This window comes from Mobula birostris, chromosome 2 (genome assembly GCF_030028105.1).
Source record: "Mobula birostris isolate sMobBir1 chromosome 2, sMobBir1.hap1, whole genome shotgun sequence".
In the NCBI taxonomy this organism is placed as follows: Eukaryota; Metazoa; Chordata; class Chondrichthyes; order Myliobatiformes; family Myliobatidae; genus Mobula; species Mobula birostris.
The window spans coordinates 14,987,877-15,059,965 of record NC_092371.1 but is presented as its reverse complement, the minus strand read 5'-3'; the positions used below and the strand labels follow the sequence as shown (position 1 = coordinate 15,059,965).

The 72,089-nt window shown below is 43.4% G+C and overlaps 2 protein-coding genes across 2 annotated transcripts; both read right to left on the bottom strand.

The window, feature by feature from the left end:
- Positions 1–665: 665 nt before the first annotated feature.
- Positions 666–3,206, bottom strand: LOC140212724 (immunoglobulin lambda-1 light chain-like). Its single transcript, XM_072283839.1, has 3 exons — positions 3,075–3,206; positions 2,587–2,940; positions 666–1,305 (listed from the first exon to the last, which is right to left on the bottom strand). Exons 1-3 carry the CDS (start codon positions 3,121–3,123, stop codon positions 977–979), a joined length of 732 nt encoding a protein of 243 aa, XP_072139940.1. The 5' UTR covers positions 3,124–3,206; the 3' UTR covers positions 666–976.
- Positions 3,207–34,768: 31,562 nt separating this feature from the next.
- LOC140212686 (immunoglobulin lambda-1 light chain-like) lies at positions 34,769–46,731 on the bottom strand. Its single transcript, XM_072283800.1, has 6 exons — positions 46,643–46,731; positions 45,501–45,839; positions 45,109–45,411; positions 39,897–40,013; positions 39,727–39,785; positions 34,769–36,174 (listed from the first exon to the last, which is right to left on the bottom strand). Exons 1-6 carry the CDS (start codon positions 46,683–46,685, stop codon positions 36,082–36,084), a joined length of 954 nt encoding a protein of 317 aa, XP_072139901.1. The 5' UTR covers positions 46,686–46,731; the 3' UTR covers positions 34,769–36,081.
- Between the last annotated feature and the right edge of the window lie 25,358 nt (positions 46,732–72,089).

The following is a 72,089-nucleotide window of genomic DNA, read 5'->3' as shown; positions in this document are numbered from 1 at the left end:
CCTTGGAAGGTATCCAGGGCGCAGGCCTGGGCAAGGTTGTATGGAAGCTCGGTAGTTATCATTGCTACTAGTCTCCCCTCTCCACGCCACCGAGCTTGTCCAAGGGAAGGGCATTAGGACCCATACAGCTTGGCACCGGTGTCGTCGCAGATCAATGTGTGGTTAAATGCCTTGCTCAAGGACACACACGCTGCCTCAGCCAAAACTCAAACTAGCCACCTTCAAATCACTAGACGAACACCTTAACCGTTTTCTCTTTGTCGAGGAACTCAGAGAATCTAAACCTTCATATGGACATAATGCCAAGTCACGGTGAAACAAAGCCGACAGTATAACACTCCCTTGTGGTAGTCAGAGTACCGCAAAAAGGCAGTGCGAATATTGATTTCTTTCCCACAGAGAAGTTTGGAAATGAAGAGCAGAGGTGCAGGACAAAGAGGAATTGAGGAATGCGGTGATGGCGGATAGGCGAGCAAAGACGAAGAGGCCAGCATAGGACACAGAGATCAGTATTCTGCAGGAAAGGAGGGATAGGATATTTCAGTGGATTTGAGTGTAATTCTATGTGAGGCGACTTTGAGATGGCACGGTACACGCTAGCAAACTCCCGACGTACTGTGGACAGCCGAGTAAAGACAGAGGACGATAAACCCAACAGCAGTTGCTTTTCTATTACCAGCTGTGTTTATCACAATATCCAAACACAACAAGGTCAACTTCTACACGGAGATCTACGCATTTTATACACAGTGGAATTTCAGATACAGCACAGTAGTTACAATTCTGCAGAGAAGTACTCGTCGCGAAAGACAGACAATCATCGCGTGACGTTCCAAACTTATTATACGGTTGTTTGTTCCCATTAAAAACATTACTGCACAATTACATTGCACAAGGTCGCTGCACAGTCCAAGTGAGGGTTTCATTGCATTAAGCAGGAGCTAACAATCCGCCTGTGCTGCCAGACGCCGCGGCCTTACTGCGCACAAGCTGACGAAGAGATGGTGTTCCGCAAAGGCGAGCTCAGCGAGCTGTGGCTCACGCTGCAGGCATATCTTGACCCTTTTTTCCAGGCATCGGCGGGTACTCGCAAGTAACTGCTCAGCCTATAGGTCTGGTCAGTGTCTGCAGACACGGCGCCTGTGGTCACCCCGCTCTCAGTCTCGACTCCATCCACGCTCCAGCGCAGCGCTACCAAGCCCGGCTTAAAACCACTCACCAAACAGGAGAGAGTGGCCGAACCCGTGCCGGTCTCCTCCGGGGAGGGAGGGAGCAGGAGAATGGAAGGTCTCCGGGACTCGCTGCCTGTGTGAGAGAGATTAGACGGATGGGAATAGAACAATATTAATGTTAGGAATGTCTGAAACTCGGGATTAAAGAAACAACTCTGTTACAGAAAAAAAAACACAGGACTCCGAGTATTAAGGCAAACAGTGAAATCTCTGGCGGATGATACAGTAATTCTTTCGGTGAATAAGTTGTCTGTAAGTAATTTCCCAGATTAGTCACAGGTTCGAAGTGCGCTTTTAACATTCATTTTATTTACAGGCCGGGAGTCCTGTGCACCAAACATGAGGAGGAAATAGCCTCACTCATTCCACCTATCTATTCCTTGCACACGGTACTTCCTAGTTATTAGTCTGTCTGTAAATTCGTGTTTACTGCCGGTCTGCAATATTGCCAAAGATCTTTAATTGGGCTATGAAATGACGGAGATTACTCTTGCAGCAATGTAAAGCAGCTCGGCAAATTGGGATTTCGAATCCACTCTTCTCTCTCACAGAGATTTCCGTTTCGGGTTAAGAATTACTCAAATACGACCCCCTTCAACACCCCACCCATCCACCACCACGAAAAAAATCTGGAACTACGCTGTCACTGGCCCCTTGGCTGAATGGAATTCCGCATTGAATTGCAGTAACACCCCAGATATTGAATTCGCCCATCCCTGATTTTGTGAACATTCCACTTCAGGCTGTCCAATCCATCCGCCCAGTGATGGCAGAGAAAATGGCGGAATATACGAGCAGTTCTGTGAGCGGAAGAGGGGCGAGGAAATAAGGAACAGTCCAGTTCGGACCCGGAATACCTCCCGGACGTGAACGAACCCACCTATTCCCGCTCCATTCTCTGCGAGCTCAACCACTGTCCTGCAATGTAACTTTAAAAAATCACATTTTCCCTTCCTTGTTTGCGACCTCGTTGAAAGTTGGAATAGCAGTTCGAAATATTGGAGAAATTTTCATTTTTCTTAGGGATAGTATAAGAGTGCACTGTTCTGCTTCCGATTTCTTCAGTTCTGGGCAAGGGGTCAATAGATTAAATTCGAAAAATTTCTGATCTATCTAGGCTTTCACCATATCAGACTGAGGCTATTGAATGCCGGGATGTACATGGAGTAAATAAAACACATGAAATTCAAAGATGGTTCATTAGAGCAACTCATGTTCTGATAAGAGACAGATCGAACTCCACCACAGCATGGAGACGGCGCCACGATTCGCTGGATAAAAAACATCTATAGCGGTGGGGAATGAGACCGGCTGTGATGGGAATTGCTTGTAACGGAATGAGGGAGTCACTTACTCTTTATGTCCAGGATAGTGCCTGGACCGAAGATATATCCACTATCCCACGCTGCACAGTAATAGACAGCGGAGTCCCGGGGCTCCAAACTGCTGATGGTCAGGATGTGACTGTTGCTGGAGGTGTCTCTGGACGGTTGGAAACGGTCTGTGATCCCTGTCCCTCGAAATATATCATTGTCCGTCTCATGTCTAATCACCCCCTCCGGTCTCTCTCCGGGACCCTGTCGGAACCAGTTCATGTTGTAACTACCAACGTTACCGTTCTGGATCCGACATTCTAAGCGGGCGGTCTGTCCCGCGGAGACGGGACCGGACATTGGCGTCTGATTAAGGACCGGGGCTGTCAGGATACCTGCAACAAAAGCAATGAAACCATTGGGTGAATTGGATCTAACAGAACGCTCATCGATTGATAAACTCGCGTTATAATGAGCAGTAATTGCCATTTTCACGGATAATCCGTGAATAAAGTAATATGTCTCTTACCTGATAAATGGACAAGCAGAGCACACAGGAGATGGAGTACTCGGGACATTGTTGCGGACAGGTGGAGACAGCGAGCGCTCAATTTTCCGTTCGAGCCGTGCTGTTCTGCAAACACCGGGAGGGTCTCCGGTTCCAGAGTCTGCAAATCGCAGCCCCGTGATCTGTTTATTAAGCAGGATGTTAATACATGGGAGGCGCCAGGGAAAGGAAGGGGCGGAGACTGATCACCCAGCCATTCGAATCTATGAATTACGATCTTTAAAAGTTAACCGATAAATTCAAAATGTTTCATCTTCGGTTGTGTCATATGTAGAGGTGCTTGACCAATACTCAAAATAAACTGATTTTACGCGTCCATATCAGCAGCTGTTCTTTGAAAAAAAATCAGTGCGCCATTCGGCGCATTCTTTCTGCCCAAATTGTTAATGAGATCAAAATTATTCGAAGTCATACATATCAAAACGCAAGAATTATCCGACGCACTTACCGTACCTTGTTGATGCTTTTACCATCAGCATCCAGTGATGACTATTGTCCTGAAACGACTGTTAAATTATGGTACAAATTACAACGTCGCCCATGATTGGGGATCATACAATTCAACGTACAAAGAAAAAAAAATTTTAAAAAAACTTTCCTCAGATTTATTTTACGAGATACAACGGGATCAATAAAAGACCACACATAAAGATGGACAAGCAACTAATGCAGAAAATAAGAGAAACTGTGCAAAAATGAAGATAATTAAACAGATAATTAAATAGATAGCTAGCTAGATAGATAGATAGGTAGATAGAAAGATAGATAGACAGATAGACAAATCAATAAATAACATGGGTTATTCCTTGAACGTGAGTCTATATTTTGTGGAATCAGTTTGTTCTTGAGTTGAGTGAAGTTATCAAGTCTGGTTCAAGAGACTGGACACGTATCTGATCCTATAAATCCTTCGATGCCTTTCAAAAACGGCTGTCCAATTATCTGGACAGAACTCCCACTGCTCTGGGAAATCTCGAAAACATCCCACAGCCACCCTAAAAAGTATTCACTTTTCCACTGGTTTAACTGGATTGCAGTGTGGACCATTGAAAAAATAAGGCCAGGGGAAACTATGCGGTTATTATCCTCTCGCACTTTCTCCTTTTTCTAATGAAATGGGGCTTATCACCCAACTTCCTGCACTGAATTCTTAATTGTCAATTCCATTCATATCGAAAATTCTATCCCCGAAGTGAATTCATGGGTATGTAATGTGGTGAAGAATCTTTCGGCAAAACGGCCTGCATCAGCCAGAGCACTTACTTTCGAAGTTGCAATACAATGCTGCATATGTATTAGACGTTGATCAGGCCTCTGTTGATATTGTCTTCAGTATTAGTCACGCTGCATTCAGAAAAATACCATTAAGTAGGGAATTGTGCAGCAAATATTTATGAAGATGTGGGTAGGTTTCGAAGAACTGAGTGTTAAGGATAGGTCAAGTAGGTTAGGACTTTTTTTCTTTGGAGCGTCGGAGATTTAACGGTCATTTTATAGAAGAGTATAAAAATCGCAAAGAGCAAACGGAGGTGACTACTTAGTCTTCTTTTACCCAGGGTTGGGGAATGAATAACGATCGTGCATAGGTTTACGGTAAGTAAAAAAAAGATTCAATAAGAATCATGTGGCAATTTTAAAAATAATTTTTAAATTCAATTTTCAAATTTGATTACATAGAATAATATCTACCCTCCCCCCTCCCCTTAACCCTTCCACCCGATACATACCCCTACGTAAAAAAGAGGGGAAAAAAACAGAAAGAAAAAAAAAAGACAGAAAGAAAGAAAAAAATGGTCCTGTTTCAAAATTCAACATTTTTGTATAAATTTAAGAGTCTTATTGGAACTAATTATTGGAAATCAACTTCCACATAACCCAATATTATTTTTATTAGGTGACATTGAATGGAGAAAACCGAAACTTAAATTGAATAAATATCAGAAAGAATTTATAAAAATTGCATTGGCATTAACCAAAAAGGTATTGCAGTTATTTGGAAATCGGATTCATATTTCAGTATGGATCGTTGGAATACGGAAATCTTTAGCTGTATTCCACTTGAAAAAAATACTTATAATTTAAGGAATAAATATGATACATTTTTGAATATTTGGCGCCCTTATTTACAAAAGATAGGATTGTATATATAGGTGCTCCGATGATAAAGATGTTGGTCCTTTGGGAAAAGAAACAAATAGGAAATATTAAATTTATTTCGAAACCTATGGAGCATGTGGAGACCTTCCAATATCGTGGCATTTTTTTTAAACAGAGGACAGTTACATGCATAACGTGCACCTAGACGAGTTGTTACTTGCACGCACATTTACAACATTTAATAAGCTTGTATATAGTTATTTGCACATGCATTGCAAAGGTTTGTTGTGATATGGGAGAAAGGATTGCAAATTGGACTGGTTTGTATGGCCTTCTAGATCGATATGAATTGTTTGAGTCAAAGGACCTGCTTCAGTGGCGTACAACGTTATGGCTCTATATTCTGACAAATCCTCCATCAGTTGCATGTTCTTCCAGAACACAAGAGATCGGCGCTCAGCACAATACTTCAACAGTGCTGTCATTAGGGCCATAGAGAACTAGATTCATAAACTACTACAGCACAGAAATTGGCCCTTCGGCCTAACTATTTCAAGCCAACTATTATGCTGCCTGGTTTTATCCACCTGCACCCGGACCTTAGCACTGCTTACTGCTCTCATCAATGCCTCTACCCAAATTCCCAATTAATCTTGAAATAGAAACTGCATTTTCCAGCTCCCATGGGAACTCGTTCCACACTCTTACCACCTATCCTTGTTTGATGGGTGCTCTGAGGGATTATTAATGGATTTTGCCATCCCTTCAAAAGGAAGATCAGAAAAATATTTTTTGAAGACCCACCTTCTCTCTCTCTCTCTCTCTCTGTCCGTTCCTTGCAGCAGACTTACATGGTCTACTGACATTGATTTCCTTTGAAGTTTTAAAGATTGGAATAATGCCTTGTGGTGGTTATCATTGGAGATCGATCAGATTAGGATATACTCAAGACGGCCCCCATCCCGTTTTGCTCAATTACAATATACCCTCCCAATCGTCAGTCAGAACTAGGGAATTGAAGTGATAATCACTCTGCAACCAATTCAGCTTGAATCTGAAGAAATAAAAGGAAAATAATTGGGCAATACACTGGCATTTCTCGTGGAAAACAGGTAATAACCACACCACTGTGACAGACAACTATCTCTAGCAATCAAGCTTGCTCTCTCCCTCCATCTCTCTCTCTCCCTCCCTCTCTCTCTCACTCTCAGTCTCTCTCTCTCTCCCCCCTCTCTCTCTCCCCCCACTCTCACTCTCTCTCTCTCTCTCTCTCTCTCTTTCTCTCTCTCTCTCCCACTCTCCCCCCCTCCCCTCTCTCTCTCACTCACTTATTTCACGCAGTATTTAAAATTGGTACCGTTCGGTTTCTGCACTTTAAAAGTAGAAACGTCGGTTATATTTAGCAATCTGTAAATTTATTGAGATCTCCCTCCATTTGCACGAAACGGTCCACTCAACAACTGACTGTCTACATTCATGGAAATACAATCATTGATACCATAGTCCCGAAGGCTGTGTTGGTGACTGGTGCCGGGGTTCGGGACATTTTATCTGACCTACTGAGGAATTTGATGCGGGAAATATGTGGGCAGCAACGAAGTAGGTGGAACAAGGAAAGAATTTCTGCTGAGGAAATTTGAGCTGTTAGGGATTGAATTAAAGAGCAGAAACAAAAAGTTGCATTACTACTTCAGCCACGTGCAAGTTGGCAAATGGTCAAGAAGATTAGAGAGTTAAATGCGTGGCTCAAAGATTGGGATAGGAGAAGTGGATTAAAATACACGGGCAACTGGCAGCAACATTGGGGAAGACGGGAACTCACCACCTGGGACGGGCTCCACCAGAATCGTGATGGGACCTGGATCATGGCGGAACACATAACTGGGGTTGTGGTAGGGCTTTAAACTAAATAGCAGGGGGTGGGCTCAACAGATTGGAGAAGTATGGATAAAGTAAAAGAGAAATGTGTACATACAAGTAAAGTAAAAGGAAATGATAAAAAAGAGAAAAGTACAGTTGGAGTACAGAAAAGTTCAGAGCGTAAGAGACAGAAAATATTCGATTTTAAAGGCACAACGAGTGTAAGGGCACATAATTTTGTTTCCCGCAGTATTTGTAACAAGGCCAGTGAACTTGTGGAACAAATCAGAGTGAAGGCGCATTACTTACTGGCCACTACTGAAACGTAGTTGCAGGGAGGAGAGGATTATTAACTAAATATCCAAGGATATCAGGTAGCCCTCTTAATCAAGGATGAGATCAAGGCGATAGTGAGAGACGATATAAGATCTAGGGAGCAGAATGTTGAATCCACCTGGGTATAGATTAGAAATAGTAAAGGGGAAACTTACTGGAAGGAGTTATCTCTAGGCCACCGAATAATAACATTACATCGCCACAGGCAATGAACCGAGAAGTATCTGAGGGTTGTAAGAGTGTAACAGCAGTTACAGTGCGGGATATCAACATGGACATAGACGAGGCGAATCAAGTAGGTCGAGGCGGTCTTGAGGAGGACTTCTTAGTATGCATAGGCGATAACATTCTTGAACAGCATGTTGTTCATCCGACAAGGGAACATATTTTCTTAAATCTGGTCTTGTGCACTGAGAGAGGTAAAATTAGCATTCTTATACTTAGGCATCCTCTTGCAAAGAATGTTGACAGTACAAACAGTACAGTATCATTTCTCATACAAATGATGGCTCCAATAGTTCGAACTAAAACCAATGCCAAAACATGGGAGAGTACAACAGGATGAGGGACGATTTGGATATGGTAGATTCGGAAGAGAAGCTAGATGGCTGGGCGGTTGAGCAACAGTGATAGACTGTCAAAGAGATTTTTCACGGTGCTCAAAAAAGTTGAAAGCAAGGACAGTAGGAGCGGGTAAAACCAGCCATGGATAACTAAGGAAATAAAGGAAGACATCAAACTAAATGCTCGTGCCGACAATGTCACCAAAAGTCGTGTGAAACTGGAAGGCTGGGAAAACTTTTAAAAAACAACAAAGAACCACTAAGCAAGCAATACAGACAGAACAGGCATATTATGTAAATAAACTCACACTCAACATAAAAATGTATAGTATTTTCTATAATTATATAAATTGTAAAAAGGTGACCTAGGTGAATGCAGGTCCCTTGGAGGACGAGACGGGGGAATTGATATTGGGTACTGAAGAAATGGCCGAGGCTTTGAATGTCTATTTTGTGTCAGTGGAGGATACGTCTAACATGCCGAAGAGAGATAGAAACATAGAAACATAGAAAATAGGTGCAGGAGTAGGCCATTCGGCCCTTCGAGCCTGCACCGCCATTTATTATGATCATGGCTGATCATCCAACTCAGAACCCCGCCCCAGCCTTCCTTCCATACCCCCTGACCCCCGTAGCCACAAGGGCCATATCTAACTCCCTCTTAAATATAGCCAATGAACTGGCCTCAACTGTTTCCTGTGGCAGAGAATTCTACAGATTCACCACTCTCTGTGTGAAGAAGTTTTTCCTAATCTCGGTCCTAAAAGGCTTCCCCTCTATCCTCAAACTGTGACCCCTCGTTCTGGACTTCCCCAACATCGGGAACAATCTTCCTGCATCTAGCCTGTCCAATCCCTTTAGGATCTTATACGTTTCAATCAGATCCCCCCTCAATCTTCTAAATTCCAACGAGTACAAGCCCAGTTCATCCAGTCTTTCTTCATATGAAAGTCCTGCCATCCCAGGAATCAATCTGGTGAACCTTCTTTGTACTCCCTCTATGGCAAGGATGTCTTTCCTCAGATTAGGGGACCAAAACTGCACACAATACTCCAGGTGTGGTCTCACTAAGGCCTTGTACAACTGCAGTAGTACCTCCCTGCTCCTGTACTCGAATCCTCTCGCTATAAATGCCAGCATACCATTTGCCTTTTTCACCGCCTGCTGTACCTGCATGCCCACTTTCAATGACTGGTGTATAATGACACCCAGGTCTCGTTGCACCTCCCCTTTTCCTAATCGGTCACCATTCAGATAATAATCTGTTTTCCTATTTTTGCCACCAAAGTGGATAACTTCACATTTATCCACATTAAATTGCATCTGCCATGAATTTGCCCACTCACCCAACCTATCCAAGTCACCCTGCATCCTCTTAGCATCCTCCTCACAGCTAACACTGCCACCCAGTTTCGTGTCATCCGCAAACTTGGAGATGCTGCATTTAATTCCCTCATCCAAGTCATTAATATATATTGTAAACAACTGGGGTCCCAGCACTGAGCTTTGCGGTACCCCACTAGTCACCGCCTGCCATTCTGAAAAGGTCCCGTTTATTCCCACTCTTTGCTTCCTGTCTGCTAACCAACTCTCCACCCACACCAATACCTTACCCCCAATACTGTGTGCTTTAAGTTTGCTCACTAATCTCCTGTGTGGGACCTTGTCAAAAGCCTTCTGAAAATCCAAATATACCACATCTACTGGTTCTCCCCTATCCATTCTACTAGTTACATCCTCAAAAAATTCTATGAGATTCGTCAGACATGACTTTCCTTTCACAAATCCATGCTGACTTTGTCCGATCATTTCACCGCATTCCAAATGTACTGTTATCACATCCTTGATAACTGACTCCAGCAGTTTCCCCACCACCGACGTTAGGCTAACCGGTCTATAATTCCCCGGTTTCTCTCTCCCTCCTTTTTTAAAAAGTGGAGTTACATTAGCCACCCTCCAATCCTCAGGAACTAGTCCAGAATCTAACGAGTTTTGAAAAATTATCACTAATGCATCCACTATTTCTTGGGCTACTTCCTTAAGCACGCTGGGATGCAGACCATCTGGCCCTGGGGATTTATCTGCCTTCAATCCCTTCAATTTATCTAACACCACTTCCCTACTAACATGTATTTCGCTCAGTTCCTCCATCTCACTGGACCCTCTGTCCCCTACTATTTCTGGAAGATTATTTATGTCCTCCTTAGTGAAGACAGAACCAAAGTAATTATTCAATTGGTCTGCCATGTCCTTGCTCCCCATAATCAATTCACACGTTTCTGTCTGCAGGGGACCTACATTTGTCTTTACCAGTCTTTTCCTTTTTACATATCTATAAAAGCTTTTACAGTCCGTTTTTATGTTGCCTGCCAGTTTTCTCTCATAATCTTTTTTCCCCTTCCTAATTAAGCCCTTTGTCCTCCTCTGCTGAACTCTGAATTTCTCCCAGTCCTCAGGTGAGCCACTTTCTCTGGCTAATTTGTATGCTTCTTCTTTGGAATTGATACTATCCCTAATTTCTCTTGTCAGCCACGGGTGCACTACCTTCCTTGATTTATTCTTTTGCCAAACCGGGATGAACGATTGTTGTAGTTCATCCATGCAACCTTTAAATGCTTGCCATTGCATATCCACCGTCAATCCTTTAAGTGTCATTTGCCAGTCTATCTTAGCTAATTCACGTCTCATACCTTCAAAGTTACCCCTCTTTAAGTTCAGAACCTTTGTTTCTGAATTAACTATGTCACTCTCCATCTTAATGAAGAATTCCACCATATTATGGTCACTCTTACCCAAGGGGCCTCTCACGACAAGATTGCTAATTAACCCTTCCTCATTGCTCAAAACCCAGTCCAGAATAGCCTGCTCTCTAGTTGGTTCCTCGACATGTTGGTTCAAAAAACCATCCCGCATACATTCCAAGAAATCCTCTTCCTCAGCACCTTTACCAATTTGGTTCACCCAATCTACATGTAGATTGAAGTCACCCATTATAACTGCTGTTCCTTTATTGCACACATTTCTAATTTCCTGTTTAATACCATCTCCGACCTCACTACTACTGTTAGGTGGCCTGTACACAACTCCCACCAGCGTCTTCTGCCCCTTAGTGTTACGCAGCTCTACCCATATCGATTCCACATCTTCCCGGCTTATGTCCTTCCTTTCTATTGCGTTAATCTCTTCTTTAACCAGCAACGCCACCCCACCTCCCCTTCCTTCATGTCTATCCCTCCTGAATATTGAATATCCCTGAACGTTGAGCTCCCATCCCTGGTCACCCAGGAGGCATGTCTCTGTGATCCCAACTATATCATAATCATTAATAACAATCTGCACTTTCAATTCATTCACCTTATTACGAATGCTCCTTGCATTGACACACAAAGCCTTCAGGCGCTCTTTTACAACTCTCTTAGCCCTTATACAATTATGCTGAAAAGTGGCCCTTTTTAATGCTTGCCCTGGATTTGTCGGCCTGCCACTTTTACTTTTCTCCATAGTACTTTTAGTTTCTACCCTCACTTTACACCCGTCTGTCTCTCTGCACTGGTTCCCATCACCCTGTAGTGAACTAACCTCCTCACTCTTAGCCTCTTTAATTTGATTCCCACCCCCCAACCATTCTAGTTTAAAGTCACCTCAATAGCCTCCGCTAATCTCCCTGCCAGGATATTGGTCCCCCTAGGATTCAAGTGCAACCCGTCCTTTTTGTACAGGTCACGTCTGCGCCAAAAGAGGTCCCAATGATCCAAAAACTTGAATCCCTGCCCCCTGCTCCAATCCCTCAGCCACGCATTTATCCTCCACCTCATCTCATTCCTACTCTCACTGTCGCGTGGCACAGGCAGTAATGAAATGGATGCGATGGGAAGTGAGAACCTCGATACATTAACTATATGCTAAAGAGGTAGAGATAAGTAAACATGTGGGCCTAAAAATAGACAAGTCGCCTGGACTTGATGGAATGCAGCCCAGGATAATGAAAGAAATGGAAGAGATTATAGTTGGGGCTTTGATGATAATTCACCAAGATTCCCTGTAGTCTGGGCAGATCCCCGTGGACTGAAAGAAGGCGAATGTCACGCCATTGATCAAATAAGAGATGTAGGCAAAAGGCAGTTCCTATAACATTTGTAGTTGGGAGAGTGCTTGAAGCTATCATTAAAGAAGAAATAGCTAGGCATTATGGAAAGAAATGGATCGATCCACGAAGTCTCAGCATGGATTCAGCAAAGGCAGGTCCTGTTCCACAAACTTACTGGAGTTCGTTGAGGATATAACAACCATAGTGGATAGACGGGAATAGATGCACGTCATTTACGTAAATTACCTTTCACTACGGAAAAGGATCTTGGCGATTGTACGGATGACTTACAGCGGACTAAAAAGCTTGAGTTTATAGACATTAAGAACTAGATGTAACCTAGGCTACTATGGGAGGCGAAGGAGAACATTGTTGAGTCACTGGCAATGATCTTTGCATCATCAGTGAGGATGGTAAAGTTTCTGGAGGCTTGGAGGCTTGCATATCTTGTTCCCTTGTTCAAAACATGGAGTAGAGTTAGCCCAGGAAATTATTGATCAGTGAGTCTTAACTCAGTGGTTGGTAATTTGATGGAAAAGATCCTGAGAGGCATAATTTATGAACGTTTGGAGAGGCATAAGATGATTAGGGGCAGTCAGCATCGCTTTGTCAAAGGCATGTCGTACCTGACGAGACTGATGGAATATTTTGAGGATGTTACTAAACAGATTGATGAAGGTAGAACAGTAGATGTGGTGTATATGGATTTCAGCAAGGCATTTGATAAAGTACCCTATACATGTCTTATTGAGAAAGTAAGGAGGTAAGCGATCCAAGGGGACCTTGCTTTGTGGATCCAGAATTGGCTTGCCCACAGAAGGCAAAGAGTAGTTGTAAATGGGTCATATTCTGTAGAGTGTCGATGACCAATGTGGTTACAGCGGGACATTGATAGGATGCAAAACTGGGTGAGAAGTGACAGATGGAGTTCAATCCATATAAGTGTGAGGGGGTTCATTTTGGTAGGTCAAATATGACTGCAGAATATTGTAATAATTGGCAGTGTAGAGAATCAGAGGAATCTTGGGGTACGAGTCCATAGGACACTCAAAGCTGCTGCGCAGGTTGACTCTGTGGTTAAGAAAGCATACTGTGAATTGACCTTCATCAACTGTGGGATTGAGTTTAAGAGCTGAGGGTAATGTTGCAGCTATATAGGATGCTGGTCCGACACCACTTAGAGTACTGTGTTCAGTTCTGGTCACATTAAGGATGTGGAAACTTGGAAATGGTGCAGAGGAGATCCACAAAGATGTTACAAGGAGCATGCCTTAAGAGATCAGGTTGATGGAACTCAGCCTTTTCTCCTTGGGGCCGCGGAGGAGGAAAGGTGACCGAATAGAGGTGTATAAGATGATAAGAGACATTGTTCCTGTGTATAGTTAGAGCCTTTATCCCAGGGCTGAAATGGCTAGCACGAGAGGGCACAGTTTTAAGTTGCTTCGGAATAGGTATAGAGAAGATGTCAGGGTAGGATTTTATTTACGCAGTGAGTGGTCAGTGCGTGGAATGGGCTGCCGGTGACGGTGGTAGAGACAGATACGATAGGGTAGTTTAAGAGACTCCTGGAGAGGTGCATGAAACCTAGAAAAATAGAGGGCTATGGGTAACCCTCTATTTCTGAAGTAAGTACATGTTTGGCACAGCATTAGGTAATTTCTGAAGTAAGTACATGTTTGGCACAGCATTGTGGAACGAAGGGCCCGTATTTTGCTGTTGGTTTTCGTTGTTTCTATGTTTGTAGGACGTTCGATAATGGGCCACATATAAAGGTAACCATGCATAGTATTGAGAGTGATGTATTAACATGAATTACTGATTGGTCAACCAATAGAAAGAACCGAGTTGGGATACATGTATGTTTGTCTGGTTGGCAATCAGTGGTGAATGGTGTGGCGCAGTGGTCGGTACTGGGCCCCCAACTGTTCATGGTACATGTTGAAGATCTGGAAGAGGGGACCGAGTGTTGTGTATGTAGGTTTGCAGATTAAACTAAATTGAGTGAAAAAGCAAATTGTGCAGAGTATAAAAAGAGTCTGAAGAAAGGTATTAATAGGTTAAGTGATTTGGCAAGGTTCTGGCAGATAGAGTATGGAGTACAATGTTGGTAAATGCGAGGTTATCCACTTTGGAAGGAAAAAAACTAAAGACAAAAAAAAATCAGCGTTTAAATAACAGCTTGTTCTAATTCGTCATGGGATTTCTAAACTGAAATGTATATTTATTAAATTATATATAATGTATATAGATAAACAAATTACACGTACAATGTACTTACAGCTTAATTAAATGCATAACTACAAAATAACAAAAATAGCGACATACGTTAGTGATATTAGACATCAATCGGATTCAGATTCTGAACCTCGTTCCAAAAGTAGCTGTTACTGACACTGGGCTCTGTGTGAGACCTCACCGCTCGCTTCTGTTGTCCGTGGTTTAGTTCATCACCAACCCGCGCCGCCCCACCACCCCGTTCAGCTCCCATCTCTATACTGATGGGCGGATATTGGATACGGGATGACAAGGTTTCTTCCAAATAAATATTCTGTTTATGTGATTCGGTTTCAACGTTTTGTCTAATAACGCCTCTTCTTTTTATTTCTGAAACGTTACTTCATAACGTCCAGTAGTCTTGGGCTGTGTAAGGCTTTTTTAAAAATGTAAATGTTCTTATTGGGCATGCGGAACGTGGAATGGGACCTTCAAAACCAGTGGGGCAATGAACTGGGTCTTTTTCTTCATGCCCACTTGACCATCAGACTGTTCTGTCCAGTTAATCCATCACTTATGATGATTCACAGGTTTAAGCAGCCCGTGCCTATGAGCGTCACTGATGCAGCTGCGATCCACTTGATCTCCCCATGGGGACCGAGCGGTGTTGGCACAGCCTTTATTTAGCAAATGTACGCAAATTGCTGCTGTTTCTGTCTTGTTTATGAAGCTGTGCAGGTGGCGCGGTCGTTGAGTCTCGCGGGAATGGAGGGCACTTGGGGGTGGGGGGAGTTGTGGTGGTGGGGGTGGGGGGGAGAGAGAGAGAGTGGGGGGGCGTCGGAGGAAGAGGGAGAGTCCGAGGAGAAGATCATGGGCTTTACGTCTCTCTGCTTCTCTGCACCAGCCGCAGCACATTGGACGTGAATATCGTGGCAAATGAGGAATCCCGAACGATGCTACCATTTCTGGACACACAAGGGGATAAATGTCATAGATGGACTTTGCGCACCTGCTTCCCGTTGCCCAGGTTCATAGTTAATCATCCCACTCTCACCGCCCTCCCAGTACTGCCCTGCTTGATCCACGGAGTGCTGAATCTGTTTATTCACTAATATATCTCCATCCCAGCCTGGAATCTGGCCAGCATCTCAGCAGTCTTGGGGCTTTGTGGAGAAAGTTCTCCACAGCCTCTGAATGAGTGGGTCAGGTCACAGTTGTTCATCCTACGCTGGGTTGAAGACAGACTAATAGCCCGTCCCTGTTTATTATCAAACCCGGCATTTAGATTTACGTAGTTACACAGCGTGGAATTGTACGCAATTCGTCTATGCCGATCAGGATGCTTACCGGTGTGAAGCCACTTGCCTCCATTTTGCTAACGGCACCCATGTTTTTCATACCCTTGAGCCTGCTTAAATGTCTTCTAAACTGTGCAGTTTTACTTGCGTCTACCGCTAAGTCTAGCAGCTCATTAACCCTACCCACCATTGGCCTTCGAATTTAATTCCTAATGCTGATCGTGTATCTTTTGCTTCTCTCGAGTATAGGCCTGACCCGTACGGTCAGGAACATTATCCGGCTCAATGGTGCCACTGGATGTCAGCTAGAACAAGAAGGTGAATATTGACTGCAGAAGGACGAAACCGGATGCCTATGAGTCAGACCTTATCGGGGTACCAGAGTGCAGACCGTTAGCAACATTAAATTCCTACGTGCTACCATTTCGGAGAATCTGTCCTGTGTCCAGCTCATCACTGCCATTACAAAGAAGGCACGGCAACGTCCCTGCTTTGTTAGAAGTTTGCAAACGTTTGCCATGTAATCTAAAACTTTCACAAACTTCATTAGATGCCTGAAAAATAGAGTATACTGACTGATTGTATCACCGCCTGATATGCCCTGGAATGCCCTGCAGACACAAATGCCCCATTTAGACCATAAGACAAAGGAGCAGAAGTCGGACATTCGGCCCACCGAGTCTGCTCCGCCATTTTATCATCAGCTGATCCATTCTCCCATTTAGTCCCACTCCCTCACCTTCTCGCCATAACCTTTGATGCCCTGGCTACTCAGATACCTATCAATCTCTGCCTTAAATACACTCAATGACTTGGCCTACACTGCCGCCCGTGGCAACAAATTCCACAGATTCACCTAAAAAAAATTATTTGCATCTCTTTTCTGAATGGGGGCCCTTCAATCCTTAAGTCATGCCCTCTCGTACTAGACTCCCCCATCACGGGAAACAACTTTGCCACATCCACTCTATCCATGCCTTTCAATATGCTAAATGTTTCCATGAGATCTCCCCTCATTCTTCTAAACTCGAAGGAATACAGTCCAAGAGCGGACAAACGTTCCTCATATGTTAACCCTCTCAGTTCTGGAATCATTCTAGTGAATCTTCTTTGTACCCTCTTCAACGTCAGTATATCCTATCTTAAATATGGAGCTCAAAACTGCCCACAGTACTCCAAGTGAGGTCTTACCAGCGCCTTATAGAGCCTCAACATCACATCACTGCTCCTATACTCTATTCCTCTAGAATTTACCAAGTAGAAGGACAGGGAGATCAGTTCTAAGCATATTGATATTACAGGGCATTTCAAGGTAAAGGAGGAGGCGGTGTTCTGTCTCTTTAAGAGCATTAAGGCACATAAGTACCCAGGATCTGTTGGGATGTACCCCGGCTTATCGAGAAAGGTAACAGAAGAGATTGCTGGGGCATTGGCCAGTATCTTGGTGTCCGCCCTAGCTACAGGCAAGATCACGGAATAGTGGCGAGTAGCTAATGTTTTTCCATTCTTTTAGAGAGGAACAAGCGATAATCCTGGAAACTACAGAGCTGCGAGTCTCACGTCAGTAGGAGGAAAGATCCTGGAGTGAAACGTTAGAGATAGGATTTGTGATCATTTGGAACATCATGGATTTGTACGGGCAAGTCGTGTCTGACTAACTTGACTGTTTCATAAAGAGGTGCAAGCGTGATTCACGTAAGTGGAACTGTGGATGCTGTCTACTTGGATTTTAGTGAGGCATTTAACCAGGTGCTCATCTGGTGGCTATTCCAGAAGATGAAGGATTAACGGATCCATAGTTAATTGGCCATTTGGAATCACAACAGGCTTGCACTTAGAGACAGAGGGCAGTGGTCGATAGATTTATTGTAGGCGGAGGCCTGTGATTATTGGTGCTCTGCAGAGATCTGTACTGGGACCTTTACTGTTTGTGATCCATATAAATAACCAGGATAAAGACATATATGGGTGGTTGAATAAGGTTCTAGATTATATGAAGTCTTCTGGTGTTGTCAGTTGTGTAGCTGTGTACATACATCTATTGATGCTTCTGGACACATCTTCAGTGATGTTCCTGGAATCATCGGGTGTTTCGGGTCTTTCAACATCCTCCAGGTGACCCAGCCGTGGCTGATCAGACCCCAGCTTGTGTCCAGATCTGTCCAGATAAAGACATATATGGGTGGTTGAGTAAGGTTCTAGATTATATGAAGTCTACTGGTGTTGCCTGTACTGTAGAAGATTGTCAAAGATATAGGACATAGATCATTTGCGGTGATGGGTGAAGAAATGGTAGACGGAGTGTAACGCGGGCAAATGTAAACTTGCATATTGCTAGATCAAAAACAAAGAGACGGTACACCGTTACGGACGCGATCCTTAACAACTTTGATGAACAGAGGGAACTTCGGGTCCAGTTCTGAACTCCCTGGAAGTGGTTTCATGGATTTACTGCGTTGTTAAAACGGCATATGGAATGCTTGTCTTTATTAGCCGAGACATGGAGTTCAAAAGTCAGAAAGTTATGTTGTAGCTTATAAAGATCTCGTTAGGCTGCTTTGGGAGTATTGTATACAGTTCCGGGGCCCTCGTTATAGGAAAGGTGGTAAGGCTCTCAAGAGGGTGCAGAAGAGGTTTATCTGGATATTGCCTGGATGAAGACGAGGACGTGGTTTACGCAGAAGAGGTAGGTTCAGTTTGCCATTTCATTAAATATTAAATTCATTTGGCACAAAATCGTGGACCGAATGGCCTGTTAATGTGCATTACTATGTTGTAACGGAAAAGTCGAAAGAAGTTATTGGATGCAGCCCGGTCAATTACGCGTGGAACGCTTCTCACCAGTGACCACATCTAAAAGAGTTGCTCTTTCAGGAAAGCAGCATCCATCGTCAATCGGCTCCCTTCTTGCTGCTGCCATCACGAAGGTGGTACTCTAGCATTGGTCCCACGTCACTAGGTTCTGGAAATGTTATCGCTGAACCATTAGAGTGTTGAACCAAAGCAGATACATTCACTCAACTTCACTCTCCCCAAAACTGAACGAATTCCTGAACCCCTGGATTCATTTTCGCTCTCTGTCCAGCTCTTATTCTTGATATTTATTGCTTATTTATTTATTACGAATATTATGTGCTTTTTTTCTTTGATGTATTTTCACACTGTGTTGTCTTTTGCCAGTATTTGTTGAGTGGGGCTTTTCATTGATTCTCTTATTCTTTGTCCTTACAGTGAATGCTCTCAAAAATGAGGCTCAAGATAGTATATGCTGCAAATATGTACTTTGGTAATCAATTTGCTTTAACTTGGACTTTGGGGATGAGAGCGAGAAAGACACCAAACTCTCTGGAGTTTAGGGAAATGAGAGCGATGCTGTTGAAAGGGAAGATACTAAGTTAAAAAACAAATGCGATGCGAGGTATGGCTCCTCTTTTGAATGGTGGTTGGGTGAGTGTTGGTTGATATAATGAGCAAGAGTGACATGAGTCAGTTTACGAAGTTCTCTCCCACAGAGCCCTATCAATCTTTAGGCCCGGTCCTGTTTCCAGTGTGGAAATGACAGTTGTTTCGGCACAATGTGATTCAGCATCATCCCTTGCACGAAAGTTGCCCCTTGGTCTGTCTATGTTACAGCTCTCCTCAGGGTCCTACCACTTGTCATGCAAAGGCCTGCATTATTTCCTCCAAGTGTAACTTGCCAACAATGCAAAAAACTTTCTTATCACAATATGCCAATGGTGGAACCAGTACCGGTCTCCACTGAACACCGGTGGTAAAGTTCTCCAAACTGAAAAAGGACACTTCAGAAACACTCTCTGTGTAACGCTTCACTCACCTGGCACCTTTATCCAACCCTGCCAACCAGCCTAGCATGCTGAATCTTGTCAAAGATTCACATTGTCCATATAAACAACAGGAAGTTAAGCGCACGATTAGAGTTTACCAAGAATGTCCATACTCCAAACTGGTGCCCTCCGCCTCGATATATTCCTTCACTATTCATTGACTGTCTATTTCCTTCCTACCTGCTGGTTTATCACATTTGTTCGTCTTGTACCAATTCTGGCATACTTGACGATATGGAAAAAATGTGATCGAGATACATATCATTTTAAGGAGTAATTAAGTTTGTGAGTGGGAATAGGCTCTGAGACTTGTAAAATGTACTGATTAGTCTTGGACCATAAGACGTAGCTGCAGCGTTAGGCCATTTGGCCCAGCAAGTCTGATCGGCATTCCATCATAGGTAATTTATTATTCCGCTCATCCCCATTCACCTGCCTTCACCCCATAACATAACATTCGGCTCCATTCCGAATCAAGAACTTATCGAACTCCATTTTGAATATACCTAAGGACGTGGCCTCCACAGTGGTGCATTGCAATGAACTTCACGGTGCTAATCTTTGTGTCAGTGATAGGAAGATCTCCGCTTTTATCCCAGCAATGAGCTGCTGACGGAAATGGCTCTAAACTTCTAGTACGGCATTCTTGATGAACGGAATATCCCATCCTGTTCCTCCATTGCAGGCCGCATTGGTCAAATCTCTTCGTTACTCCCCAGGTAGCATGTCCTCTATGTAAACAAAGCCATATTTGTATTTGGTTCGAGGGGTTCCATTCCCAGTTTTGCTAACTGGTTTCTTTCAGCTCCTCGGGTTCCGAATGGCTTTCAACTGTTCCCGTGTTGCATCTCCGCACCCGTGTATCTGCTCTGAGTAAGCTCTTTCTCTTGTTTCACGTGAATTGTTAAGACACGAATATGCTCCCAACAGCAATTTAAATCAGCGAGTTAACTGGAAGGGAGCAGTAAATAGCCGACTAAGCGATAGGCAGTGGCAGAGTGGTAATATTAATATGTTTCTGTGAAGTGTAACTATTTAGTTGCTAAATCAGACTATTGTACTCAACCATTTACTTTTCTGAGGGAAGTGAACTATTCTTCCCAGTTACCAGAACTAGCAAAGCAGATCATATGGTTTGCCACCAAATGCCCTGTTTAATATATTACAGGAATGACCACATCTCATCAATTCGTTGATGATGTAAACCGCTTGCTGGGTTGTCTAGAATGGCGCCGGGCGCTAGCAAAACGCCCCGTCGCGAAACTGCTCTGCAACGCCTGGAATGACATCGGTGTCTCTGTACCGCCACCTCATGGTTACAAACAAAACTTCGCGCACTCAGAGTTATCTTTTCTTAGCATCCGCTCATTTTTTAGAGCATAGAAGATAGAAATTTACATCACATTGCAGACCCTTCGGCCCACAATGTAGTGCCGGCCATGTAACCTACTCTAGAACTGTCTAGAATTCCCCCAGCGCATAGCCTTCTCTTTTACTGAGCTCTATGCATCTATCTAAGAGATTATTAAAAGACCATATTGTTTGATTACTGATTAAGATTTCATCATATGAACACATATTGGGAAGAATTAACAGTGAGGGAAAAGTGCAAGAAGTGTGGGATCAATTTTGGTGTTTGTTAATTTAAACTTAAATTAGAACTTCTTCTGTATCTAAGTTTTATTTGTTTTCCTGTCATGGGATGGCGGTGTAAATGTGCTGTTCTGTATCTTCTCTGTGATATGCTGTGCTGCTTTGTAAAATGAGAAGAGAAAATTGAATTAATAAAAAAAGAACACTCATCCTATTCTCATAAGGTACGCCCTCCATTCCAGGCAATATCCTTGTAAATCTCCCCTGCACTCTCTCCATAGTATCCACATCTTTTCTGTCGTGTGGTGACCAGAACTGAACACAGTATTTCAGGTGGGGTCTGACCAAGGTCTTATATAGATGTAACATTGCCTCACGGATATTGAACTCAATCCCTCAGAAAGTCCTCTCAGATCCTGGACACTGCTAAGAATCTTTCCATTTATATTATATTCTGTCTTGGAATATAAACCACTTCACACTTCTCTGTGTTGAGGTCTGTCTACCACTTCTCAGCCTAGTTCTGCATCCTATCGATGTCCCGCTGTAACCTTTGACCACCCTCCAGACTACCCACAACATCCCCAACCTTTGTGTTGTCAGCAAACATACTAGCCCATTATTCTACTTCTTCATTTAGGTCATTTATAAAAATCACAAAGAGGAGGGTTCCCAGAACAGGTGCCTGCGAAACACCACTGGTCACCGACCTCCATGCAGAATACAAAACAACTACCAACACCCTTTGCCTTCTTTGGGGAAGACAATTCTGGATGCTCAAAGCAACGTCTCCTTGGATCCCGTGCCTCCTTACTCTCTGAAGGAGCCTTGCATGGAGAACCGTATCAAATGCCTTTCTCAAATCCATATACACTTCATCCTCTGCTCTACCTTCATCAATGTGTTTTGTTATATCCTCGTAGAATTCAATCAGGCTCGTAAGACACGATCTGCTCTTGACAAAGCCATGCTGATTATCCGTAATCAGATTATGTCTCTCCAAATGCTCATAAATCCTTTCTCTCAGGACCTTCTTCAACAACTTTCCCAACACTGAAGTCAAACTCATTGGTCTGCACTTTCCTGGTTTATCTCTACTCCCTTTCTTAAACAAGGGAACAACATCTACAACCCTCTAATCCTCCGGTATTTCTCCCATCGCTCTTGATGATGCAAAGACCATTGTATGCGGCTCAGCAATCTTCTCCAACGCTTCCCACAAGAGCCTGAGGTGTATCTCATCCAGTCCCGGTGACGTATCTAGCTTATGCTTTTCGAAAGTTCCTGCACATCCTCTTTCTCAATGTCTCCATGCTCAAGTGTTTCAGTCCGCTGTAAGGCATTCCCACAATTGCTAAGGTCTTTTTCTCTGATGAATAATGAAGCACGGTATCCATTAAGTACTTCCACTGCCTCTCTGACTCCATGCATACGTTTCTACTATCGCACCTCATTGGTCCCTTTCTCATACAGCTCATCCTCTTGTTCTTCACATGAATGCCTTTGGATTTTCCTTCATCCTGTCCAAGGCCTTCTGATGGCCCCTTCTGGCTCTCCTAATTCCACTCTTAGGCTTTTTCCTAGAAACCTTGTTAGTTTCTAGAGCTCTAATAGTACCTAGTTTCTTGAGCCATTCGTAAGCTTTCCTTTTCTGCTTAACTAAGTTTTCTACATCCTTTGTACACCATGATTCTTTACCATCCTTTCCCTGCCTCAATGGAAATAACTATGCAGAGTTCCATGCAAATATTCACCGAACATTTGCCACCTTTCCGCCGTGCATATCCCTCAGAACACCTGCTCCCAAATTATGCTCAGAAGTTTCTGCCTAACAGCATTATATTTTCCCCGTTACACTTTGACAGAGAGCTATGCAAAACGTTGTCATTTTTAAATTCGCCTTCATCATTCCACAAATGAATTGTTTATTGGAAGTACTGGATCATATTCATGGAATAATTCAATGCTCGGAAAGTCAACAGTCTTTTCTGCAGCTCATAAAGACTTTGAACATCATAAACCTTTCCGTAAGAGAATTTCATAAGTGTACACATGCGTTAATTTTCTGTCGTTACCCTTTTAATCGTTTTAGAAATTACGTTCAATAAATATTTAACCCCAACAAACTTATAGCTATCCACTTGATGCCACATTTTTTCTCTGATTATCCATTGATATAATTCTTTAGGAATACTTTTCATTTCCTGATCAATGCTTTTGCCTCGCTTTCTACCGTCAGCCATCCTTGCACGATCTCACTAACTCAAGTGTAGATGCCGGCCACGAATTTATGGCTGTTATACTTGGCGTAAGGACGCTTGGAGTATCCCTAATCGGATGGACCCTGTAGCCGTCCAAGATTGGGTACACACTGATGGAACAAGAAATGGTGGCAAAAATAGAATGCAACTATGCACTGTTAACAGCCAGAATCCACCGGTTTACATCCCAATTCCAACTCCAAACCCTACTAACCGAATTTATCCTGAGGCACCGCATTTTCATCGCTTTTCTGCGATAATAATGATCCTTTTCTTTGCCATCAATGGCGACTTATGTTATCTTAAAAAGAACTTCGGGTACTCTGATCCAATGTTTAAAACACATACGGAAATACTGGGAATATTTTCCATTGTTTTATTCATGATGTCGTGTTCTTGGCGTGTGTATAGCGGGTTTGGGGGCAGTTGGGTGGTTGGTAGAAAGTGTCGGGTTTAGATGTCGGTGAGTTTGGATGTCGGATTACCAGCAGTGGCAGAGTTTCAGTGAAACTAGACCGAGGCTCATTGAGTTAAACCGCTGGCGGGATGTGGGGATCGTAGCTCTAATGCCCCTAATTACCCCCAGTGCTTCGACTAAGGACGATGAAATGTGATCTCATCACGTTGTGGGTCACGGCTATAAAGCTCATGCAATGGAAAACGGAGCTGACCCGAGAGGATGATTCGTCTCCCGTGTTCAGCTCGAGCCTTCGCACGGTGCCGAGACAGCATCAACTTTCCAGGGATCGAGAACTTTTCCAGCATTGGGGAATGACGGGGACTTTTATGGGAAAAGTTGGAAAGCAAGATCCACAGTCACTCCCCCCCTTGTCTTTCTCCCCGGACCTCCTGTCCCATGATCCTCTCATACCCCCTTTGCCAATCACCTGCCCAACTCTTGGCTCCATCCCTCCCCCTCCCCCTCCTGTTTTCTTCTATCATTTTGGATCTCCCCTCTTTCAAATCTCTTACTAACTCTTCCGTCAGTTAGTCCTGACGAAGGGTCTCGGCCTGAAACGTCGACTGTACCCCTTCCTACAGATGCTGCCTGGCCTGCTGCGTTCACCAGCAACTTTGATGCGTCTTGCTTGAATTTCCAGCATCTGCAGAATTCCTGTTGTTTCCAGAGTCACTTAATTGTTTTATCCAGGATCGTCCTAGGACCGAAGAAATATCCCACATAACTTTCCCAAACCGCGCAGTAATAGCCCGCGGAGTCGTGGGGCTCCAGGATACTAATGGTCATGATGTAACAGTTGGAGAGGTGCCTCTCGACGGTTGCAAACGGTCAGTGATTCTAGTTCCATTCAGTATGGAATCATCTAGACTGTGCCTTCGTACCCACTGCGGCTTTTCCCCGAGACGCTGTCGGTACCACTACGTGTAGTGTTTATCAAAAGTTGGGTTGCGTATCTGACAATCTAAGCAGACGATTAGTCCCGCGGATGCGGGTCCAGATATCGATGTCTGATTGAGGACGGGGTCTTCCAGTATTCATACAATAAAATATAGTAAAACCACTGGTTGACCTGGGTGTGGCAACAGAAGTTAAACACGAGCAGAATACAAACAAAAATAGAGAACTTAACGAATTTCCGTGCAGATGATATGCCTTAGGGCCAACCGGACTCTCAGCTGGTATATGGACCAGCAGAGATCACAGAAGATGCAGCGCTGGGGACATTGCTCCAGACAGGTGGAAAAAGTGAGCGCCGAAATTTCTGACCGAACCGCACGCTGTTCTGCAAGCACTATGAGCTGCATCGGTTCCAGTGATTGTAAACCGGAGCCTCCGGTCCTGTTTATTAACCGGGATTTTAATGAGTGTGAAGCGCCAGAGAAAGGATGGGGGCGCAGATTAACTGCTCTCCTTTAAAATATACCAAAGGAAAATTAAATGACGGTTTAAATCTTATCCTTCCATTTGTAAAAGATTCAGTTTCAGTTGTGTCGCAGATCCAGGATTCTGGATGTTTGATAAGCATCCACAGCAAAGTGATTTGAGACAGAGGATTGATAGTTGCTTTCAGGAAAAACATCAGGCTTTTAAGATCCTTGTCCATAGTTTCAGTTGCCCCTGCGTCCAGCAAATAAATTTATCCAATTTCCACATTCTCTCTCAACTGTCACCAAACTTAACTCATTCAGGTCGGGGGGTGGGGAGCGGGGTGTGGGGGAAGCGAGGGGCAGGCTGGGGTTAGAAAACCATGCCGAGATCATGCCGATTTTTTACTTGTTTAACATAAGTTTTAAAATAAAGTGTATCGTGAAACTCTCCCGAAAATCGATAGATTCTAAAGCAGATGGAACGGAGGCCTGGGTCGAACCCAACAAATTGAGTTCATTTTTTGAGCAAAGGTCGACATATTTTGAGGTTAATCGTTGCAACCCCAGTACAGCAACTGCGGAGATTAGGGTTCAGATTAACCGCCAGGGAACAAATGCCACGCCAGAAAATACGCAATGCACGCTTTCCAGAATCAGCAGCCATGCTAATGTGTGGTCATTCACCACTGAAAGCACAGTTTAACATTGCAGGAGAGTTAGTCTGCGCGTTTTGGGTCTAAGGTTGATTGCCTAGCGTTTGGTTCCGTTGAGGGCATGTATAACTGTTTTCCCTCACGGTAAACAGTTCTGGCTTGACATTTGGTGCAGCCATAAACATTAAAAACTATGTGACTTTCAAGATTCAAGGCGCAATATTGTTTATCTTAATTCTTCAGTACACGATTGGAAAGGAGAACGAAATAGTTGTTACTCCAGATCTGATGCAGTATTAAAACACACACAACACACATAAAGAATATAATAAAACGCCATAAATATAAATAAAAAAACATTACAATGAACACGATCGACAAGTAATTGTTATACACATGGACTGTTATCTGCAGAAAATGACACTAGGTAATCTGTATGCAGTGATGGTGGGGCGAGTGGTGTTGGGGATGGGACAGTTAACGGGTGGTAACTGATGGCTTTGAGGAAGTAATTGTTTTGGACATCGTCTTTGTCCTTTATGTCATTGGCACATTACTCTATCCTTCTTAAGCTTGCACTAAGAAGGACATTTAAAAATCGCCAAGTAGCGACACCAGGAAACAGCCCATTATGAGGAACTGCAATCATATGCTCCAGAGGAGACACTAACATGAACAGTTCTGCTTGGTTTCATTGTGACCCACTCGACTCACGGGGCATGAGAAGGCTAGTGGTTTCAAAGTGGGGTCGATTAGTTAGTGAAGTTACCGCCATCTATAGTGGATGCACCAGACCAGCGGTGATGGTCCTGTCCTCCCTTTGGCCCTGTTCGAAGACCAGTTGGATAACATATTTAGGTGCGAGCTTATAGACGTCACGCTCAGCGGGCCCTGTGTGAAACATCACCCCTCGGTTCTACTGTACAAGTTTACTTCACCATCACCAGCATTCAACCGCTTACCCTTTCCAGACTAATGTGGAATGTTGCACTTTAGGGGAACAGACCAGTGTTCCACATATACAGTGAGCGTTTGGGTACTACAGAGTGCGGTAACACAGAGGGATCTGGGATCAATGTGTGGAGTACAGGAGTTGCGATGCTATGTTGTAGTTGTATAACACTTTGGTGAATACATTTGGAATATTCTGCCCAATACAGCCACCCACCTAGAGGAAATATATCAATAAAATTGAAAAAGTGCAGAGAAAATTCACAAGGATGCTCCCACGGCCAAGGACCTGAATTATAGAGAAAATTGGACACGATAGGCCTTTATTCTCTAGAGCGAAGGAGAATGAAGGGAGATTTGATAGAGATATACAAAATTATGGGATGCCATTGTTCTGATTCTCGTTTTGGGCTGGCACATAAATACCTCTCAAACCAAAGATTCCCGGATAGACTGTTCCGCGCCCCTTTCTTCTGAAGCCTCGCCTGCATCTCCGTCAAGTTCAACCGCCGAAGTGAGACCGGAGCATTGCCACGCCAAGAGAAGGAACTATCTATCATTGAGTTTAGAACTACTTCTTCGTTCCCCGTGTTTAGTGTCCGTGTCAAAGAAAGGTCCCGGTCCTAGGTTCTGTTCCCAAGGAGGGGTCCTGAATCTGTGTAAAGCCCCGGCCTTGAGTCCTGTTCCCAAGAAGGAGTTCCGGCTCTGTGTTCTGTGTTCCTGCGTTCCGAGTTCCAGGCGCCCTGTTCCAGTCCTGTCCAAGTCAAGGCTTCATGTTCTCGTCCGTCCATGTGCCTCGTCCAGTCCAGGAGTCCCTCGGCAGTTTATTTCGGCAGCTCCCTCGGCTAGTGTCCTCGGTAGTCATCCTGGCCTTGCGTGCTAGAAAGCATCCCGGCCCTGCGTCCAAGAAATGCTCCCGGCCCTGCGTCCAAGAAATGGTCCTGGCCCTGCGTCCTAGAAAGTGTCCTGGCCCTGCGTCTTAGAAAGTGTTCCGGCTCTGCGCTCCGAGGAGGAGTCCCGGCACCGTACCCAGGAGCCTAACCAAGCCGAATATAAGAGCCGAGCCAAAGCTAGTCCAAGAGCCACGTGCTGCCCTGGAGTACCTCGTCCAGTCCACGTCCAAGGCTCTGAGAGTTCAGCCCACGTCCAATGCTCTGTGTTCCTGTGTTCCAAGACCAAGTCCAGGCGCCGTGTTCCAGCATTGTCCAAATCTGAGCCTCGTGTCCTCATCTAGTTCCGGTGCCTCGCTTCGCTCGGTGCTGGAGATTCTTCGTCCTGTGCTGGAGTACCTCGCCCTGTCCTGTAGCCGCGTCCTGTCCTTGCCAAGATCCTATTCCCGAGTCCTAGCCTAGACCGGGATTCCGGTTCCCAGTCAAGACGCAGTTTCCCAGTCCCAACAAAGACCCAGGTTTCGGGTCCTTGTCCAGGCTCTTGTTCCGGAGTTCCGTGTTCCTAGCCCAGGCTCCTCGTTCCTAGTTCCACGTCCGGGTCATGTGTTTCTCGTCCAAGTCCCAGCCAGGCCCTGAATCCTAGTCCCGTCCAGGGCCTGTGTCAATGTCCAGCGTCGTTTCTTCCTTACTCACCTTGGTACCTCGATAAACCTAGTCCGTTTCCTAGTACTTCAGTGTCTGTGTCTTCCTTTTGGGCCCGCTTCCAGCGCCCCCCGAATAACACGGGCAAATACAAGCAGGGTAAATACATGCAGACTTTATCCACTGAGGTTAGACGAGACTACAACTAGAGGTCACGGTTTAATGGTGAAAGGTGAAATGTCTAAGGGGAGCCATAGGGGAAACTCCTTAGTCAGACGGTAATGAGAGCGTGAACGATCTGCCATCGGAAATGGCGGATGCAGTTTCGATTGCAATATTTAAACGAAGTTTGGATAAGCGTATTAATGGATGGGGTATGGAGGGCTATGGTCCGGATTCTGGTCGGTGAGACCAGACACATTAATGGCAACATTCAGTAGGGCTATATATGCTGTAGGGCTTGTTTGTGTGCTGTAGCGTCATGTGACTGTGACTCTATCTCTGTGCTCTTGGTTGAGTATAACGATAATGAGAAGGTATCTCTTCCAAATAAATGCGCTCATAGCTCCAAAGTCAGCACCCTCCATATTCTTCAGATCTTTCATTCACGAACCAGGGCCTCCCTCTTTTTCCATCTAATCAGGCCTCCTTCTCAATTACCAACTATTCATCACCAAATTTAATCGGTCCAATTTTGGCTGAAGTGCCTTCAGCCGACAAGGCCGTCGTCCCTAAAATTCCATAAACTCCTCGCTGTCTTCCCATAGCACCCTCTGTCCTTCTGAAGCAGCGGTCCCCAACCACCGGGCCGCGAGGAAATTATATGATTTGGCGATAGGAGTCAGCTGCACCTTTCCTCATTCCTTGTCATGCCCACCGTTGAGCCATTACGCATGCGAGGTCATTACCCGCGCGTCATCTATGCCAGCGCGGAAGAAGATCAACTCCTCCAGCTTGCAAATGACGGCGGGCTGAAAAGTATGTTTGACATAGCATCTCTGCCGGCATTCTGAGTCAAAGTCAAGGCTAAATATCCTGAGATAGCCACGAAAGCACTGAAAACGTTGCTTCCATTTCCAACATATTTCTGCAATGAATGCAACGAAAATCAAATTGCGGAATCTACTGGACATAAGGAACCCCCTTCGAGTATCGCTGTCTCCCGTCACCCTTCGATGGGACCGTCTTGTTGCAGGGAAACAAGCCCAGGGCTCCCACTGATTCAGCGATATTGGTGCGTTGCAATGATTTTATATGTTCATACGGGGGAAATATGTGCTGTGTGTTTAATATCCAAACGTTACTTAAAATGTTATGATGCTATTGACTTAATTATATAGCCATATAACAATTACAGCACGGAAACAGGCGATCTATGCCCTTCTAGTCCGTGCCGAACGTTACTCTCACCTAGTCCCACGGGGCTGCACCCAGCCCATAACCCTCCATTCCTTTCCTGTCCATATACCGATCCAATTTTTCTTTAAATGATAACATCGAACCTGCCTCTACCACTACTACTGGAATTTTGTTCAACACTTACTTCAAGCTCCCCTGTCCTCTCCTGCTAATTGACTTATCACTATATTCATGCGAGGAAAATATGCGCGGTGTGTTTAATATTAAATTCGTTAGATAAACCCTTTTATAAACGAAATTGAGTGTATTAGCCACTTATCACCTATATTCCGGTCGTGATTAACACCCCACCCCCCCGCCCGCTCCGCCAACAGAATCGTCAGAAATGATTTGCAGAGAAAATCGGCACGTACATGCATGCGCACTGGTACCCCCAAGGCTTCATGGTGATTGTAGTCTCTCGGGGTAAACAACGTATTTGACTGCTACTCTTGTCCGTTGGCAACTCTACCCGCCCGCCCCTCCGGTCAGCCGGTCCGCAAGAATATTGTCAATATGAAACCGGTCCGCAGTGCAATAAAGGTTGGGGACCCCTGCCTTATAGTCTTAGGTTTGCTAGGATATTCGTTGGTTTGCTAACGTCCCAGTCAGTATCAATTTGTATTTATTCATTTTTAAGGATCTTCTTATCTCCAGCAAGATCGTCATTGGCTTCCCAACGGTTAGAGCCCTTTGAGGAGCTGGGGTTTAGCCTCTTCTTAACTCTCGGGTATCCGTGATGTTCTCACAATGCTGTTGGGAGCGGCTTCTAGGAATCTGACTCAGCCATAAGGAAAAAAAGGAGTTCGGTGAACCGGGGAAATGATTGGAAGAGGCAAGGTGACTGCGACGCAGAGCGGAGAAATGGCCTCAGGCTTATGGCCTCATTCTATTTCGTTCTTTAGGTCGATCTTCACTTGACTTTGCCAGGGGTTTCTAATCGAACATTATGGCTTATGGATGAAGGGTCAAATTTGTTCGGTATATACATTTACATGTACAATGAATTTTCTGTGGTGTGCTAGTCAGGGCATGGTATACAACAGAAGTCAAAAACGTTCAGCAACTACACAAATAAAAAAATCTATAAATAATTAATAAGAACATCCACTGATAGTATCCTTTGGTGCTAAAACATCACAGGTGTGCATGGTAGCACCCAACACGACACTAATCTAGCATAATGCTAGATCAGTTCGATGTTATTTCACTTTCTGTTTAGAATTAGAGTTGATCTTATTAAATCATTAAGTTACAACCAAATCAAAGGCAGATCAAGATGTTCTTGGAAACAATAATTTCACCAAGCAACAATTCTCTTTTTCTAGGCTGGTGTCTTCCCACAACAATCTTCTTTAGAATCTTTGTTATCCTCCTTTTTATTTGAATCTGCAAGCAGCGTAGATCAGCTTAGATTCCAAACATATACACATACAATAGCTATTAACGGTTACGGCGGTCCCTATTTCGAGGCTCTGTCTGATCATTGCAGCTAACGAGTTTGGAAGGGTGAACCCAGGAAACCGTACTGGCGGGGAATGGGCGAATTGGGCTGAAATTCTAGAAGATGGGGATCTGAGGGAAGGGATGTTTCAAGTCCTGGAAAACGTGTTTCCTTCAGAGGCGTCTTTGTGTATGTTCCTAATGGTATTGGTCTTGTAATTTTTTTTAAGCTGCTAAATCCTGAGATCCGAGCAATATTGTTGAACGATATTAGAAGCCCTGGTTATACGACCGCCAACGGTAGGCAGACAATCACCTAATCGCATTGTTAATGGCTGGGGTCAACCATCTGCTAAAGACACTGCCCAGAGAAAGGTAATGCAAATCAATTTTATGATTTTTTTTTACTATTGAGCCTGCATTGCTATCATATTTACTTTTTCTCAGCTCAGACTGGTAACATCTGAGGTACTGGCATGGCGGAGTACAATAATTTCTCAAATTCTAGGAGCTTTAGGACTGTTCTGGTTGTGTGTTGTATTGTGGCTTTCTGTATAGGAAAGTCATGACGCACCTGATAGCCTTTGGTGAACATGAAATAATGAGAAACTATTAGCGTAGACAGACTGCTGGTATATTGGGAATTACTGCCATATTTGGGATTGCTGACATTTAAGATATTTCTGAAGCTAATTATAAATTGGCCAGACCAAATAATACTTCACGTTCATGCTGTTTCATAACACGGGGACCGATCGTCAATTGGCGACGCGCCAAGGACAGGGCAGTACGGTTTAGGTATGTACGCTGCTTGAACTCCAATAAGAGATTCACAAACTTGATGTTTAGGATTGGGTACAAATGAACGATGGGCATGAACATGGTCAGCATGTAATTATCAAACGGAAGCCATATTTTACTAATCTGCTCTGAAGTTATTTCTCAGACTCGCAGAGTAAGGTCGGCGCAGTCGTGACCCTGTTAAACAATGGTAGATCATGATTTGTGATATCTTAAATTACCATTGTTCGGAGTACATCTCAGTTCCGAGTGCCGATCGTAAACGCCTGTCTCGAGTTCGCTGCATCCTCTTTTGCCCACAAATGAGAATCTGGTTGGTTTCTATCTTGGCGGATTCCCAAGATATGGACAGAACCTGTGCTCACACAAAAAACATCTGAGCAAATCATCTTGTGACACTCTAGGGTTGACAGGATTTCCACGGGTCCATTTATTATGTGATTAAAACGTTGGACTAATATTGATGCCGCGATTCAAGCATATTCTAAGCCTTAAAGTGAAGACCCGAGGCTTCTTGCACAGCTTGCGTAAATCTCACCTTAAGAGATTCCCTCAGTGTTATCATTTTGATTTTTCCTTTGTCCAAATTAAATATATTGCAATATGATAACAAATGGGGGTTGTATTAATCAATGTTCAATTTCGATGTCATTCCACGAAGGGTTACAACTTAGTCTGCCGCACAATCATTTACTTGTATATTGTTTTTTATAGGATTGCATTCAACTTTATGGTGTTTCGTTTATTTTCACTGTGTTCTTATGGTTATTCTGTTGTTTATGCTGTGTCAGACCCGGAGTATATATATATTTTTTTCGATTTCTCTATTCGTATATGGAAGAATAACAATAAACAGTCTTGAATCTTGAATTTAGAGAGCCGTAGAAACTGCCGTCTGGATAAGACCCGAAACACTTGGAGAAGTGCTGCCGCCGCATCTGACCAAGATGTTTTTGGACTTAGAGGGAATACAGCATGTTGTCAGACAATAAACCATCAAACCGCCTGACATAAGAGAAGAATTAGGCAATTTGGCACACCGCGTCTGTTCTGTCATTCCATCATGGGCAATAAATTATCTCTCTCAACTGTATTCTCCTGCCTTCTCCCCGTAACCTTTGAGATCCTTACTAATACCAAACCCATAAAACTCCACTTTGAATATCCTCAAACACCTTACCTCTGCAGCTGTCCGTGGCGATGAATTTTACAGTTTCATCTCCCTCTGGCAGAAGGAGTACCTCCTCATCCCTGGTCTAAAGGGACGTCCCTCTATTCTGGGGTCGCGCCTTTGGTCTTAATCTTCTCTAATATCGGAAACGTACCATCCACGTTCACTCTACCTAGACATTTTATTATTCAATATCTTTCACTAAGATCACTCCTCATCCTCCTAAATTCCAGCCACCCAACGGTACTCATACGTTAACCTTTTAATTCCCGGAATCATTCTCGTCAATTCTCTCTGGATCCTCTCCAATGCCAGCACATCCTTTCCTAGATAAGGGGTCCAAAACAGCTCACATTTCTCCAAGAGCAGTCTGACCAAATAATATCTGAGTTACTTTTACGAGACACATTTCTCAAACTGGCTTTAAGCTTTCTGTGTGTTCTTCCGTTGCCGCTTCCCCTTAATTTTATTTGGGAATAATAAGAATTTCGAAGAGGACGAATAATTTAATTGATTTTCAACATATTGCTGCAGGTTAGAAAGAGACTGCTATCGGTAGTCTCGAACAGGACAAGGCAAAGCTTGTATTTTAGGAGTGTCTTCATGGAACTCTTTGTATAAGAGGCTGGAAGAAATGTGAAATTCTCTGTGCAAAGCGGCAAAGATTGTCGGATTAATTGTTTATTTAACATCTGAGGCTGAAAGATTTCTTATCAACCAAAAACATTGAGGGATGCAGGGGACAGGTGATCGGTCCGAATGCCCTCCTCAAGCCCATGATGTAACTTTTTTCTGCCTGGAGAGAATTGCTGAACCCCTTTGGGTATCTCCATACCTCCATCTTTTGGTGCATGAACGATACTCATGTCCCACTAGCACCACACCGAGCTTTTGCTGAAGGGAAAAAAAAACATCGCCAGTCATTTTGGGAATCTTTGATGAAGTGAAGAATCATTAAGTGTGAATCTGATGGAATTTATTTCACTTTTAGGTATTATATTTGTAACAATATTATTTTATGTTGTGTGTGAGTTATACGTACAGTCACGAACGGGAGAAGATCTGTAGATGCTGGAAATCAGAGTAATATACACAAAATGCTGTCTGGCCCACTGAGTTCCTCCAACATTTTTTTGTGTATTATATGTACTGCGTCGTTCACCTTGGCTTGAACAAACGCCTATTCGTTTGTCTGCATGCAGGCGTACAGTTTTCAATGACAGTAAATTAAATTTGAACTTGAGCTAAATCATGCCACACTTACCATATGTCTGGAAGTTATTTTAGGTCTGCAACAGTGTGCCTACTGACGTCAATCAAACTGGGTTTCTTCTGCTTCTTCCCTAATGTGTTTTGATTGTGTAAGTATTAGGCTGTGACTTCTTAAGCGGAGGATATCCTCACCAAAATATTTCACTTGAAGACCAGTGCTGTGATTCCATTAATTATGACTGCTTCAAACACTCTCTTACCCCTCTCCCATTCTCCGCCTTATCACTCACGCACTCCTTCCCTGTTCTTCGTTCTGGGCTCCCCACCAACTCGTACCTCAGTGTTCCATTTGTTAATTCAAGCGACGTGCAAGGACCTGAGCTGGTCTTGTCTTTAAACTCAGAATAATAATCAAGTACAATATCACTGCCATATGTCTTAAATTTGTTGTATTAAATTCCAATACACCATACAAAAATCTATAAATTACAATGAAATTATACAGTCAGTAAAATTGAATAAAATCGGTTGTGCAAACAGAGGGAAATACTGAAGCAGTGTTATGGGATTATTGTACATATAGAAATGGGATGGCAGAGGAGAAGAAGTCTTCAGGCTCCTGGACTCCTCTTGGTGGTAGCATGTCTAGAGGGCATGTCAGCTTTCAATGTCCTTGTCGATTGAAGTTCTGCAACTTTATACAATCCTTTACAAAATTTCAGTGACAACACCCGTATGTCCATATCTTCATTAAGGGAACTTTATGCTAAATTAATACATATTCGATAAATAGTGGAAACTTTGGACTGACAAAGCTTGTTTATAGGATATTAAGTACGGTGAACGTTGGACGTAATCGGTTTCAGATCTGACACTTGAATCACTTGTCCAATTCTTAACCGCACATTTTGACCTGAGAGACTTGCAGCTGGATAAAGCATGCAATTGTCAGGCCTCCTCTCAGTCTGCACATGCACGTACCTTCCAGTCTCAACCCAGCTAACTGCATTCACCTGCAGGTCTTTCCAGATTCCTCACCCGCAGCCTATTTAACCCCAGTTCTTATCCACAATCCTTGTTTATCCTCGAACTACCCGAACTCATACAGCTGCTCCTAGTTTTGACTCTGCCTGGCTAGAGTATACCGTGTTGCCTGCTGTGCTTAGTTTCTAATTTCTCTCTTTTTTTGGCCCCTCGGGGCTTGTTATTTTGCGGCCTCTTACTAAGGTCATCATTCCCCACTGAATCGTTACCGCTGCTGTGCTTGTCCTTGTAGGTCAGGACTCAGATTTATTTCCTGCCAGTAACGCGTGGAATCGAAAATGCACAACGCTCCAGTTGTCCAATCTGATTTAATTTACATTGTAACTGGTGTAATCTTAACATTCTTGAATTAGATCACGCCGAATTTCCATACATAGGTTCGAAGTGAAATTAAATGTCTTAATAAAACCAAAACTCCATAAACCAAAACTGTTAAACGAGGATATAAAAGAGCAAGACACAACAACCCATGTCTGTAAAATGGGATTGAATATTCCTCTTGGAACGTGGTTTGCAATACTGTCGGGGAAATTGTTTCAGAAATGTCACGAGTTGATTCTCCAGGGTGATGGTATATTCAGCAGGGATGGTACTTTTCAACTGGGCACGTTAGAAATTGATTAGCATTGTTTAACCGACGTAAATCCGCAGATAACAGGAAAGACATACATCTCATCTGTAGACAATAGCCAGCTACTTGGGCATGGCTCCCGGAAGACCGGAGGAAACTAGCACCGCCTTGCTGGAACTGTTACTGACAGCCATTCTCGAATACAGACATGCTACGTCACATTATATCGGGATAGCGATATCCTCTCTTCAGTCTGCCCCCTCGCACTCGAGTCCTCATTAAAAGTCAAAGCAGCGTAGGTAGTCTGCGAGAGAAAACGGAAGGCATCGTTAGAATGTTACGGGGATAGAAGGAGACTGTGCGTTCCATCTACTTCCTTCTACGGTTCTACTAAATCCTGATTCACTCAAGGAATCCTCAGAATCGACTTAGGACAAAGGAATAGAATTAGGCCATTCTGCCCATTTAGTATTCTAAGCCACCACCTTGGCTAATTTATTGTCCCTCAAAGCATACTACCCTACCTTCTCCCATTAACCGTTCACGCTTACTAATCAAGAATTTATCAACCTCCATTATTTGGCTAAAGAAATTCATTCTCATATGTGATCTAAAGGGACCTCCCGGTATTCGTAGGGGATGATGGTGATGGTGTTTTACAGAAGAGTGAATTAAGTTATGGATATTGGGAAGTAGCCTCACTTTGGATGTTGTTAAACATGATAAAACAAATATGGTGCACCAGGGATTAGTGTTGAAACTTCAACTTGCTACAATTAATACAAGTCACCAGGAGAAAGGCTACATAACTTCTTTACGACACAGAGATCGCTACCAAAATATGCTCTGTAGGGACCATAACGAGGCCAATACTTTTAAAGGTAGTTTAAGCAAATAGATAAATAACTGACAGATGCATTGTAGCGCGGGTAAATACAAAATTGGCCATTCAGGCAGAGAATGTAACAACAAATAAACTGAAGAACAGGATCAGAGACTGGGGATTTGCGAGGGACACAGCGATCTGGATCTCCCCGTGTATTAGTGCAAAATGTAAATAAGCAAATAACTGATGAATGCATTGCAGAATGGATTTTGTGGTCGCATGAGGCTAACGGAGCAAGCAGTTGATATGGTCTTATTACAGGTAGAAATAACTACTAAGATGAGGTCAGAAAATTAAAGGGATGCCTTCAAGTCGTCATCCATTATTAATGACCCCATCACATGGAACATGACCTCATTACATTGCAATAATCACGGAAGAGGTATAGCAGCCCAACGACACACACTCAAACTTTTAGGAACAGGTTCATCCACACCGCCACCAAATTTCTGAATGGACAATGATAGATACTTCACTGTTTCTGCGCTCTTTTTGAACAACTTCCAAATGTATTAATTTCCAAATGTATTTTTATTGGAATGCACTTTTTTAAAGTATTGCATTTTACGCAAAACAACTAATTTCAAGACATATGCCTGCTGTAATATTAAACCTGCTTCTGATTCTAATTAGCTAGAAGTGCAGTCTAGGTCGTGCAAAAATGATACAATTGCAATAATTGAATATCGGAGGAAGTGGCAGCACCATTGATCCTTAAATACTCGACACATGAATTCGACAACTGTTTTTGGCATTCGATTCGTGAAAAAGTGTTCAGTAATTATTGCGTGGTGGGCTAGTTTGGAAGGTGAAATCATAACGGGTCCAGAATGCAATGGTTAACTGATTAGGAAATAGGCTTGGCGGAAGGATTTAGGAAGAACTGTTATTTACACTGGAGACTGTGACCAGTGGTGTGCAGCGGTGATCAGTACTGGGTCTACTGCTGTTTCTCATAGAAATTATTTGGATGAGAACGTAGGCGGCATAATTAGTAAATATACGAATGACGTTAAAATCGGGAGTGTAGCAAGGGTGAAGAAGGTATTTTAAGGCTGCGATAAGATGAGAACAATTGGGAAAGTGGGCAGAGGAATGGCAGGTGAAATTTAAATATGTAAGGTGTGAGGTGATGTATTTTGGAATGATCAAAGCTCAATTCCATTCGTCATCGACAGTTACATGCATTAGGAATTTATTATAATGTGTTGTGCGACAGCAAGGAAAGCTGACAACATTCAACGATTATGCAGACATTGAATGAAAAGTGCAAAATACATTCATATCAGCATGTATTTACAATGTAACAGCTTTATGAAAAGTTGTTTGAAGTACTGCAGTGTTGGGGGAAATAGATACAGGAGGTGGGGTCAAATTAGAATGGCTAACTAGATCAAATATCTGGGAGCGGGCATTTATAATGGTGTGATGTTTTTCTTTTAGTAGCCACATAACACTTTCAAGAAGAGAGTTTTTTTTTAAAGTGAGCTTTCTTGGTGGGAAGTGTCCACAATGATTGTGTCTTGTACGCTTCCATTTTCATTCTCTGGAAAAATTAAAGCAGGGCAGGATTTGCAGAGTAAACGACACAGCCCGGGGTGTGTTGTAAAATAAAGAGACATGGGATCACAGACCAAAATTATTTGAAGTTGTCAAGAAAGTTCCAAATACAATTTTGAAACTGAAGTTATAAAGAAAATATATGTATATCACATTATACTACCCTGAGATTCAATTTCATCCAGGAGTACACCGTAAATAAAGGAAACACGATGGAATCAATCTAAACTGCACACAAACGAACAATTGTGTGCGAAACACAACAAATTGTACCATACCGGAAGAAAAATAAATCAATAAGTGTTATTGACAAATTGACTTGTAGTATCCTTGAAAGTGAATCCATAAGTTCTGGATGTGTTCAGTGCTGTGATTTAGGAGCCTAATGGTTGAAGCGTAATAACTGTTCATGAACCTTGGGGTGTGGGACCTGAAACTCCTGTGCCTCCTTCTAATGACAGCAGCAAGAAAAATGTACGGCCCGGTTGATCGGGATCCTTGACGATGGATGCTGCTTTCCTGAGAAAGCGCTCCTTGTGATGTGTTTAATGGTAGGGAGGTCGTGAACTGTAATGGAGTGGGAAGTGCCCTCTTTTTTTTCTAGGCTTCGCTGTTCAAGGGAATTTATGATTCCATACCACGCCTTGATCCAACCTGTCAGAATATTCTCCCGCTTGCATCTATACAAATTTGTCAAAGTCTTGGATGACATGCCGAATCAGAGGGATATATGCTGAAAAAAGTTGAGTACAAGACAGTGGTCACACAGCGGAAATATTCTTGCATTTCTGGCTGCGGTACCATAGGAATTATCTGATTCAGTGGAGAGAATGCATAATAAATTCATAAGAATATAACAGTGACTGAAGGGCTTATGTTAAAACTGATTGACTGAATATACCGGAAATACTTTTCCTGAAGCGGTGGAAGATGAGAGGCACCCTGCTTAGCATGAATTGCCAGAGGACGTTATATGGGCGGGCACAACTACAATATTCAGAAGTCACTTGGACAGGTTAATGCATAGAAATGGATTAGAAGGAGACTGGCCAAATGCAGGCAAAGGGGATTATCCTCATGATGAATCATAGTCAGCATTAACGAGCTGCGCTGAAACGCATGTTCCATGCTACACAACCCTAGTTATTACTATCCCAGCATGTCGAGGTGCTAACAAAAGGTTTGCGATGTCCCATTTGTGGCGTTTTGAAGCCTCTTGAAATAAGCTCAGACAGGCACGTGGATGTTCAGAGAATGGTGGAATGTACGGAGAACTAATTAGTTTAGTAGGTTTATAAGCATTATCTCCATTACCTCGGCGAAACATTATGCGAATAAGTGTCTGTTTTCGTGCTGCACTATGCTATTCAATTTTCTAAGTAAACCAAAGCAAAAATAAACTATTCGTACTTCATTTCCTGCCGCCCGAGTTCTCACTTCTGCAAAGTTCATCCGGCCGCTCTTCTTGCCTGAAATGCAAAGATTTCAGATAGACGTTGTCCTAAAATGTCGCACTGAACGAGCCCAGAAACGGAAAACAAGAGCAAAACTGTCATGGGGAGTTAGAACGAATTAGGTACCTGACTGCCTGTTCCTGCAGCTTCGTCCCACAGCGAACATAAACGTGAGCAGAACGATAATCGCCACAGGGAAGCCGACATAATACAGTAAAAGGCAAACTTGCAAAAAAGGGGGATCTGTAAGAGAAAAGAAACGTTCAAGTTTATATGTTCGAAAATCTCTGTCCCATAATTTCCGATTCTAACGATATATTCATAATGGGAGTGCGCACGGTAGGAGGTATTATGTGAATTATAAATACGATACATATGAATTGTAAATATTTCTGAAAGTTCTAAATATCAGTCTAAGAATCAAAAGGGAGAAGGAGAGGGAGAAAGGGACGGGTGGATAATTAGAATCAGATTCAGCTTTAAAATCACTGACCGGTCGTACCACATTAAAACTTATAAATTACCATAAGACCATAAGACATAGGAGCAGAATTAGGTCATTCAGCCCATCATGTATGCTCCGCCATTCTATTATGGCTGATCCCGGATCTCACTCAACCCCAGACACCTGCCTTCTCGCTATATCATTTGATGACCGGACCGATCAGGAAACTATCAATTTTCGTCTTACATATTCCCACAGACTCAATCTCTACTGCAATCTGTGGCAGAGCCAATCCACCGATTCAGTACTCTCTGGCTGAAAGAAAATATCGACCCTATCTAGTCCTTTCAACATGCCGTAGCTTTCAATTAAATACCGCCGCATTCTTCTAAGTTCCAGTGAGTACAGGCCCAACGCTGCCAAACCTTCCTCATATATTAACCGCTTCGTTACTGGATTCATCTTCATGAACCTTCTGTGGACTCTCTCTAAAGACAGCACATCCTTTCTGAGAGATGAGGCCCTGAACTGTGAACAATACTTCAAGTGCGGCCTGGCTAGTATCTTATAAAGCCTCAACATTATCTGTTTGCCTTTATGTTCTATTTTCCTTGAAATATATGCAAAGCTGCATTTGCCTCCTTTACCGTAGACTCAATCTGTAAATCAACCTTCTAGGAGTCTTGCACGAGGACTCCTTAGTCCCTGTGCACCTCTGATGTTTGAAATTTCTCCCCATTTCGATAAGTCCACCGTCTCGTTCCTTTTATTAAAATGCATTATCATACATTTCCCAAAACTGTATTCCATCTGCCACTTTTTTTTTTTACCCGTTCTTCCTATTTGTCTAAGTTCTATTGTTTTGGCATTGCTTGCTCAGCACTATCTACCCTCCAGTTATCTTCGTATCATCCGAAAACTTTGCCACAAAGCTATAAATTCTATTCTGCAAATCATTGTCAAAAATAAAAAAAAAAGTAACAGTCCCAATACTGTCTCCCAGGAACAGCATTAGTCACAGGCAGCCAACAAGAAAATACTTCCTTTATTCCAATTCGCTGTCTCCTGCCTGTCAGCTAATCCTCTATCCATGCCGCATCTTTCCTGTAAACCCATAGGATTCTATCTTGTTTCCTCTCCTTTGTCTACCCTGCTTGTTAATTCCTTGAAGAACTCTAACAGATTTGTGAGGAAAGATTTCCCTTCACAGGAAGCATTCTGACATTGACTTACTTTCCCATTAACCTTTCAGCATCAGGAGAAGTCTTCCTTAATAATAGACTCCAAAAATGGGGTGAGGCTAACTGGCCTATAATTTCGGTTCTTTTTGCTTTCCTCTATTTTTAAAGAATGGAGTGACATTTGCAATATTCCAGTCCTCCAAGACCATGCCATAATTAAGAGATTTATAAAATATCATGGCCAATGCATCGGTTATCTCTTCAGCAACCTCTATCGGGACTCTGGGATGTAGCCAATCGGGTCCAGGTGACTTATTCACCATAAGGCATTTCAGTTTGCCTTCCACATTTTCCTTTGTAATAGCAATGGCACTAAGTCATACTCCCTAACAATCACGGTCAACTGAAACACTGCTAGCGTCTTCCACAGTACCCAGTAATGCAATGTACCCAGTAAGTTCATCTGCCATGTCTTGTCCCCCCATTACTACCTCAGCAGCATCATTATCCAGTTGTACTATATCAACTCTTACTTCCCTTTTATTCTGAAAGAAAAACTTTGAGTATCTCATTTTTATTTTTGGCTACTCTGCTCTTACATTTCCTCTTTTCCCTTCCTATAGCGTTTTAGTTGCCTTATGTTGTATGTTCAATGCTCCCCAATCATCCAACTACCCACTAACTGTTGCTAATTTTTACGCAATTTCCTTGGCTTTTATGCAGTTCTTAACTTTCTTTGTCAGCCATTGCTTTCTACCGGTGCCATTTGTAAACTTCTGATTCTTTGGTATATACCTATCCTGCGCCTTGTAAAGTATTCCCAGAAGCTTCAGACATCTCTGCTCTGCCGTCATCTCCACCAGTATCCTCTTCCAATCCACATGGCCAAGATCCTCTCTTTAATTCCATTTATTCCATTACGATGGTGATACATGTGACATGGTTATGCTTCTCCCTCTCCAATTACAGTAAGATTTCAATAATATTATAGTTACTGCATCCAAAAGATTCCTTTACTTTAAGCTCCCTAAAGACATCTGGGTCAGTACACAGCACCAAAACGAAGGCAGCCTTTCCGCGCGTAGGTTCAAGCACAAACTGCTCTAAAACCTCTCTCGTAGGCATTCAACAAATTCCCTCTCTTGCGGTCCGACTCCAACTTGATTTTCCCAATCCCTCTGCATATTTAAACCCCTCATTGCAATCGAGACATTAACCTTATTGCATGCCTTTCCCAGCTCCGTTGGCAATCTCAATGCCCATCCTGGCTCCTATTTCGAGGCCAATATATGATCCCCATAATAGCTTTTTTTTGCACTTGTAGTTTCTTAACTCCACCCACAAAGATTCAACATTCTCTAACCCTATGTCACCTCTTTCTAAAGATGAAATTCCATCTCCTACCAAGAGAACCATACCACCGCCTTTACCTTCCTGCCTGATGCATGGTATATTCTTTTATGTTAAGTTTTTAACTATGGCCTTCTTTCAGCACCGTTTCGTGATGCCCAGAACGTCATACGGACCAATCCCAAATTGCGCCACGAGTTCGTCAACCTAATTCTGAATGCTACACGCATTTAAATACAGCACCTTCAGCCCTGCGTTCTTTGTTCTTTTGAATTATGCATCTGCGATACAATGCAACTCTTTGCTCTGTCTGCCTTTATACCCAATCAGTGACTTGCCCTACCTTACATTCCTGTTACATCTGTCATCTACGTAAACCTGCAGGATCACCTTCATCTCTGTCATACCGCTTTCCATGCCCTTACCATAAAAACAGATGTAAAGATACATTAACTTAAATAATGGTGCAAAAAGAGAGCCAGATCTTGAGGTAGTGTGAGACAGTGATAACTAGGTGGATACTATATACAGGCAGAGAGAAGCTGTGGAGTGCAAGAAACTACTTCGCACTGAAAGATACAATCACTTCGGAGTAATATCAGCCCAGTGTAAGGAACGGGAGAAGGTTGTGGTGCACGCAATGATGACACAAGTCAGCATTGCCCACCGATATGTCTACAGTTAGATGCCAATCACTTATTAATCGCAAAGACTCCAGCCTACATAGGAGCGAAGCAGTTGCTACCTATCGATGCGGTATAAACTTAAGGTTATTTCAGAAAAGTTAGAAGAAGGCTTTTTCAGACAGAGTGCGTGGAATGCGCTCTTAGAGGCAGAAACATCAGGGTCAGGTAGATGGGTCCATAGATGATTTTTTAAAAAATGAACGATGTGTAAGATGGAAGGGTTAGAATCGGTTAAATAGTCAACATCGTGGGTTAAAAGGCCTCTACTGTGCAGTATCCTACGTTCCGTCGCGAATAGTGTTTATGTTTCTTTTCTTCTTGACTACTATTCAACCTTCCGCCCATCTTGTCAGCGTCCACTGGCATATCGTTTCTTTTCTCCTCCATTTTCCGGCGGAAAATTAGAAATCATTGTGTTTTGATGCGGAGGATAAGGAAGCTTCGTACACTTTGCAAGTATGTGTCCTGAAGAAGTACGGTAACAACAAAGTCAGGTGTAGGGATTGTCTGTATCGTAGGGAAATATCCAGGAAAAAGAAGAAAAGCTTTCATTCTGGAGCTCGAAACCGGAGCCTTTTGGAATAACTAGTTATGGAATGTTCGAAAATCTCAACATTGTAGAAAGTTAGTCCAGCATATTGGAATAAGCTGTAGAATAAGTTAACACAAAGGGTCGATAAGTAAGATTCTATGCCCATCGGAACATGAGGAATGATCGAAGAAAGTTCCATGTCACCTTAAAGCATTTGACCGGATCACTGTCGAGGTTATGAAATTTGTTCTCTTTGTTTGACCCGTGTGTGCAGAAAATATAAAATAGGCGCGGAAATATTTGATGTCAGGAATTAAAAGAAATACATTATTTTGAGTGACCAGAAAGTACAATTTGCTCTCCAAGGGAAATATTAAGAACTATAACGAAAAGACGCGGCAGAGATGGACAGAACGGCCTTTATCTGCGTGGTGAAACCAAGAGAAAATTGGATCACAGAGAAGTTAAAGAATAGGGCTGTTGAAGTAGGGATGACGAAAGAGGGTCAGATGAATTATAAAAGATCGTATGAGCAGCAAGGTTGAATGGACTGTCCCCTCTGCAGGAACATTGAGTCTGAATATAAGTATGTTACCCAGAATAAATGTTAGGGTTGAAAGTGGAGTAGAATATCAAGCAAATTCTAATAGTTTTCATAGGAACTGACATAAACATTGAGCTACAACTCAGAAAACGGGATATTGAAGTATTGCGAGACATGCGACAGAACTATGGCAATACTAGAATAGATCATATCGTCATACACTAAGTTCCTTTGCGAAGTAAAATATTAGTCATAAACATTTTCCGCTGAGGCTAGGTGAGAATTGAACGACAGGTCATGGGTTAAGGATGAAAGTTTAAATGTTTAAGAGCGAGCTTTTTTTTTACTGAAATGGTGGTGAGGGTGTGGAATAAGCTGCCAACGGAAATGGTGGATGCGGGTTCGATTTTAACACTCAAGAAATTTGGAGAGGTATATGGATTGAGGTATAGAGGGCTAACCTCCGGGTGCGGGAATTGGCAGATGAAAAGTTCAACGCGGACAAAGTGGGCCAAAGCGCCGGTTTCTGCCCTGTAGTATTTTAATGATTTATGGTTATAATATCAATGTTTCACATTGCCGCTCATTCACGATAATTACCTCTTCGAGCGAAAACACTGTCAGTAATTAAGTTCTCGGTCGCGTTGACTCGAAGTGAGCAGGTGCATACGGCGCCGCTGCGCCACGTCTCCACCGGGATTCCGATCTGACTCCTGAAACTTTGTGTCCCGTCGCGGTCTATTGTTCCGGAATCCACCCGTCCCTCGAAATCACGCCCCGAAACATCCCAGAGTATGAACTGGGCATCTGCGTCCACGTTTTGCGCCAAGCACATCAACTGGACCGTTTCCACCTCACGAATTTCACTCATCGGCGGTGTTAAGAGAAAAATGCGCGGAGATCCTAATGGGGTATTGGAATAAGGATGTAATTAGTTAGGCGTAAAACCAGGAACTTCTGACCAAATGATTTACAAATAATCTTTCGCTAACCTGTAATAACCAGTTTGGAACCGTTACCGAACACGAAGGGCTTTTCGGTAATTGACTTGGCTGAACAATAGTACCACCCCGAATCAGTTATCTGGACATCATTAACAATCAGGGAGTAAATAGTACTTTCACCGTTAACTTGTCCCGATAACCTTCCAGCGGCGGGTGTGTATTCCATCACAGAGTAAACGTACTGTAAATGTTCTTGGCGCTGCCGTTTGTACCAATTAACCTTCCCACCTGGTAACCAGCCCGTGTGGCAATCCACTTTAAAGGTACTTCCAACTGAAAGGACCTGAGTTGACGGCGTCTGACGGTAAACGTCCTGAGGGCTAACAACTGCGAAAGGAAGAAATTCACCAGGATGTTATCAGGGTACGGATCTATCAAATCTATTGTAAAAACAAAATACCGGACTCTGCGTAAAATGCCCTGTGCGATCAATAAATTATTAGTATGCATAATATCCATTGGAACTTACATCTTAAGGATTAAAACGGAGCAAACAGAATGGGGAAATCAATAAAGAGTTGAAGGAAGAGAGACAGAGTTAGAGGTACAGAGATAGGCAGACAGATGGTTAGATAGAGATAAACAGAGAGGCAGACAGATAGACAAACGGAGGGATACACAGAGACAGACAGATAATAGGCCGGATATTTGCAGCAGCCAAAGGACATTTCAAAGTCACTGTGGTAGAACATGTGGAATCCCGGAGCACAGTAAAGTTCCGGGAAGGCGGGGCGGGAGGGGGAGATGGTGTTACGAGCAGCTAATAATCATCCAGAAATATTTCAGTGATCTCCATAGATGACTAACTCTGAACCACGGAGGCCGAGGGATTTCTCTGTTCTTGCTCCATAAGCCAATTTGGGAAGTTTTATCTGCAACAAGAGAGTCCTTTTAAGGTCTGACGGGGAGCTCCGGTAATGCTGGAATAAGGTGCACTTTGCTTAGTCGAGAAAAAATTCAGCTGAACGAACTTCCCCAACAGCAGGGGCTTCCCACTGGAGTCCGTGGACCCCTCGTTCAATGGTAGAGTGCTATGGCACAGAAAAGGTTGGAAAAACGTATCCTAAAGAGTTCACTTCCATAATCTGGCCGCAAAATTGCGCCGCAAATTCGAACGGACGAAGACTAACCTGGAAGGAGGTAGATCAGGACGCAGACCCATAAGAAGTTCATTGTCCCGTTCGCTGCGAATTGTGCACCATGAGATTGCCCAGATAATCGTGGGATCGGAAAGTAAGCGAAATATATGTCAGGTGCCGAAATGTAGTATCGCCTTTAAAAGTACATCTGTGGAAAGTCCCGCACTGTACCAATTCTCGCTGCATGCTTCCTGTTTACACTTTAAACGTCAGTGAATGCATCTTACTTCAAAGGGCGTTATGCGATGCATGAGGAACACGCGTGGAAAGTGTTGTGTGGCGTAGGCTGCTTAAACCGGAGGCAAGAGACAGGCGTTGTCAAATCACAATGCTTTGCTTCTCTGAACCGTGTGGCCCTTGCACTTTATTTGTCACCTTGCAGAGCACTTCCACTGTAACTAGAACACTGTATTCTACATCCTTATTCCTATCAAGGAAGGACATGGTTGGTTTGGCAATTCAGTGCTATTTTCTCAGAAGAAACCCAGACCCGAATTTCAATTTATTATCTAAAAAAGACCCAGCTCGGTCTTAAATATGAGCAGATACTAAAGCTACAGTGCCATACGCGCAGAAAATTCTGGAGATTTATCACGATTTGGATGATGAAATTTCCTCTCAAATTAGTTCTGAATGTTAAAAGCGTGACCGTGATTCTCGGTACTTCAATCCAAGAGAATCATTAACTCAACATCAACCCCGTGAGAGCCAGAAAACAGTTTGCAGCTCTGACGAGTTAACATCCAGTTATTCTAAAGACCACAAACATTGCCTCAGTCTTAACTTCAACTCTGTGATCAATTCTCTGCAAAAAAGTTACGGGTTGCTTTTCCTCCTGTTTGCCTCTTGTACCTCCACATTAATTTTTAATGTTTTGTGTACAATTAACTCCGAGTACTCTTTGAAATCAACATCTTTCAGACATTGTTCATTTATAACTTCTTCACCAATTGCTGACTGATGTACTTGACTTTACATTTTTCCGCATTGCATTTCATTTTCTTTGTACGTTGGGCATTCGCTTAGATACTTTTCAACTTTTGTTAAAAATGTTCTATTTCCGTTAACAAACCTCAATCCATGACCATATATCACATTAAGTTTATTAATTTCATGTGACGCCTAATCGTCCGTTTTCATAATGTAAACACGTTAAATATTTCGCCTTTATCGCTTCAGCGACTTACAAACTCTAAATGTAGTGTTGTCAAACATATTTCACTCTGATGAATCTATAATAACTCTATCAAATCCAATCATTATTTTTTCCCTATTACCACGTCCTTGTGAGCAGATTTTAGCAATTTCCTTGCCATTAATGTTGGATAGACGAGAGTTTATATATTATTTTTCTTTTGTTTTCCTACATTTACTGTATTTGAATATGAGGGAGTATCTATAGCATTTAGGAAGATGACAACCAGTACATCTACAACATGCATAATTACACTGGATTACTTTTTTTCTCAGAAATTTTACACTTCCTTTAAGTTTACTGTCAATTTCACCAACTGTATTTATCTGTGTTAATCTTACTCTCCCTGAATTTTTCCTATTTATAATTTATATAATTATTTGTCGATGTTCAGATCATTTTAGTTTCGTTTGTTCTAAAAAACTGCAAAGACGAACAAAAATCGCATTTTCTTATAAATTGCCAATTTATAAATCAATATAAATTGTCCTGCTTCTTTTCTTCAGCCTGAAACCATGCCCATAGATCTACAGTCGAAAGAAGCAAGATTGAAAATGGACGTTTGTCTATAATCCGCACCTTCTCAACCAAGTAGTCAAGTATTCCCACGACAATCCAATTTTGTTATATTATGCCCTGACACGGTATAAAATCAAAGGGATTTTAGAAGATCAAATCCCATAATTTGGTCAATGTAGTGCTGACATTTGTCTGCATACATGTTTCATATAATTCCACATTAAAGAGTATTTGTGATGGGTCCTTTCCGTCTCTTAGACGTTTTAGCTTTCAACTGCATTCAAAGTAAATATCTTACCATAAAGTTTGAAACGAACAGATTGGGGCCGTGCATTGAACGATACCTTTTCACTAATGACGCTATACGATCCCATGATGACTTGTTTTTAAATAGAGTTTTTTAAAATATCCAAAAGAACAAAAAAAAACAGAAAATGCGGGAAAAATCGCCAGATCACATAACATTTGAGGAAAGTTATTGTTCTAGGTCGAGGAGTTCACGTCAGATAATGATATTATGGAGACCAACACCGTTGAATGAGGCCTCCCATTCGCCATCTCTGCCGTACTGGCGCCGGCTCATTCCACCCATGTTCTTTTTAATACCATTAGCGAAGAAGAAGAAATGGTGTAAACATTGAAGCGAGCGCTTTAAATTACACGTTGTTCGCCTCTCTCTAGTTCTGTTCTTCTTGGCCGACAATAAAACCTCTCTGTTTTCAGATTTTATAATTGTTCTGAAACCTCCCTTTGAGCTGCTCATTGCTTCGTCTAGTTCCTACACTGCCCCTGCGTAAACCTCACTAGCCGCGCTCCTGACCCTGTTTCTGGAGTCTGCAACGATCTCCCTTTCACGTAAATCGTCTCCGGCTCGGCTCTCCCTCTATCTGTAAGTTCTTTCTGCCCTACACCATTTTCCATATCATTTCCGTCTCCTAAATCAGCCATGATCTAAATGATTGTTGCAGGACTGTCAGGAGCAAAGCTTCGTTCTGCTCCAAGTTGCTATGCAGCGTGAAAGTGTAGTCCAATTGTCCTGCAGGGAAAACATGTAAGGCTAGTTGTTACTTTTGCAGGAATTTCGTTGCATATTATTTTCAGACTCCATAGTCTTATGTTTTCAGTACACTCCGTTAATGTTTAACTGCCTCTTCACATTTAGAATTATAAAGTTCTTTGTCTGCCGTTGACATCCAGTGCTGCTCGTTCCCAATACCGCCACCGGAAATCTGAAACTAGCTGCGCACGCCATCTTGTGGTACAATTACAGAGCACTTGTCAACGCCAATTGTACCATGTCCACTCAAAGCCCAGGAAAAAAAAACATTTGAGGGAAAAAGGATGGTAGCTCACTCATTCGGCCGATACGCTCTTCAATTGAATTGTGGACCCCAAATACTTATCGTCTCTGGCTCCATATTCCTACCTATGGAATATTAAAGATATGAAGGTAAGATAGCAAATATAAGGATAAGCTAGCCAATGACATAAAAGAGTAAAGCGAAGGTAAGTGTGGATAGCAGAACACTGGAAATTTATGGTATATAGGCAGTAATGGGGGAATAAAGAAATGTCAAACGAAATTAATATATTTTACACCTGCCTTCACTGTGGAAAATATTGGCAATAGGTCAGAAATTCGAGAGTATCGGAAGAGAATGTATTGATAGTACTAAGGAGAAGGTTCTTGAGAAGCTTAAAGATCTATAGGTACACTCCTTGGTTGGAACAGAGGCAGAAAATTTTATCAAACGTTTGTAATGCTCTTTCATGTATCATTGGATACTAGAATGTTTCCGGAGGACTGCAAAACTGTAAATTACACCCGAGTTTTTCTAAAGGAAGCGAAGTTGAAGGAACTTATAGGCCACTTAGCGTGACATTAGTGGTTGGGAAGTTGCTGGAGTCCATGATTAAGGATGAAGTTTCGGTGTACATGGAGCCACATGATAAAGTAGGCCAACATCAGCATGATATCTTTAAGGGCACAGCTTGCCTGACAAACCTGTTGGGTTTAATTTAAAAAATAACTGGAGGCAGGAACCGGATAGACAAAGGAGAGTTTGTGGATGCTGTTTTCTCGGACTTTCAGAAGGTCTTTGACGAGGTGCTACACATGAAGCTGATTAACAAGGTAAGAGCCAATGATATTACGGGAAAGATACCAGCATGGATTGAAGATTAGTTACCGCAGACTAGCGGTTTTCTGCAACTGTCAGTGTTGGGATTGTTTCTTTTGATACTTGATGTCAGCGATTTGGTTGACGGAATTGATGGCTTTGTGGCGATATGAAGAGAAGTGGAGGAGCAGGTAGGGTACTGCAGGAAACATAGAGTCTGTAGAAGGACTTTGACAGAACTGGAGAATGGTCAAAGAAGTTGCAGGTGGAATGTAGCTTAGGGCAGCATATGATCAAATACTTTGGTAGAAAGAATAAAGGTATAGAATATTTTCTGAAAGGGAAGAAAATTCAATAATCAAAGGTGCGAAGAAAATTGGGAGACGTTGTGTAAGAACCCCTAAACGTTATTTGGAGATTGATCAGTGGTAAGGAAGACAAATGCAATGTTTTCATGCACTTCGAGAAGACTAAAATATAAAAGCAAGGCTGTAATGCTGAGGCTTTATAAAGTATTGATAATGCTGCACTTAGAGCATTGTGATCAGTTTTGGGCCCCGGATCTAAGCAAAGGTGTGCTGACAGTGCAGACGGTCTAGGGAAGTTTCACAAACATGATCCCTGGAATGAAAGGATTAAGGTAGGAGGAGCCCTTGAGGATTCTTGGACCGTAGTCACTGTAGTTTAGAAGAATGCAGAGGGGATATGTCAATGAAACCTATCGAATATTGAAAGACCTAGATAGAGTGCATACAGAGTGCATGCTTCCTTCTGTTAGTCAGTCTGGACAAGAGGCCACAGTCTCTGAATAGAGGTTCGTCCACTTATACCAAAGTTAAGGAGCAATGTCTTTATCCAGAGGGTTGTGAATCTATGTAATTCATTGCTAAGGACGGATGCGGACGCCAGCTATCATGGAATGGCGGAGCAGAATCGATAGACTAAATGACCTTATTCTCCTCCTATAGCTTCTTGTCTTATTAGTACACTACAAATGTCCTTATGGTCTTGTGATACAAGAAAAGTATCTAATACGTTCACTTCTCTAGGCGTAACTTAGGAGGACTATGGTGCCTAACGGCGATTCCATTGCTTGAATCTTCGCAAACGGCTCTATCCTATCTTCAGGCTCTCCATTTTTCCCTTTCAGGGCTCTTTTGAAGACCCTGACCTGGAATAATGCGCTAACTACAGTTCTTTGCGGGAATGGGACCCACTGTCGTGGTTTCACGACTGGCCGTTCATCGGCACACCAAAGGCGCGGCATAGGAGCCTAGCTCACCTTTGGAGGTCTGAGATTTTTTGTATCTGGAGACGCGAACATCGGAGGTCGGTGTTCGGGCAGGAGATCGGTGTGTGGAGGGAGTCGGAAATTCTCAGGCTGTGTGGCCAGAGGCCCGAGATCTTTGGGCACAGAGCTCGGTAAATGCGACGCAAAGGACTTTTAACATCATAAATCAGCGAGTTATCTTGTTATATCTCCTTTCTCGCTTTGAAATGGGGATACTTCTGTTACGCTTATTAGTGAGAGAGAGATCCTATGGTATGTCAAATTACCGGCTGAATGAGTAGTCTTTGGGGTACTGCAATTCTATGTTTTTATTGATGCTTTGCTGCACGCTTAAGTGCTTCGTGGGGGGTGCCGATGCTTTTAAGCTGGTATGGGGTGGGGGGAGGGAGTCGTTGCTTTGCTGATGTTAATGCGTGGGTGGATAGTGCTGGGGGGTACTTTGCGGTTCTAACATTTAACTGCCATTCATTCTTTGGGGCACTCCTCTGTTTTCTTAGATATTTGCGAAGAAAAAGAATTTCAGGATGTATATTGCATATAATTCTCTGATATTAAATATACCTATTGAAAGCTATTGTTACACTGCACACCTCCATCGTGCTTTGACGCCTCTCTCTACTTTCTATCAGTATCTGTAGGTATGTTATTGCTAAGCCCAAAGGTTAGTATAGATAGACATTTGTGGGCTGCCTCATGCATATCCTCGAAGCAAGCGAAGCATTTCACTCTATGTTTTGATATAGATATGACAAATATTGATATGTTTTAATATTTGAAATAGATGTGTACACACACATTTTTGTGCAACTTTAGCGAGGACTCCCAGAAATTGACAGTACACCACCTGTGCAAGATTTTCCATTTCTATTTATTAATTACAACGTCAGAAATCTCTTACGTTTTCGTCAGAAATCTCTTACGGTTTGTAAATAACAACTTCCCATTCTCAATTCAATTGTGACTCTTTAATCTCATTGATGACTTCCAAGTATCCTTCATCCTCTGTCACCCTCCTTCCCTCCTCTCTCTCTCTCTCTCTCTCTCCCTCTCCCTCTCTCTCTATCTGCCACTGATTGACTCTCGCATTTCTCTTTATCTTTCTCTCACTCTATTCTTCAGGACCTGTCCCAGAACTATAGAATTTCAGACAGTGATAACCAATACTGACAACACTGTTCTCTACGACAATTTGACCCTTGTGTTGCATGTATATTTTCATCGAATTGTCCTTGCGTTAAGCTGCTTCTGTTAAATGAGAGCGTGTTAGGAACAACAGTAAAGTTTTCACTTCCTGCATTGCTTGGTTCGATTCCTCCCACACTGCTGGATTTCAAACCCCAGGTACATGGGAAGTCCACCCTTTCTCCGGCGGATTCAAATTTCAAAGTAACCTTATTGTCAATGTACTTATGTGTCACCACATACAACTCAGAGATATTTTCTCGCGAGTCCAAAAGAATCATTAGAAGGGGAAAGAGGAAATATGGAATCAAATAGTAAACAATACCAGTGAATAGTAAAACCTTTTTCTAGTGAGTAAAAACTAAAGGAGTGATGTCATTTGATAGAGGACCGCTAGAAAATGTGGCCGAAGAAATAATAAAGGGAGACAAGGAGATGGTAAATGAACTAAGTAAGCTTTTTACGCCAGTCTTTATTGTGGAAGATACCAGCAGTGTGCCAGCTGTTGTAATTTGTGAAGGAGACGAAGTGAGTATAGTTAGTATTACAAGGGAGAATGTGTTCATAAAGCTGAACGACCTAAAGGTACATAGGTCACCCGGACCAGATGATCTGCGCTCTAGGATTCTGAAAGAGGTAGCGTTAGCAATAACCTTTCAAAAATCTTTGGACCTTGGCATGGTGCCAGAGGACTGGAAAGCTGCAAACGTTACTCCACTCTATGAAAGGAGGAAGACAGTACAAAGGAAATTATAGACCAGTTAGCCTGAGTCCAGTGGTTGGGTAGAAGATGGAGTTAATTGGTAAGGATGAGGTCATGGACTAGATGGTGACATAGGACAAGATAAGACAAAGTCAACATGGTTTCCTTTAGCGAAAATCTTACCTGACGAACCTATTTGAATTATTTGAGGAGATTACAAGTGGGATAGGTAAAGGTGATGCAGTGGATGTTGCATATTTGGACTTTCAAAAGGCCTTTGACAAGTTGCCACACATGAGGCTGCTTACCAAGTTAAGAACCCATAGCATTACAGGAAAGTTGCTATCATGGTTAGAGCTTTGGCTAATTGGTAAGAGGCAGCGAGTGGGAATAAAGGGAACCTTGTTTGGATGGTTGCCAGTGACTAGCGATGTTCCGCAGAGTCCAGTGTTGGGAACTTCTTTTTATTCTGTATATTAATGATTTAGGTGATGGAATAGATGGATTTGTTGCCAACTTTGCGGATAATACGAAGATTGGTGGAGGGGCAGGTAGCATTGTGGAAACAGGTAGGCTAAAGAAGGACTTAGACAGATTAATAGAATGGTCAAGAAAGTTGCGAATGCAAAATGTATGGTCATACATTTCGGTAGTAGAAATAAATGTGCAGGCTATTTTAGAAAGGGTAGAAAATCTGAAATTCTGAGGTGCAAAAGGACTTGGGAGTTATTGAGCAGAACACCCTAAAAGTTCACATGCAGATTGAGTCGGTAGTAAGGAAGGCAAAGGCAATGTTAGCATGCATTTAATGAGGACATGAATACAAGAGCAGTGACATGGTGCTGAGGCTATTTAAGGTATTGGTGGGGCCTCACCTTGGAATTGTAAACAGTTTAGGACTCGTCATCTAAGAAAAGATATGCTGGCATTGGAGAGGACCCAGACGCAGTTCACCAGGATGATCACAGGAATGAAAGGGTTTGATACGAGGAACGTTTGATAACTTTGGGCCTGTACTCGATGGCATTTAGAAGGATGATGGGCAATCTCTTTGAAACCTTTCCAATGTTGAATGGTCCATACGGAGTAGACGTGGAAAGGATGTTTCTCATGATGGGAGAGTCTAGTCCAAGAGGTCACAGCCTCAGAATAGTGGGGTTAATTTAAACAGAGATACAGAGAAATTTTCTTAGCCAGAGGGTGGTGTATTTGTGGAATTCATTACCACACGTAGCCTTGGAGGTCAGGTCATTGGGCATATTTAAGGCAGATATTGATAGGTTTTGATTGGACACTACATCAATCATTATCGGGAGAAGGTCGGGAAATGTGGATGAGGACGGGGAATAAAGGATCAGATAGAACTGAATGAAGGACCAGACTCATTGGGCCCAATGGCCTAATGTTTGCGCATGGGTCTTATGGTGTTGTTGTCTTAACTCAATCTGATTACCTACACCGCCCCAATCGTGGCATATATCATTTATCAAAATCCTCCTTTAAAATGCAAACTCATAAAAGAAATCATGCCTTACTATAAATACAGTACAAACCTAATCCAGTTTTAGAACCAGAATACCACGGATCTGTTAACCTATCTGCAACCCATAATAACCATCCGGAAATAGTAGTATGGGGATATTTTTCGTTGTAAGTTTTCCAGTTTAGTTTCGGACCAAGATATTATGCGAAAAGAATACGTTAATATAGCGAAAGCGCTTATTACGGTTCTTATATTTTCACTTTTGAGCTCTCTTTGGCAGATTTTCTACAGCCTTGAAGTAAATTCGATCAAAGGGCTTTCCTTTATCGCACTATGAACTACTTTTTTTGCTCGTTGATATCCCAGATATTTATATGTTTCGTATTCATCCATCAGCTGCAATGTATCCTGCTCTGTTTTCTATTTTATTCGCTCCATTATAGCTTTCTTTATTTTTAATGTTCTGCATTTACCTAATTTATCTTTCGAAAGTAGTTCTACTATTTGAAAGAATTTCTTTAACTTTACTGACGAAGGAACATGTATAGAGGGTGTATTGAAATATAGCTCATTTCGTTGTTTCTCACTTGATACCTAGTTTTCGTCAGATTCAGTAAATTAGAGAGCAGGTTTAAAGCTAGACAGAACCATAGTGGACTTAAAAAGTCGTCTTGCAAAATGCCTCGATTTATTTGATAACAATGGTTGCTCTCTTTTTTATTCTTAATAGATAGGTTGATTATAGTGGCCAATGCTTCATCAAATGTGAACAAATTTCACATGCATTGGGTGTAGTTCATATATTTGAAGAAATATAGTGTCAACAGTGTGAACATAGTGAAATACAGTGGGGTAGTGTCAAATGATATTTGGTAGTCAATAGAGCAACACGAAAGATTTCAGCTTTAACGACAGGCTTAATTTAGAATTGCAGAACCTATTTTCAGTTTTTCTTTACATCCTTTTATACCCTTATGGCAAAACGTCTTCAATGAATTGTGGTTATAAAAGTGAGTGTTCATTAGGTGCGAGATATGAGGTTAAAATGTTCTATATAGTTTGTAAACAAATAATAGGAAGATATTTTGATTGATATTTTGTGATTTCCTCTTTAGCTAAAATTTATGTTGATTCTGTCGAAAATTCAGGCACTTTTTCAGGATTCTTAATCGAATTTGTGATGTGGACTACTAGGTACAGATAAAGGCAAGTAAAATTTTGACAGAATTTATGTCAAGGCTTAGAAAATCTGCCAAGCAGAGCTGAACAGCAAAAATGTAACAAAAGCAATAGCTTAAGCTGAGAAAAAATAAATAGTAATACGGATATAATATTGCAGGATAAACAAGCAATAACAACTTACTGAATAAATAATCATTCCAAACACACTTAAATTAGAGAAATAAATATGTGAAAAACACCAGAAATAGGCTAAATTACAAGAGGAAATTCAACGATTTTGGAACAAGAACAGAGTACACATTGTCCCCATAATTTTAAATACTTCCGGCATCATCTCAAAGGCACTACACAATTGCATTAAACAACTACGACTACACAGTAATATCCAGGTAAATTTTCAGAAGGCCACATTAATAAACAGAACCAAACTATTCCGATAGTTTCCAACAATTGAGAAAAGAGCGTGCTTGCCTATACGCACGCCTCAAGTTTCACCAGATTGAGCTGAGAAAAACTATTTTTACATTTCAATAATAATAATAAATAGATAGATGGATAAATAATGAATAAATGAATAAGTACATACTTAGATAGAAAAATAAATAAATAAATCGATAGATCGACAATTGGATAAATATACAAATAAATAAACAGAAACTTACTTAGCGATATATGAGTTGGTCCTTGAATATGAGTTATTACGTTGTGGCAACCATTAGTGTTGAGAAGAGTGAAGCTGAGTGAAGTTATCCCCGCTGGTTCAAGAGCTTGTGTTTGAGGAGTAATACCGGCTCCCGAACCTGGCGTGTGTCCTGAAGTTGCTGCGCCTCCTTCCTGATGGCAGTAGCGATTAGGGAGTGGGGTCTCGATGGTGAGGTTACTTGATTATGGATGTTGCTTTCTGTGCAGATCTGTCTTAGATTATAGGTGTCTTTGAAAATATATTGCTCCTATCTGCCGCTCCGTAGAGTAATTTTCTGAGACTGTTGAAAGTGTGCCACGGGACTGAGTCCAGACTGAGTAAGGCAGAAAGGAAAGAAGTTCCCGAGTGGAGTGAACTCGGCCTTTTCTGCTGAGTGAACTCGGCCTTAACTCCTTGGAGTGACAGAGGATGAGAGTTCTGAGAGAAGTGTATAAGATAATGAGAGGCATTGATCGTGTGGATGGTCAGAAACTTTTTCTCAGGGCTGAAATGGCTGCCACAAGAGGGCACGGGTTTAGGGTGCTTCGGAGTAGGTACAGTGGAAATGTCAGGGGTAGGTGTTTCACGCAGAGAGTGGTGAGTGCGTGGAATGGACTGCTGGCAACGTTGGTGGAGGCGGATACGATAGGGTCTTATAAGAGACTTTTGGATAGGTACATGGAATTTAGAAAAATAGAGAGCTATGAGTAATCTTAGTAATTATAAGGTAGGGACATGTTCGGCAAAACTTTGTGGGCCGAAGGGTCTGTATTGTGCAGTAAGTTTTCTGTGTTTCTATGTTTCTAAGTTTGTATGCATCATCGATCAGGCAGGGAATTGCGTTTAAATTAACGACGAGGTAGGGATCACGCCTCCGACTCGTTAGCTTGGATCAACAGCCGGGTAAAAAAACAGTCCGGAAACTCAAGTCTCGGCAGAAGAAAGAGAAGGGAGAATACTGGGCCAGCCAATTCTGTGCCAGCGTAGGGGCTCCCAAACCCGTCTCTGAGAAGAATAAGGCAACTCCAGGAATCAGGAGGTCATGCTACTCCCTAGCTGACTCCCGGCTTCTAGCATATTTCAAACACCCTGAATAAATCCTTCATCAACGAAGGTTTAGACGCACATCGGCAAAAATGGTTTCAGCCCTAAACCAATTATTTCCACAATACGTGCAAAACCGAACAACCCCAACGCAACACTACTTCTTCAGCTGCATGGTTCTCCCATGTTTCTACCCTTCAGTCAGTGAGAATCTCCCTCTGTATTTTCAGTGGGATCGTCTTTTGACCTGTTTCCATCAGCGGGGAGCATACGACGAACCTTTGAGCAATCAAGTAGAAGCGGCACGCCACCATATCGGCTTTTAGATGACCAAGAACAAATTATTGAATCGGCAGTGAGGACAAAGATTAAATTTAATCGCAACAAGCTGTAAACTGCAAATCATCCTTGAAACATTCCGGGATGGAACTGCAGATTAACCGTTGGTCCTCGTTACTACCGGTCGGCCTGTGACTGAGGAAACTCTCAACATGGCTTCAGTTATATGAGCAAAACAATTGCATGCTTGTAAATCGCTTCACTGGGCAGAGGTGCAGAACTCGGTGTGATCCTCTGCTGCTGTAGCCAATCCAGTTCAAGAATCGATGCATTGTGCGTTGAGGTGCTCTTCTGCACTCTACTCTTGAAACACGTGGTTATTTAAGTTAAGGTCTCCTTCCTACCATCTTACACCAGTCTGCCTTCTCCTCTGACTTTTCTCATTAACAAGCGCTTTCCTCCACATACCTGTCACTCATTGGATGCTTTTTTTAAAATCTCTGTTTTGTGTTTGCGCCATTATCTGTAAGCTCAAGAGACTGTTGTGCGTGAAAACCCCAAGAGATCAGCATTTTCTGAGATGCACAACCTACTTTATCTGGCACCAACAATCATTCTACGGTTAAACATACGTTGATATCATTTCCTTCCCATTATGATGTTTAGCTTGAACAGCAAGTGTACCCTTTGACCATGTCTGCATGCTTTTATATGTTGAGATGCTGACACATGACCAGCTGATTAGATAGGCGCTCTAACGAGCAGGTTTACATATGTACCTGCAATAGTGTACTTATTTCATGTTTTGGATCCATTCGCCGGAAGCGATGCTTTTGCCAGCCAATTCTCCGTTCCCAAATGTTTTTAGAAAAAGATGTTTATAAGTGATTTTGCCATCAAAGGGGCTTTTCGCCATTGGGCGAGATGTTGAGTTCATGCTTATGCTAAGGCCAGCGCACGACATAGTTCACGATCCTTCGTATGCTTCCTAATGACCTCTGTGGTCGCCCCACAGCAAGGAACACATGGGTCACCGCCAGACAATTAAAAGCGCCTGAGAGGCTAACTAAAGGACAAAGAAACGACTTTCAATTGAAAGTAATTTACCATCAGTTTGAATCTGAATTTATTGGCTTGTGTGTCTAAATTACTCAACAAAATGTACATAAATGCAAGGTGTTACCTGAATCAGAATCAGAAACAGAAACAGGTTGCATACCATTGAATGTATCGTGATATCTGTTATCTGTTATTTTGCGGTCGCAATAAATTGCAATCAGGTCAGGTCCACTGACCGATACTAAAAGGCAACAACAGATCGCGGCAGCGAAATAGAGCTTTGGCCAGCGTCCAATCGGCATCTGGGATTGATAAGCAAACACAAATTAAAGGAAGGCTGGGGCTATCGCAGCGGTCATCGTTTGAGTGGATATAATCAGAGTAGTTATCTTGAGTCTTTAGCTCTTCGAGTCTTCAGCGAAGAGATAGTCATAGTCATAGTCATACTTTATTGATCCCTGGGGAAATTGGTTTTCGTTACAGTTGCACCATAAATAATAAATAGTAAAAGAACCATAAATAGTTAAATAGTAATACGTAAATTATGCCAGTAAATTATGAAATAAGTCCAGGACCAGCCTATTGGCTCAGGGTGTCTGATCCTCCAAGGGAGGAGTTGTAAAGTTTGATGGCCACAGGCAGGAATGACTTCCTATGCCGCTCTGTGCTGCATCTCGGTGGAATGAGTCTCTGGCTGAATGTACCCCTGTGCCCAACCAGTACATTATGTAGTGGATGGGAAACATTGACCAAGATGGCCTGCAACTTAGACAGCATCTTCCTTTCAGACACCACTGTGAGAGAGTCCAGTTCCATCCCCACAACATCACTGGCCTTACGAATGAGTTTGTTGATTCTGCTGGCACCCTCAACCTGCTGCCCCAGCACACAACAGCAAACATGATAGAACTGACCACCACAGACTCGTAGAACATCCTCAGCATCGTCCGGCATATGTTAAAGGACCTCAGTCTCCTCAGGAAATAGAGACGGCTCTGACCCTTCTTGTAGACAGCCTTAGTGTTCTTTGACCAGTCCAGTTTATTGTCAATTCGTATCCCCAGGTATCTGTAATCCTTCACCATGTCCCCACTGACTCCCTGGATGGAAACAGGGGTCACCGGTACCTTAGCTCTCCTCAGGTCTACCACCAGCTCCTTAGTCTTTTTCACATTAAGCTGCAGATAATTCTGCTCACACCATGTGACAAAGTTTCCTACCGTAGCCCTGTACTCAGCCTCGTCTCCCTTGCTGATGCATCCAACTATGGCAGAGTCATCGGAAAACTTCTGAAGATGACAAGACTCTGTGCAGTAGTTGAAGTCCGAGGTGTAAATGGTGAAGAGAAAGGGAGACAAGACAGACCCCTGTGGAGCCCCAGTGCTGCTGATCACTCTGTCGGACACACAGTGTTGCAAGCACACGTACTGTGGTCTACTAGTCAGGTAATCAAGGGTCCATGATACCAGGGAAGCCCTCAACGTACGTTTTGGCTATAAAATATCCATCTCAGTGGTCCCACCTGCCAGAACATGATGCTTAGCCTTCCCTGCTGTATAAATTGTAGTCTTTGTCTTGGTCTGCTTTACTTGACGCATTGATACCAGTGGTGCTTTCAGTATAATCCCTCTGAGAGTGCTGCGCTCCCACAGCACTCCACTTGAATGAGCCCTAGCGACTCCATTTTAGATCTCGATATTTCAATGCCATTCACAGTATGCCTACAGCTCATTAGTGGCAGTTGGTTCATTAGACCAATGTTAATTTTATCAAAATAAACTTTACTCGTAAATAAAAAAATGCCAGAATAAACAGTTCAATGCTGTTTCATTCATTCATTGTCAATGCAGTAAGTAGTATTCTGTTACATTCCTTAAAGTTAAAATGAGTGGGGCACATATTGTACTCGACTACAATAATGAAGGGGTTTTCCGCAACCAATCTTTCTCTCTCTCTCTCCCTCTCTTTCCCCCTCCCTTCTGTCTCTCTTTCTCTCTGCTCCCCACCCTCTTTCCTTTCTCTCTTTCTCTCTATTTTCTTCTTCAGCACAGCAGCCCTATTGAGGTATAGGCGGCGACAGCACCTCTCCCGGCTCTTCCGTTCTGGGCCTCTTTCAAGTTGTCCCTAGGTGTAGCCCATTTTGGAAGATCTTTTTTCTCCCTGGAATGAGGCCTTTGGAGTTTCTATTGGCGTTTCTGTTACTAGCCCCGTGCCAAACTCTCCTCCTTTCGCAGCCAGGCTTGGGACCGTACATGGCGAAGTTTGGTGGACCCAGAGTGTTTAATTAGTACCTTCACAAATGAGACGGGGATTTGTGGCGCTGTTAGTCATGAGGAGACGAGTTCTCAACTACAGAATGATATTGATAAGTTTAGTTACATCTTTTCTCAGATGGAGCCCAAAGCTGTTCACAGTACCTTACAGTGCCTTATAAGGCCTAAGTATCACACCTCTGCTAATGTATTCAGTCCCTCTTGAAATGATTGCTAAGATTGCTAAGATTGCACTTGCCTTCCTCACCACCGACTCAACCTGAAACTTAACCTTTAGGGTGTTCTACACAGGGATCCCAAAGTCTCTTTATATCTCAGATTTCTGGACTTTCTCCCATTTCCAACATTGTATTTCATTTGCCACTTTCTTGCCCGGTATCTTGATCTGTCTAAGTCCTATCGTCAGCATGGCTTCGTAACTGGTAGATCCGATCTAAAACATCTTTTGAATTTTTAAAGGAAGTTGCCAGGAAAGTGGATGACGGCAATGAACTGATGTTGTCTACATGGACTTTATCAAAGTATTTGATACGGTTCCTCACGGGAGGTTGGTCAAGAAGTTTCAGCCGCTCGACAGTCATGATGATGAGATAAATTTTACTCGACATTAGCTTTGTGGGAGAAGCTAGAGAATGATAGGAGATGGCTGTCTCTCTGATTGGAGGCCTATGACTGGTAGAGTGCCGTAGGGATCGCTTTGGGGTTAGTTGCTGTGTGTCATCTACATCAACGATCTGGATGATAACGTGATTAACTGTATCAACAAATTTGCTGATGACACCAAGATTGCGTGCGTGAATGACAGCATGATTAGCTATTGTGGCTTGCAGCGGAATTTGGACCAGCTGGCAGCATCGGCTGAAAATATGACAGATGGAAATTAATGTAGATAGTTCCGAGGTGTTGCACTTCGGTAGGACCACCCAGCGTAAGCTTTACACAGTAAACAGTAGGGAACTAAGGAGTGCGGTAGAACAGAGGGATCTCGGAACACAGGCTCATACTTCATAGAAAACAGCGTCACAAGTAGATATGATCGTAAAGAAAGGCTTTTGAACTTTCGCCTTCATAAATAAAAGGACTCAGTGCAGAGGATGGAATACGATGTTGAATTTATAGCAAACATTGGTGAGGTCTAATTTGTAATATTGTGTGAAGTTTTGGTCACCTACCTACAGGAAAGATGTAAGAAAGGTTGAAAGAGTACGGAGAAAATTTACAAGAATATTACCTGGTGGGGAAAGGGTGCATTGTTGCTTGCTGCTGCTTACGCGCAGGAGGGAGAGGGGCTGAGGGGGTACTTTGGGGTTCTAACATTTAACTGACGTTCATTCTTTGGGGGACTCCTCCGTTTTCGTGGATAGCTGCGCAGAAAAAAAAACATTTTAGTATGTATAATGTACACATTTCTCTGACATTACATTGGACTTTTGCGGTATGGAGCACTTGAACTATAAGGACAGATTGAATAGGTTAGGACTTCTTTTCCTTGAACAGTAGAAGATTGAACGGATATTTGATAGAGCTATACACCATTATACAGGTTATATATTGGGTAAATGCAAGGAGGCTGTTTCCTCTGCTGTGGGACTACAACCTGAGTTCATGGAATAAGTATCAAATATGAGATGGTCAAGGGAGACATGAGGGGAAACTTCTTCACTCAGAGTGTTGTGAGAGTATGCAAGTCCTGCATCCGACCTCGATCTCAAAAATGAGCAGCATTATGGATCGGTGTATGGATGGTAGGGGTATGGAAGGCTATGGTCCCTGTGCAGATCGATGAGGTTAAGCAGGTGAAATGGTTCGGCATGTACTAGATGGGCCGGTGCTCCGGTTTCTGTGATGTACTGTTCTATGATTGTGGCTCTATAACTCTAAATGAAAAGATGGAATGGTGAGGCTCTATAAGACACTGGTAAGGCTTCATCTGGAGTATTGTGAGCAGGTTTGGGGCACTCAATTAAGGAAGCAAGTGCCGACTTTGGAAATGGCTTCAAGGAGGTTCACTAGAATGATTCCGAGAATGAAAAGCTTATCATATGCCATGAGCGTTCATAACTTCTGCGTCGTGCCGTGGAACGTTCATTTTCTGGAGCACTTGTGTCGACTGATTGTTGCTATAAAACGAATCATTAAGCCTATGTGCTTCTGTTTAATCTTGTCAAGTTAATTCTGACTGTCACGCATTTTCCGTTTTATATGATTATTTAAAGCAAACTCCCGTTTAACACTCGTTGAGGCGAACTTGAGTTGAGAATGATTTGTCTTGCTGCGTCGCACAGTCATGCGCAGATGCTGTTTTGAAATTCTTATGACTAATCCCTTGTTTTGCGTCTCTGCAGCTGAGTCTGCCGTTCCTCCACGCCTGGGTTCAGTCGTTGCCGGCGCTCACTTGACATCATATGATGAGGCTGTGGGCATCTGCTGGCAAAAATTTCGGAGAAAGTAGGATGATCTCATTGAAAGCTATCGAATGTTAGACGGACAAGACAGAATGGGCATTTACTCTGTCGGGGATACCTAGGACCAAATACCACAGCCTCATAATAGAGGAACGTCCATATAGAACTGAGATGAGATGGCCTTTATTTACGAGAGAGTGCTGAATATGGGGAATTCGTTCCCGAAGGTGTCTGCAGAGACCATGACATTGGATGTAATTAAGGCGGAAAGTGACACGGTCTTGATTAGTTAGTGCATGAAAGGTGATTGGGAGACAGCAGGAGAATGGGATTGAGAACGAAACAGAATATCCATGAAGAAATGGCGGAGGAGATGCAACGTTTCAAAGGTTCGTTTTTTATCAAAGTATGCATGCAGTCTACAGCTGTCAGATTCCGCTCCAGATAGCCACAGAACAAAGGGAACCATGGACAGTCGTTCACAGAGAAAAGGCAAACCCAGTCCCCGCACAAAATAGAACGGAACCACAATCACCAACATACAAACTCCTGCCCCCGCACAAAAAGCAAAAAAACAACGATTTCCAACCTTCTCCCTCCCCAGCACAAAAAATACAACGAGATAGAATCAATTAGCCTGGAAAAAGTCCATGGTTCAATTCATAAACTTCTTCAGACATCATGGAAACAGAGAGACAGTACTCCGGGCACAGCGAGCCACCACACAGCGGCAGGCCACGCAGTCTCCTTCTCCTGCAGCTGAGGGATCCCATCAATGATCCAAAGGGAGACAGTCGGCGCTAAAGCCTCGCTAGCCTTCTGTATTTGCATCGATGCATCAATCTTCCTTCGCGCTTTGATCGGTAATTAATAAAGGCCTTAAACAGCAAAATGTAGTCGACCATGGTCGGGCGCCAAGCGTCGAAAGTTCTTTGAGGCGAGGGCGTTCGAATTTGCTTCCCGGAATCTTCTGGAGACAGCAAGCGGTGGATCACTCAGTAAATCTCGAAACTGTAAATCACAGGCTCTAGTAGTTGCAGAAACACATTTTAGTTGAAAACCGGACGTACAATAGATAAAATAAGCGGTTTCTTGGACTACCTGGACGATGACGACCGAGGGAGGGTTGTACGCAGGCGCCATCTCTGACTCGATGTGCTGATTAACCTAATTCTGATCTTATGTGTCATGGTCTTATGGTCTCTTTCCCCAGTCCCATGCGTCTCTCCCTCTTTAGCTCAAACCCTCTTTCTCCACACCCTCAAATCTGTCATTGCCTATCTCTCTCCCTCCCCTCTGTCCTTCTCACTCTCCGTTTCCTTCCACATCTCTCACTCTCCATTTCTCCATCTTTCTGTCTCTGTCTGTCTCTGTCTGTCTCTTTGCGTGACTCTGTCTCGCTCCCTATGACTCTCTCTCTTTCTGTTTCTCTCTATCTTTGTCTGTTTCTCTGGCTCTCTTGTTTCCATGTCGTGTTTATTTTTTACTGCTCTTCAGCTGCTGTACTACCGTAAGTGTTCCTGCTTGCTGCCAAAGCCCATTTTCTCCACCTGTCTCACTGACACCTACCGTGTCTCACTAATAGCAGACTATTACGTTCACAATGCTCTCCAGTCCTACTTCCTTCCTGTCGCTGTCTTCAATTCCTTGGTTTGCACAACACTCATCTGTACGCCAGGTAGGCCCAGTTATCATGGCTATGCTGTTTAAATTGGCAAATTAGTTTATTATTGTCACATACCGAGCATTTTATTATGTTTTGCATGCCTTCCATTTAGTTCTCATCATGGTAATCAGACCTATCCCAGAGTATCCCTGCACTGATTTCCCTCACTCCCCTGGTTAAAACTGAACTGGCCTGAGCTCCCTGAAAGTGGCGACACAGGATAATTGAGTAGGCATATGGCATGCTCGCCTATATTAATCGAGGGGCTGAGTTCAACATTCAAGTTAGGTTGCAGCTTTTTAAACTGTAGTTAGGCTGCTTCTGTCGTTCATACAGTTCTGGTAAAAGGAAACATGTGCTAGCTATCCATTATAAGTATGAGGAGTCTTTGGTGAGGGGGCAGAAGAGGTTTAACAAAACGCTGCCTCAATTAGAGGGCACGTATAATTACGAGAGGCCATATCAACTTGGGTTGCTTACTCTGGAGCAGTGGATTCTCAGGGGAGATTTGGACAGAGATTTGCAAGACTGAGAGGCATAGGCAGTAACTGTTTTTATACAGAGAGTGGTGGGTGCCTGAATGCACTGCCTGGGGTGCGAATCGACTCAAATTTATTCAGGACTAACGAGACGTTTGAGAAGTTATACGAATGTGCGGGAAATTGGGGTATATGATCATTTTGTCGCCAGGAGGGAGCAGGCTATTATCCATTTGATTAAGAATTTCATTCGTTCGGCGCAACATTAATAACTGCAGGGGCACTTCCTGCAGTATTCAGTGTTCTATGTTCTCTCACTGTGGGTTTGTGTCTCATGTTGGGCGGTAAGATAACGAACACTGGCTCACCCACGGAACACACAAAATACCGGAGGAACTCATCAGGTCAGACAACATCTATGAAGGGGAACAAACAGTCGACCTCTCGGGCGGAGACTATTCACCAGGCCTGGGAAGGGTCATGTTGATAAAATAATAAGGTAGGAGAAGGGGAGGAGCTGTCACATTGGGGTGCTGGGAACAGACCCAAGTGGAAGACACAGACACTGAAGTACAAAGAACAGGACTTGACTAGAGTAGGGACGTGACAGGTTTCAGGCAAGGAGCAGCTACAAGAACGCAGACTTGGGCTAGGGAAAGTGGGACCAGGACTAGGAACCATGGACTAGGAGACAAAGCTTGAACTCCGAGCCCGAGAGTGGACAAGGACCCAGAACCTGGGTCTTGCCTCGGACTCGGACCCCGGAACCAGGCAAGGACATGATATGGCTTCAGAACAGGACGTGGCTGGAGTCTAGATGCCTGAGCTTCGACACAGACTGGGGTCTTAGCTCTTGAGGCTTGAGTCTGGGGTCTTGGGTCTTGGGTCTTGCATCTTGACCTTGGCTTGGGATCCTCGAGGCTTGGGGTCTTGGGTCTTGAGCTTGGCTGCGGGATCTTCAAGGTTTCGGTTCCTGAAGCTCAGAGACAGACTGGGAACCGAACATCAACACAGAGCCAGGACTTATCCTTCGACAAGCCGGGACTCATCTTTAACACGACACTAACATGAGACAGGAGAGAACATAAACATAGAGCCGGAAGTTATCCTAAGACAAGCCTGGACTCAATGTCATCTCCACACCAAAGTTGGACAGGTCTCTCCGTCAGGTAACGGCAGAACGGCCGGACTTACCCAACAGAGGCAAGGACAAGACAAGACAAGACAGAGTCCCCCGCAGGGCAACGGCAAAACAGCCTGACTTACCCCACGGAGGCGAGTACAAGACAAGACAAGACAGGACCACCCCCCACCCCCCGCAGGGCAACGTCAAAACGGCCTGGCTTACCCCACAGAGGCGAGGACAAGAAGAGATAACTACCAAAGGACAACAGACAGTTCCATCTCTGCTCCGGGTTAGCTCCAAATATCAGTTCGGCCAGCAACCTCAGCTGGCTACAGAAACAGCCGGATCCCTACCTCGCTTCGAATGGCTGGCAGCCACTCAGCTGGCCCGGGAAATAGCTGAATCCATACCGCAAAAACTACTCCAACAAGTGGCAACAAGACTCCATGAAGCAGTGGTCCTCCAACCAGGGGTAGAGATCACAAATGGTTTCACTAGCCTTCCATCAGCAGGTTGCTCTAAGGGGGACTGACAAGACAAACCAGCAGCCCACACTCAATCCCAAGGCTACTTATATTGCAAGCCCAAAGATGAGAATCAGGTGCCTATGATTAACTCAAACAAGGGACAGCTGGAAGACCCGGAGTCCTGAGTCAACGGACCGGACTGTGAACCGGAACGCGCACTCACGGACTGGATCATGACAGGAGCGCAAGTTGGCAGATGATAGGTTTGGGGATTGGGGAGGGGTGAGGTTTGGGAGGAGGTGAGATGCGGTCTGATTTGGAGGGGTTGGGAATAACGAAGTTTGCTGGGTACGGGAAAGGGACAGATTTGCGTGGGGCGATGCGGATTGGTGAGATTTTTTGGGGAGTGGGTGATTTTTGGCGGGCTGGTGTACCAGTGATGTTTTCTTAGTGAGTGATGCCCACTGAGTTTCGAGTGTGATGTCCCTGCGCCCATTTGGAAACACATCGGCGAATCCCCTGCAGTGGGCACCCGAGTACCTGGGCTCAATCTCCTGGACTGGCCTTGGTTTCAAATGTGTGAATGAGTAGCTGAGTGTCAGCCGAGAATCGATGGGCCGAAGGGCTATTTGCAAAGTGTAGGATTCTACGTGGACCCACTCCTCACCCCACCCCACTCAGGGATTTGATCCTGCTGGGGATGCTGAACTGAGAGTCGTGGAGTGGAGAACTAACCTTCCTTTCCTTCTATCTCCTCCCCTCCCACAGCTCTTCCTCTGAGGACTAAGGCCACCAAACCTCGGTACCTATCTACTACTTCCTCCTGCTGTTCGCTTTCCTCACTAGCTCCCTCCTTCCCTCCCAACTGCACGAACGCCTGACTCCCGGCTACTTTGATTGCATCCGTGAGTGTCACGCAACAGAAGGCTGAGAGGTACATGGGGACAGAGTTTGAGGGGTGGTGTGTGTGTACAACTCTGGGGAGAGATTGGTGGGTGTGCGGGTCACGTTCGCCTCAGATTGAAGACTTTTCCTTAGCTCTAACCTGCCTCGCAAACCCTACGTCCCCTCAGTTAGCGGACAGCCTCGCAGACATCAGCACATTCAGTCCACCAGATATTTTATCACTCTCTCCCACATTTCCGTCGTTTTCCCCCGTTTCCAGCCCTTCATTCACTTACCGACATTAATTTATGCCAATTAACCCCTCTCGACCCAGCATGTCACTGTGATGCGGGAGGTACCAGAACACCAGAGGAAACTCACGGGGTCAAGGGGAGAACGTACGAAATATAGACACACACACACACACACACACACACACACACACACACACACACACACACACACACGCACATACACGCGCGCGAGCGAAAAAGCGGAAAGAGCGAGAGAGAGAGAGTGAGAGAGAGAGAGAGAGAGAGAGAGAGAGAAAGAGGGAGGGAGAGAGAATTCGGTACCGAAACCAAGTCTCTGGAGAGGAACCTCAATACTTCTCAGTGACAAGGTTTCTTGGCGATCCCTATTAGCTGATTTCCTCGCCCTAACACTGTGCTCTGAGCCACCAGAGCCGGCCTCGGAAATCACCCTCTACCTTTGGAATGCGATAGCTTTTATCTAAACTACAGTAAGCCATTTCTCCCATATTAGGATGAATACAACTGTTCGCCTTTTACCAACCCCAAGGGATGTCTACTTTCCGTAGGGTTACGGTCCAAACAGTATACAGTAATGTCTCGCCGATGCCTAGTTGTCGAGGTCTCCAACCTCTCTGATCTCTGGCAGATCACTAATAGTTCCCTCACCCTGCTGTCGCTATGTGACCTGCAGTGGTCTGTGGAGTTTTGGCTGAAGTGGTTATGACTTCTCTGTGAGCGTTTAAAAGAAAAGGCCTGATTACCCCCCGACATCCTCACCTACCCCGTTCATTCCGCTTACACATATGGTGCTTCGTTGGTTGAGCTCAACCGTAAGTTTTGCGTTTCAGCTGCTGAAGTTAAAACGGAAACCAGTACACAAGCAGGAGCGCTCCGGTGCGGAGTGCAAATTGTTTCCCACGCAGCAGACTCCCCCAATCCTCGCAGAAGAAGAATCTACAGGAACAACTGAAACCAAAACTGTTTTGTACCAACGATCTCACAAAAGTTGTCAGTCAGCGTTGAAATCAGCGTAAGACTCCCTTAAGGTCTCTAGCTTCAGAAGGTTTGGCGGAGTTTACTCCGAAAGCCTTCCCTCTTTGTGGGTATACCTACAAGGCAGCGGAGGTTTGAAATCAGAGATATCCTTCTCTACGGTGAGCTGCTACCTGCAATTGACGAGCTCCATCTGACCGAAGCGACTGGCTTAAGGTGCCAGTATCCGGCTTCGTTTTTACCCCTTCTTCTGTTAGTAGAAATGGTTCTACCAGCCTTTCTAGATAGGCCTGAGGGGGTCATGAGCTCGACTTGCTTGTTAGAAGCTGTTTAAGACGCACGTTGTTGGGAGCATTTAATAAGTAATAGAAGCTCCATACAATTACCCCACGCCCTTGCTACGATAGCCTTGAGGAAACGTTTACATGGGCGCTCAGGGTGACTGGATAGAAGTAGGGGTCGCACGGTATTACAGAGACAAGGAGGGCAGCAGAGGTCGGCGGTATCGCAGTCAGGGAGGGTGTCGTGTTCGTAAGGGATTGCGGAGCGGGAGTAGCGATAGGAAGGCGTCACAAAATCGTGGAGCGATGTTGGTTGCCGAGGAGTATAGGGAGTTAGCGGATGTAGGTTGCTTTGTTGACTCAATTATGAACATATGTGCGCGTGAATACTGTGACAACGCAGCAGCTCTCAACACTAGAAGCTTTGAGACGCATGCAGGTGTCAGGGATTGGGGGTCCACTTGATCCCGTGAGAACGGGGCCGAATGAACGCGTGGACAAGCGTGGTGTGCACAAGAAGTTCCTACTCTCACTCATCTGCGTCTGCCTCACTCGCCCCCTCCACCCACCCTCCTCCGCAAGACACAGTCACCAGCTTTTCCACATCTGTGCCGCCGCCCGCACCCACTTCTAACTGGAGGTCACAATCAGCAACATATGCTTCTCTCGGGCCCATCATCGAGTGGGGAGGGGGCGCGCTAATGGACAGGATCAAAGCAAGCTGCAGAGAGTTGTAAATTTAGCCCGCTCCATCATGGTCACTTGCCTCGTAGCATCCAGAACATCTTCCAGGAGCAATGCCTCAGAATGGTGGCGTCCATCATTAAAAACCCCCGTTAACCAGCACATGCCTCTTCTCATGACTACCATCAGGAAGGAGGTACAGAAGCCTGAAAGCACGCACTCAACAATTCAAGAACAGCTGCTTTCCCTCTGCCATCCGATTTCTCAATGGACATTGAACACATGGACACTAGCTCACTACTTGTTTTATTTCCTATTTTTGCACTAATTCTGATTCTTTTAATCTGGGGTGATGAGGACGCAGACTACAGAATCGATGAGAAAACTCATCACACCAAGGTGCTACAGGGAAAGAAGGGCAGGAAATTTGTCTTAAGTGTTCTGGTCAATACCGTCTGCATATGTCAGATCCTCGACTACAGCTCCCCTTAAATGCGTGTTCTACGTTTTCCTTTCCCCCGTCACCCACGGAGCAGAAGCGATGAGCCAATGGGATAATTCTGTTCTTTATGTTATGGTGGATGATCTGAATAGAAGAATTATAACTCTTGGCTTATGCTCTATGGTAACTAGCATAAGTGTTCATGATAAATAAAACTGTGCTAATTAGTTGACAGCAATGGCTCTCTTAAGAGGAATGAATAAAGTGTATTCTCAAAGGTTTTTTCGTGTTGTACAGTTATTCAGTGCTGGTTCATCAGGTGAGGTCAGTAGGGAGGCGGCAAATTGGCCTTTTGCAGGGACCTTCAATTCGAAAAGTGTGGAGTGCTTGCTGCATCTCTATTGCCCTTGGTGATACTAACTGTGTGTACTGTTAGCAAGTTTGATGTTAATATGAAATGTTACCCTCAATGCAAACTAGATGAGAGGGGTGACCCATGATCAGAAGTTCAAATGAATATGCCAAACTCTTCTGAAGTAAGTAAAATAACTTAACTCTAGCCTATTCACGGGACATCTTACGGTAACCAATTAAGCAACTAATCGTCACATCTTTGGACTGTATGAGGAAACAGACACATTCCACGAGGAGGCCGAGCACATTTCTTACAAATGATGTCCCCGAACAGTGGAAGTGTCGTGCTAACCACGACACACCGTGGTGCCCCATCCATCATCTTAAAGG

Excerpts from the sequence above, each read along its gene's own strand:
- LOC140212724 (XM_072283839.1), bottom strand. The coding sequence starts at position 3,123 with ATGTCCCGAGTACTCCATCTCCTGTGTGCTCTGCTTGTCCATTTATCA. Across the intron at positions 2,941-3,074 it reads TCTGCTTGTCCATTTATCAG|GTATCCTGACAGCCCCGGTC; the intron begins GTAAGAGACATA and ends CTTTTGTTGCAG. Across the intron at positions 1,306-2,586 it reads CACTATCCTGGACATAAAGA|GCAGCGAGTCCCGGAGACCT; the intron begins GTAAGTGACTCC and ends TCTCTCACACAG.
- LOC140212686 (XM_072283800.1), bottom strand. The coding sequence starts at position 46,685 with ATGAACTTCTTATGGGTCTGCGTCCTGATCTACCTCCTTCCAG. Across the intron at positions 45,412-45,500 it reads TTCCAAACTGGTTATTACAG|GATCTCCGCGCATTTTTCTC; the intron begins GTTAGCGAAAGA and ends ATACCCCATTAG. Across the intron at positions 39,786-39,896 it reads CTGCAGGAACAGGCAGTCAG|GCAAGAAGAGCGGCCGGATG; the intron begins GTACCTAATTCG and ends TTTGCATTTCAG.